At 35.3% G+C, this 72,089-nt stretch overlaps 1 protein-coding gene across 1 annotated transcript in view; it reads left to right on the top strand.

Moving 5' to 3' along the window:
• The window catches only part of LOC128546954 (uncharacterized), an 810-nt gene extending 151 nt beyond the window's left edge, over positions 1-659 (top strand). Inside the window, exon 1 of the mRNA XM_053518383.1 lies at positions 1-659. This exon is cut by the window's left edge and continues 151 nt beyond it. Within this exon, the coding sequence (XP_053374358.1) occupies positions 1-659 (659 nt within the window).
• The last annotated feature ends 71,430 nt before the right edge of the window (positions 660-72,089 follow it).

Raw genomic sequence — 72,089 nt, 5'->3', positions numbered from 1 at the left:
ACGATGGATATTTTGACTTTTTTCAAAACTGGCTTCATTTCTACAGAAAGCTGCATCTCACCTATAGCGTGATAGCCATAGCGGAAGACGATACTGTCCTCTTTAAACTACAACAACTTGGTGGGAACTTACTAACACTTGTAAGAAGCGGGCGGAATTCTTTGAGTGAGGCTGTAATGTATGGAAGTAAAGCGTTTAGCGAGCTGGCATCTGGACGCCCAACCTATATTCTTAAATACCTTCAGAATGGAGTAAATATTGTGTACGCAGATTTAGATGCTGTTTGGTTACGGAATCCCTTTCCTTATTTCAACGGAAGCTTTGACATGTGGATGCAGTCTGACGGACCTAAGAATTTATGTACAGGACTGATGGCTATTAAAAGCAACAATGAAACTATAAGACTTATGCAGAATTGGCAAGCTTCATTGAATAAACACCTTCAGATTGACCAAACCGCATTCAATGAGGTGGTAAAATATTCACAGGTTCGCTTAAAAATTCTAGACACGAATCTTTTCCCTTCAGGAAAATTGTACTTTGAAAATTTCAAAGACGAACAACGAAGCAAAGTAACAATTGTTCATAATAATTTCATTAAAGGTCATCCAGCAAAGCTACAACGTTTCAAACAATATAAACTTTGGTTCTCTCAGTAGACAGTCAGCCAACATTTGCCAGATTGTACGAAAGAAACAGAAATTTGAAATTTGACGTAAGACTAGAAGCCGTTTATTTAAAAATATCACACTGCTGTCACTAGAAGTCTGTCTTCAAAAAAAATCATAAATATTGTAAAATATGTTTCTGTATGATATGCTGTTACCTTGTATATGATCTTCTGTACAGAAAAAAAGTGTAGATGGTTAGATATCTGTAAATAGATGTGATCGGCAACTTTGTGTGATGCTACTTTGTGTGCTTGGGCAATGACATCATTGATATAATTATTTTCTATAATAAAAAAAAAACAATATTCAGAGAACTAACGATTTCGATACACGTTGAAACGTTCTGACTCGGAAAGGTTAAGTAAAATTATTCATGTCTAAAAATGCGGAATCCAGAGGAAAATCCCATACGACAGACGGTGAGGTCATTTATCAAATAAGTGAAGGAATCAATTGAACTCAGTTTGATGATTTTGTGTGTAAAATATTTGTTCTGCACAATGAAGTGTAATTCAAAACTGTTTGAGTGTGTGGATAGTCAGAGTGACAACATATCCATGTAAATACACTTTCTGGCCTAAACCAAATAATATTATCTTACACCTTCTGAATGACAACATATTACGAATACGAAATAAACATAATAGAAAATTTAAAACCATGTATAGGACAGGTGTATAAAAGCTTAATTGTGTATATTTTCGAGTAATTCAGAGTTGTGTACTTTATATCATATTCAAGAAAATAAAGATTGAATACCTCGCAATAAAAAGAAACTGCATTTAAAGAAGTAATATAACACACTTATGGAAAGTGACAATGACTAACAGGTTATTGAAAGTTCTCGGAATAAGAAATAAACGAAGTGGATAAAGATTCGGATGGCAGTATCTGAATTAATATCAAATTTTTTAAGGGTCTTATTCTATCTCTCCAACTCTGAAATGTTCAACAAACAGTTGTGTTCTGTTTTAGTTTTTAATAAAGTAAAATCTTACATGTCAGCAGTTTGAGTATTATTGTTTCCAAAACAAGTATACGTAGGAATGTGTATTGCACATATCTGAACTTTTGTCTTAAATAAATCATATTACAAACGTGACTGACATTATGCCATAGTCAACAGAAACAATGAAGAGTTTCCTTTCATACGAAAACCCTTTCCTCGATTCGGATATTCTGCCAAAAGTATTAATACTTAATTTACATGTGGATATTTATCCGTTTGTGTAGTAATAAGTGTGAGGTAAAACAAGAAGACGATTAGATCGTGAGTTTTAGTAGAAAATATTGATGGCAAATATTTGTTGCTGATACATTGTTGGCACATTTTCTTTGCGCATTGGTATTTCATCACTTAATTTAATTATGCTTTGGTCTGTATATTTGGGACTATCAGTTGGGCACTTTGAATCGGACAAAATGAAAAGTACCAATAAATATATCTTCTAGTCACGGAAATGCATACAAATAAAATAAAATTTGTTTGTTTGCTTTTTGCAGGTGAGTTTTATTTCATCTCGTGAGCTTATCGTTAGAATACTGCTCGAAGCTCACTCGATGAAATAAAATTGTATCTTTCGGAAAAACAAACAAATATCCACTGTATATTTTTGAAATGGAACATGCATTATAGCTTTTGCTGTGGGTTTAAACATATAGAGAGTAATTCGGACTATAAATCTAAAACAAGTGCATTTCACTCTCATTTTCTCGTAAGTGTAATACTGTTGCAATAAAAGACTTAAAACAGTTGTCAACTGTCTTTTTTCTTTAAAACTGAAGCTCCTATTGAAAGAAAAATATATAATGTATATATATCAAAATATGCGAAATAAAAAATATTGAGGTACATTAGTAAAAACATATGTAAGAAGATCCTTTGGAAGCATAAAATGCAACAAAGCAAAATAATAGCAGACTCGGTTTGAGTCTGTTCATGAGATGTAGTGGAAAGTGCAACACCCCTCACGCCCCCTAGTACCGGCTTGCGTGCTGGGGGGTTCGTTTTGAGGAGGCTGCGCTTTTGGTGCGTGGCACTCCCTGTTTGATATTTTTCTTTGTTTTTTTTGAGCGGAACTCTATTACCTATGTACATTGAATAGACTCCATGATCCAAAAGGGCCGGAAAATATAACAACACTGAATCCAAGTACGGGGTAAGTATTAGGCCCTAACTGCCTTTTGTATGTACTAAAGACATCATCCAATTAAGTCAATGAGATATGACATGCTCTGGCGGCAAAACTAAGCTTTTTTCTTGAGAAGGGTCCGAAAGTAACAAGTTCTGTTGACAGCGGAAGGACGATTGAAAATAATGAAGGCTTTGAACAGTGTATAGTGAACAAGATGGATGGTCATTAATTCGTTCATTCTTGCATGTTTTAGATTTTGTTTTAATCTATGAAATTCTGTATTTGTTAGTGATGAACATTAATCTTGTTTAGGAAACTTCACCTATTATCATCATCTATTTTTGTTAGAGTCCAGGAATTTGTCCTTCAATAACAAGGAAAATATCAAAGAATTGACCAAACGCCACACATCATCCATATTATTTTGTTTGGTATTTGTATAGGGGTAACATTATTTGCTATACTAATTACACTTGCTATGGGTACCGATCTGTAAGTATCACAAATTATATAATTTTCGCTCTAATGTTGAGTACTTTTTCTTGAAATGCAAATGATCCTGACAAATAAAGGCGCACCGATTTTCAATGTTAAAGTCTGACTGATGCAAACATGCTGTTAATTTTATTTAGACTGTCTTAACTGGTACTTGGCAATTTTCACAAAAATAGATTTAGGTGTAGGCATATGTGAAGGATGATAACACACAAAAAGCTACCACTGATTCTATGATATCACATATTCTTTTACCCTTAAGTTTGTATACCTTGCCAGAACAAACTATAAGAATTATCCCCCCCCCCATGTGGTACCGACCAATCGTACCGGCTCGTCAACTAATGTGCTATATTCTGTTTTACGCAGATCTATTCTAACATTCCGTTAGAGATATTTAACGTGGTTTGTAACTATAACGAATATCTGTAAAATAATAATCATTGAACATATATCTATATTAGTATTTTGTTCCAATTTAAGTTAAAAATCTCAGAAGGTATTTGATTTTTTCATGTTTGTTTCTCTGTGGTCGAAGTAAGACATCGAATGATTTATCCATGCTACTCCAACACTTTGCATAGGAGATATAGATCAATATAATAACACCGTTACTATTCCTATCTATTACGTATTGTGACATTTTGATACATGCAAAATTGTATTATCTACACTAAAAGTTATTTTTACCATAAGTGAGCTGAGCAGGTTTTAAAATGTAAATCAAACACACATAACAAATTCTAACTGTTTTTGTTGTGCGAAAAAGGGGTATGATATTGTGTCTTACACCGGTTTCATTTTCCACTCAATTGTGTAATTGCAAGGGAAGTAAACTACTAGATATCTCTGCTTATAAAACAGGCCCATTCTTTGCGGATCACAGCTTTAAATTAAATATTAAAACTTCTGTTATTAATACTAACATACCTTTCATAAATTTCAGCAAACAAAGTAACTCGAACAATATTAATTTTGTTTTTAATTTTCTCGCGAAAAGAAATCTGACAGGATTACAATATATATCTTCTATTTTAGAGACAGATTTGAATCACCAGATGGTAATGATAAGTAATATACTTTAAAAACAGTTCAAGCCGGCTAGGTGTCATTTTTTGACGGCCCACATCTCCATACAGCTGTCATTAACCTGTTTGTCTTCCCTGTGTGCTTTCTGTTGCTATTTCACCTTTTGAATTAACAACTTTTTCAAGATATATTGTGATTAGTTTAACTGAAAATTAATATAAACTTAGAAAACAATTGAGATTGACGACAAAATAAAAAAGGGCGGACTGCATTTGACCTTATTTACGTCATTCGTACTGTAACGATTAGCAGTTAAAAGAGCTCACTACCACTGTTTTCATACTCTGATAAGAAAAGGTTTACCTTCAAAAGCAAACTGTCACGTTTGTTCTCAGGTATAACTAATATCGTTTAGAACAAATCACACGTATCTATATAAGATATTGTAATGCTGAAAACACATTTTGAAATTCCCCTTCATATCTCTCAGAAAGTTAAGATTTCAGACTGTAAAATTATAAATTAAACACATGTCGTGAGGTACTCTCCTCGTTTACCTTCTTTTTTGTTTCTTTACTGTTTTAGGTGTAGTTACATATGCCTCAAGCGCTCGGTCCTCTATTTTGTTTGATTTTTTTCCAGAAATAGTATCCATTCTCAAGGCATATCTATTTCACAATGATCTGCCTAGTTTCGTTGCAAAATACTGAGAAAATCAAGAGAAATGAGCATTTATTACAGGTCACCCCATTCAAAAAATACGCGAAATTAAGCCTTGTGCAAGTAATATCTCAAATTTTACTACTTTATTCATGCAATTTTGATTGAAGATCCATTTAGTCGTTAAGATTATTGGTATTTTCGATCAGAAACATATGCTAATTCAAATGACATTAAGACATTTGCAGTGCTAAAATGTGAGAAAAGGCACTTACAAGGTTATACAATCGACCAAAATAGGACCACCTGGTCGAAAATTGGGTCAACATTCCAAACATACAAGAAATTTAAGAGTTTTCAGCTATTTGCCACCATTTTACACCATTTAGAATTGATTTATGACCTTTTCATTGATTTTCGAGGAGTTTGGCTGAACACCACTAAATCCGGCTGTTCTTTCTTTCATATAAAATCCACTTACTTTATATCGGTGTTTCGACATTTTCTTGCATATCAGATTTTCAGAGACCTATATTTATTCCCATAAAGAACCATGTCTCTACTAAAAAAAAAAAAAAAAAAAAAAAAAAGAAATGTGGGTGTTAATTTTTATGTAAGAAAATCACAGTTCGTTAAATACAACCCGCTGAATTTACTCCTGTTCGCTTCTTTCAATTTCTCTTTTCAAAACATTAAATTCTTACGCCGCCATTTTTACCTAGCATGTGGTAGGAACATGCCGACTTCGATAGAATGCTAAGTGATATACACATAGTAAAGTGGCCGCAATGCCGCATTAGCGACGTGCCCTCTGTACTGGTCAATATTTATAATGAATAAAGAACAAATTTATTTTGTACTTTGAAATTGTGGCCGCAATTTCGGCGTGCCCGTTGTTTTGGCGTGCCCGTAAGGTGGAAATCTACTGTATACTGAAACGCGGTAGAGTAAAATAAAACACGATGCTATTGAAAAAGGACACGAAGAAAGGGAGAAAGGTTAACACTACTTATATTTGGACTACTTGTGACTAGACCAGCGGAGGCTTACATTTAATTTGGTAGTCGTCTGTCTCTACCTTGCCACATGTCACTTCATCTTCAAAAATAAAGACTGATTATTGTTTGCGTGTTATTAATTCATAGATATCCTTTGTATTTTGAAAAAATGTTTTTATCGAAACAAATACTATATTTCACGTGGCCTTATCTTTAGCTCCCTAATTTCTGTCGTAGTCTGTTCAGATCAGTCTTCAAAATTATATCTTAATAATTAGGTGTGATAAAAAAAATCTAAGTAAAGAATGGTGAGCGTTTAGAAGGAACAATTTTAAATAATCTTGGAAAATGAATACAACGGAATGTTTAAAAATCAAAACGCTTATTCAGTCTCTGACTCAAATATTTGGCAGCTTTAAAAACTTCCAGCAATTCTACGCAAAGTACACAAAAACCTAAAATCTTACCACTTTTTCTTTGAAAACGGTGTTAAGATAAGGAAAGTAATATTCACACTGCAAACATTGTTTCCATAGATTTATTTACATATCTAGCATATAAAGTACAGTTGAGTTACGGTCAGACAATTTCTGCAAGATGGTAGAAATATTAAAAGAATGTATCTTGTCAAAGCAAATTACATAACTACATTCTCATTTTGATGAGACTGAAGGAGAGCCTACAAATATTACGAACAAATATTTCAGAAATTCGTTTGCTTATTTTAGTTTACTGTAGAAATTGTACATAAGGCTACGTTTTTACCATAAGAAGTTATATTTAATCCGACTACAGAAGTCCATCATAAGAAACACATTCAAATGTAGCCTTAAAGTTTGTTACTGTAATACTGAAAAAATTTAGCCATCTTGATTTACAGTTCTAAAAATAGATTTATGTTCCAAGAATAGTGTTATGATCTCTAAGTGAAGTTTAGGGATTTATACCAGCTTCTTATAGAAAAAAAATGCTGTTGTCAGATCCAATTATATCTAGAAGCATGTTTTTTACATTCTTTTGTTCACTGACACATCCGTCTTTAAACCGCTTTAAAGTGTAGAATCAAATGAAAATTTCAATGTCCATTTAGTAACTGTCGTTAATCATAATGTCTGCTTTTAATTAATTCATTTTAGTCCTTAACTGCATTTATGCCTGGTAGATGAGATTCCGAACGCCTCGTTCGATATGCAGTAAAGGTGCGAATTCTTTTCTTTTTAATCATCCGAAATCCTATTTTCTCCTTGAATAACTTTATTCCAGTGATTTTCCCTTTGATACAAAGAAGACACAAGAATTCAACGCGATAACTAAACTGAAATTAATTGTGCATAATTGCGCGTAACACCTAACGTAATGTAATTTTTAAAATATTATTATAAGAATATATCTGAAAATAAATGCAAATGGGCTGACTAAGAACAAATGATCTTAGTAGCTTTACAAAAACTGCTAGGTGGTGTTTAATATAACGTTTACCATTGCATCCTGTCCTACGATGTACAATGAGATTGTTTTATAATAAATAAATATGCTTTTGAAACACATATAAACGTCCTACTGATGATATTGAAAGTAAGTTTTTCAACGATTGTTTAGTTAACGAATTCTATATATGGTCTAGTAACATATCCCAGAAAACTCTTTAATGCCTTTCGCTAATATAACAACAAGTCCCAAAACATATCACCCAATTAGTATAAACATGGTAATAGGTAACAGCAAATTTGTCAATTGCTTTATATTCAAAGCACTTTTATTTAATATTACAATTAGACTGTTTGAACTTAACATACTGCAAATAAATATATGAACAAAACATTTGTCATTATTTCTTCTGGAGTAGAAGAACAGTGAAGCAGTCCATCATTCACACATTCTTGTGTACTCTGCTGCTCTAACAGTTTCTAAATGTTGTATCCCACATCAAGACGAAGTGAACATACGCATATTGTCGCGACTTTACATGTCTCATTATGTTTTTAGGAGTTAAGACCCATTCCGGACATTGAAATATTCGTTGAGCTGAAATGGATCGTGGTATACATCATCATCATGAAGAGATATATACTTATTATTGAGAATTTTCGGTTTTATTATTTGCTTATTTAAGGACTTTGAAATATTCAGACTAGGTCAAAACGTTGCATACTCAACTGTATAGGCGGCGGTTACCGCCAAAATTAGTAAATATATAACCCATTCATAAACAAGTCAGTCAGTGCAGTGCATTTCAACGCCGTCTAGTTTAAAACTCCATCCCGTCCAATAAATTAGCATTCAACGCATTGTATTTTGAAACCATTTAATACAAAACTTCATTCCATCTATTTAAACATGGAACGATGCATTGAAAAACTTGTTGCGATGCACCGTACTATGAAATCATCCAACAAAACATGATACCATGCAGCTCAATGTGAAGCCGTTTAATACAACATGAGTACGTGCAGTGTAAAATGAAATGATTTAATACAATTGACGCCGTCTAATGCATATTGAAACCGCTTTGTGTAATTCAGAGCGGCGTATAAAAACTTGATGCCATGCAGTCCAATGTGAAGACGTTTAAAGCAGCATGAGTTCGTGCAGTGTAAAATAAAACGATTTATTAAAGCTTGTCTCCGTCTTATGCATACTGAAACCGTGTTGTGTGATTTGGAGCGGTGTATCAAAATTTGATGGCATGCAGCCAAATGTGAAGCCGTTTATCGAAATACACGAGTACGTGCATTGTAAAAGGTTAATAAGACTATCAGTTCATAAGTTTGCCCTGTTATAAATATAGATTCTGGATCAGTTTTATATAAAAAATATTTTGTCAATTTTTGTTTGTTTGCTTGTTTTTTGGGGATGGGTGGGGGCGGAAGATCTCATGCCGTTTCTAAACAGTTTCATTCAAGTCCTGGATTTCATACAAGTATTAACTTTATCTCCACAAGTATCTGCTACGCTCGCTCGGTTCACAATTCCCCTTACAGGTCGTATGAAATCCAGGAAACTGACTGTCCAACTTAAATGAAATACTGATTAAAAATGGCATAATATTTTCCGCCCCACCTCACCCCGAGAAAACAAAAAACATTGCACTGTACAGTAAAGTACATGTAATTTTGACATACTGTCTAAAAACATAAACATGTTAACATTTATTTTATATGATTGATAATTAACTCGGGAGATTTTTAGTGTTTGTTAATTTTGTCATTATTATTTCTATTACTGAGTCTGTTTCACGAAGCATACTTCTGACAAAGCTTAAACTAAGAAGAAAGATGTTTCACGAAAATATGGTCTCTATATTCAGATAAATCGCAGGAACAGTGTAAAATTAAATGTTAGAATTTTACCACAAGGTCGGTTTTAGGACAAATTTTAAGATATTTTTATATAAAACTGATCCAGAATCTATATTTATAACAGGTCAAATGTATGAACTGATAGTCTTATTAACCTTTAACAATCACACAACACGGTTTCAGTATGCATTAGACGGCGCCAAGCTTTAATAAATCATTTCATTTTACACTGCACGAACTCACGTTGCGTTAAACGTCTTCACATTGGACTGCATGGCATCAAGTTTTTATACAATGCTCTTAATTACACAAAGCGGTTTCAATATGCATTAGACGGCGTCAAGTTGTAATAAATCATTTCATTTTACACTGAAGTTTTGTATTAAATGGTTTCAAAATACAATGCGTTGAATGCAAATTTATTGGACGGGATGGAGTTTTAAACTAGACGGCGTTGAAATGCACTGCACTGACTGACTTGTTTATGAATGGATTATATATTTACTAATTTTGGCGGTAACCGCCGCCCATACAACTTATCCTGCAGTTTCTATTCAAAGAAATGTAACTTGTTTACATTATTAATATGTAATGGAAATGCAAATTTTGTGGGGACTTTCCTGTCGTATTATTTTCTGGAGTTGTGGATTTATTTGATATTATTCTGTTAAGAATTTGCAGGGGGGCATGTGTCATTCAATTTTGATATCTTTCGTGTTTATAAAAAATTTCATTCAAAGACAGAGAAGATACCAAAGTTTATTTGTGTAAAACATTTATAACGGATTGCTAGGGTAATTAGATTTGGTTTTAAAGTATTGCCTTCAGCGTATAATGTATGTTCGAGTTAGAATTTATTAAGGGCGTTTTTGTTGTAGATGTAATTTTATACTTTTTTTGTCTAACTAACTCGACTAACAATATTGATCATGTTCGTAATAGTGATAAATAACGTAACATTTAACATTTTGAATATTTCCATCCACTGACTTAGAAAACAACGTTGCTAAGGATATGCATTTTGGTGAACGTTTGAAATGTTAAAAGTGGCATATGCACATCGGATGTAAGAACGTATAAAATTTGAGAATTACGAAATGGCATGTATTGTAATTGCCTAATTTTATATCTTTAAAAACCTTGACTAAACCTTAACTGATATGTTAGTACAGTAACTGAAAGCCGTTACTAATAGAGATATAGGATATCTCAAAAGATACGTGTTCTGTGTATTATTTTCTTAAGAATTTGACTCATGATTTTCATTTTTCATATTGATAGACTTTGCTATTTGTTTTGAAACTATTGACACTTTGATATAAATCTTAATAAATTACAGTATGATTGTGTCGATTGAATTACGTGTACATGTATACAAGCTATTCGTAATGAGACTTTCTGCACATTGTACACCCTACAGGAAGAGCGTTTATCTGAATATAATTGTTTCGTTCTTGTAAACAATTTATCAAGTACGAACATTCTTTCTATGGAATAATCCTGTAGATGAGCAGGTATAATGTACCACTAGTTTTGTCGGCTTTCAAGTAGTAAATTACACCAGCTTACATACAGACTATTGAGAAAAACAACGCGTAATGAAACAGAAAAGAAACGTTTATTGAACTTCTATTGGTTGCAATGCAGTATAAATTCAGTGTTTTCAGAATTAGAAATGAGGAAGCAAATAAATCATTCTGATCACTATGACAACAAAAGCTTCCTTTCATATTTATTATCATCATTCCAATCGTTATTTTCTCTGATACCTGCCGAAATATTTTGTATAGCGTCGCTATACATATCAACATGTAGAATAGCATAACTTATAAAACCTAGTAATTAACTGTTGAGTATTGCAGGAACAGTGTTGCATAATAAAGAATGAACTCTTGCAGTTTTTATCTCTTAAATATCATATACCTATTTGCAGATATTATTCCATCATTTCTTGCTTTTTGTTAAACATGTGTATTTTCATTTTAGATATAGTCTCGCCAACACCACAAACGGTATAATGATTATGTAATAATAAGCTTAGTTTTTCAGTGATAATTGCTTTAACAATAGCATTAGCCTTTCTAACATTATGCTTGTTTTACACAAAAATATAAAAGCATTCATAGAATAATAATACGCAAACAACTCGTATCAAATAAAGTAATTATAAGTTGATGCTCTTAAGTGCCTGTAATACTTACATTTGTATACATTCTGTAGCTCCGAAAATCCATTGTATACATCATATTTTGTATTTTTGTTTATTGTACCCCCCGACAACAAAGTTGTAAGGGGGGGGGGGGGGTATACTGGTTTCAGTTTGTCTGTCTGTCTGTCCGTCTGTCCGTAGACGCAATCTTGTGCGCACCATCTCTCCTTATTCCCTTGACAGAATTTAATGAAACTTCACACAAGTGATCAGTACCAACAGTAGTTGTGCATGGGGCATGTTAGGTTCTTTTAGAAAAAAATTTTGCAGAGTTATGGGACTTTGTTTTTTTGTTACTGTACTATATACATAGACACAATCTTGTGCACACCATCTCTCCTCATCCCCTTGACACAATTTAATGAAACTTCACACAAGTGATCAGTACCAACAGTAGTTGTACATGGGGCATGTTAGGTTCTTTTAGAAAAAAAATTTGCAGAGTTATGGGACTTTGTTTTTTTGTTACTATACTATATACATAGACACAATCTTGTGCGCACCATCTCTCCTCATCCCCTTGACACAATTTAATGAAACTTCACACAAGTGATCAGTACCAACAGTAGTTGTGCATGGGGCATGTTAGGTTCTTTCAGAAAATTTTTTTTCAGAGTTATGGGACTTTGTTTTTTTGTTACTATACTATATACATAGACACAATCTTGTGCGCACCATCTCTCCTCATCCCCTTGACACAATTTAATGAAACTTCACACAAGTGATCAGTAACAACAGTAGTTGTGCATGGGGCATGTTAGGTTCTTTCAGCGACAAAAATTGCAGAGTTTTGGGACTTTGTTTCTTGTTAACATACTATGTACATACAGTCTGCATATGCAATCTTGTGCGTGCCTAATCTACCAAACCCTTACACACAATTTAATGAAACTTCACACAAGTGATCAGTACCAACCCTAGTTGTGCATGATGCATGTTACATTCTTTTAGATAAATATTCTGCATAGTTCTGGGACTTTGTTTTTTGTTACTATACTGTATACATACAGTCTATATACATACAGTCCACATAATTATGCAGTCTTGTGTGCGTCAAATTGCAATGTACTGTCAGTGCATGCGGGGGGTACATTCATCACCTTTAGTGATAGCTCTAGTTTTCATCTAATCAACATGCACATACAAATATACGAAATTGTAGACAGTGGAGGTAGAGTTGTGCGCGACGAAAAATCAGTTTTTGATCGTTGGAAAACAGACTTTATGAACTTATATAGCCAGGACGATAATAATGACTTTGATGATGTGTATTACAATAGGGCGAAAATACATAAACAACTTCTGGAACAAAATATGTCGGATCCACTGTATAATACAAACGAACAGTTGAATTGTAATATAACTTTAGATGAAATCTGCAACATTGTCAATCGCGCCAAGGCCGGTTCAGCCTGCGGGGTGGATAATATCCCATACGATGTACTGAAATACCCCCCTATCATTCTTTGCATACAAAAACTTTTTCAGTTAGGGTTTGACACAAGTATTATACCGTCAGTTTGGAGAAAGGCGATTATTTGCCCAATATTAAAGGACTCTTATTCGGATAAACGCATACCTCTCAATTATCGGGGGATAAGCCTATTATCTTGCATAAGCAAACTGTATAATTTCTTCTTAAATAAACGGTTAACCAACTATCTGGAAGGTAACGGGTCGCTTGCTGAAGAACAAAATGGTTTCCGGGCAAATCGGTCTTGTGAAGATCATGTGTTCTCACATTGAACAGTATCATTAGAAACAATAAAGCAGTGTTCACCTCATTTATTAATTTGAAGAAGTGTTTTGATTTCATAGACAGAGACATGCTATTATACAAACTCCTTCTTCATAATATTGACGGAAAATTGTACCACTCTATACGTAATATATACGCAAGCTCGACTTCCTGTGTACGAATTAATAACAAGATGACTGAGTGGTTTGACTGCTCGACAGGCTTGAAGCAGGGCTGCAATCTTTCCCCGACATTGTTCGCAGTGTTTGCCAATGATCTCGTGCAGGAGATAAATGACCTTGACCTTGGAGTAACGATGGGAGAAATCAAAGTGTCTTTACTGATGTACGCTGATGACATCGTGCTTATCTCTGACTCAGAAGACAAATTGCAAACTATGTTAAATACACTTCATGAATGGTGTAAAAAATGGAGAGTGCTTATAAACTCACAAAAATCTAAATGTATGCACTTCAGAAAAGGTCGCTCACAGCGTACAGAGTTTCAGTTCCGAATTGGAGAGAATATATTAGAAACAGTTAACCAATATAAATATCTAGGGGTAATTTTTAGCGAAAAGAATGATTTTATGTTTCATTGTGACGCTCTTTCTAAAGCAGCTGGACGTGCCCTGGGAAGCATAATCAGTAAGATACATAACCTCAAAGAATTCGGTTTCGGCTTATATGAAAAACTGTATAATTTATGTGTAGTCCCTATACTAGACTTTTGTTCTTCCATATGGGGTTTTAAGCAGTATCAATCAATAGACAATATACAACACAGAGCCCTACGTTACTTCCTCGGAGTGCATCGTTTTACGCCTGTCTTAGCACTGTACGGAGACTCAGGTTGGATACCGTCTTTATATCGTAGATGGTCTAATGTATTCCGTTATTGGAATCGTTTAATATGTATGGATAATGACAGATTAACTAAACGTATATTTGAGTATGATTACTCCGTTAACAACAACAACAATTGGTGCAGTGACGTAAAACAAATCATTAACTCTTTAGGTCTGGTTGAACACTATAACAGTAAAACGGTTATTAATCTCTCAGTTGTAAATACTTTATCTAAGGAACATTATGCACAGAAATGGTCACAGGATATATTATCAGTGCCTAAACTGAGAACATACAGAGTGTTTAAAACTGTTTTTAACTGTGAAGAGTATGTCAAGATGAACTTAAGCAAGAATGAGCGATCCATTTTATGTCAGTTTAGGTCTGGTATATTACCACTAAGAATCGAAACAGAGAGATATGTTGGTGAGCCCCCCAAAAATAGACTTTGTGAATTTTGTGACCTAGGCACAACGGAAGATGAAAAACACTTTCTATTAGTCTGTCCTTTATATAGAGAGATTAGAACAAATATATTCGGCGATATCATACCTAGCAATACATTTATCGACATGTCAAGTGACCAGAAATTACAGTCATTGTTGTGTAATTACCCTAGAAAGGCCGCTAAATTTGTATATAGAGCTTATAACCGTAGGCGAACAGTGTTGTATTCGTAAACATTATTTCTCATTTCATCATACTTACTATTGTTGTAATTTGATATTTTATGACATTGTTGATTTAATGTTCAAATTATATTTCTTAACATTATCTATCTAACTGCCATACCACTGATACCAATATAACTGTAACTTACGTGATTTAAATGTGATATATTTTTTTTAAGTTATTTCAGTCAGGTGACATATAGGTCCATTGGGCCGGGTACTGTAACTTTATTTTGTCATGTTATGAAATAATATTTGCTGTTTTATGTACATGCCACTATAATAAAATATTTACTTACTTACTTATACGAGGGATGATCAATATATAACGGGAAAATGCTCATAACTTTTTTATAATCATATCGATCTTTCTCACACTTCAGCGAGTATCACTAAATTTTCAGGTTTATACTAATATAATGCTAAAATCAACAGCTGCTAAGGTAACGCCCAATATGCATAGGCGGGGCATTTTGAATACTTTTCACCATTTTCACGTAAGTTCAAACCATTACAGTTTTCATTCTAGCAACGGTACCTTGGTGAAAATTAGCAGTTATGGTCACTTAAGACAAACGCGTAGGATGATGACGTCATGCACGAGTTGTGACGTCATATGTTTCGTCCTGCACGTGTTACTCTTCCGTGGTAGTAAAATGGCGGAAGATCAAAGGTTTGCTCTAATATTTTGTTAGTTTTGAAGAGAAAAAGTAAAAATGAAGTTGTGCAAGAAATACAGGATACCTTTAGTGATCGTTCAATGTCGAAAACAAGAATTTATGTATGGTATGACTGATTAAACAACGGTTGGGAACATGCGTTTGATTTAACACAGAGTGGCCGGAAAGTGACGTCGACGCACGGTAAGAACGTTACAAGGGTGAAAGATCTCATAAACAGTGATAGGCGGTTAACTGTCAGAGAACGGTGTAATAAACTGAACTTGTCATATGAAATTGTCCATACAATCTTAAAGAAAAAGTTAAATATGAGAAAATTGCAACACGTTGACTCCGGAAACGCCCGGAGAAGTTGGACCATTTCATTCTGCATCATGACAATGCGGCACCCCACACCTCGAAAGCGACCACAAGTCACATAGAATATCTAGTAATTAATCTGCAGGATTATCCTTCTTATTCACCGGATTTGTCGCCAAATGACTTTTACCTGAATGTTTCTGACAGTGAAACGTGAATTGCGGTGTGTAAAGATGAATTGTTCATTTTCAGAACTTCGTAAGAAAGTGTTGAATGTGCTGAACGCAATTCCAAAAGATGATTATCGTAATTCACTTCTACCCTAGGTAAAATAGAGAAAAATGGAAACCCGTTGGCAAATGTATTAATGTAAAAGGAAAGTATTTCGAGAAGTTTTAAAAAATGTGTGACATTTACTACAGTAAAGTTAAGTTAAAAACGTTGAACTCAGTTGTACGTCAAATAGCGCGTAAATGACGTTGTCCCGTCTATGGGTTTCATAGGTTGGCAAAATTATTGTCAATTATTAATTTTTCAATATATTTTCAAACTATTCCATGCGATTTTTCTTAATATATGTATTTACCCCAGTATAATATATCTCTTGAAAATGATAAGTACAAACAAATTTATAAGCAATTTCCCGTTATATGAGCCATGCCATGGGAAAACCAACATAGTGGGTATGCGACCAGCATGGATCCAGACCAGCCTGCGCATCCGCGCAGTCTGGTCAGGATCCATGCTGTTCCCTAACAGTTTCTCCAATTCCAATAGGCTTTAAAAGCGAACAGCATGGAGCCTGACCAGACTGCGCGGATGCGCAGGCTGGTCTGGATCCATGCTGGTCGCAAACCCACTATGTTGGTTTTCTCATGGCACGGCTCATATATTGATCATCCCTCGTATATATATAAAGACTTATAAACATGAGAATATCTTGCCACTCAACATAATGTGAGATATAGGAGATGGTATTTATGCTCGATAATTCTGACTAGATATAACCATACTAAAGTACTACACTCAAAACTGCGTACGTATATGACAGGAATGCCAAATAACACAGCTCCCAGTAAACCTAATGGTGCAAGGGAGGTAACCTCTGTTACAGCCTTAAACAGCGACATGATACAACAGTCCGAGCCATACCAAGAATGAGAATACCATAATATAACTTAAATCATGATTCAATCTAGATCCTACAGAAAAAACACCATATATTCTATATAAAAGTACTTGTCAAAATTTTTCAACTTGGTATAAATCAGAGTACAAGATCTGCATAGTATCATGATTCAACTTTTTTATAATTTTATTGCACCATGCAATACAAGGATAAGTTACCACTGCTAATCTAAATATTAAAAGTAACATTATTGGAGAACAGATATATCAATTTATCATCGTCTCAGAGGCTTTTATATGCCATATTTATAGTTGTAGATTTAACAAATAGTTCATTTCTTACTTCCTCATAAGTCTGACAATGTAATAAAACATGTTTTATGTTTATTTTTAATTTCTAATCAACATATGGGTCAAATGCGTAAATGCTCTGAAATGTTCTCGTATCTACCGGTTTCTAATCTAGTGGGAGCTAACCCACATAATATAAATTATAAACATAGCAAGTGAAGATCTATGTTTAAAAAAAATTGGCATGGTTCAATATTTTTCTACACCATAATTTGTCTTAAACATTGCGTATGTTCTCAATTTATTTCTACGTCGGCCTGAGAGTCTAACTGGGTTTTGAACAATTCTTTCCAGGATATAATATATCACTGAAAACTTAATAGAGAAACATACCATAATGAGTTTGAAAAATCCCATATGAAACAATAAATGTAAGTGAGATCAGTAAATATCACAGAGATGTGTATGGGAAACGATTGACACTTGAGTACAGAACACGATATTGGCGCTAACAGATTGAAAGTAGCATTTTTAATTACCTTAACGCATACGAGTACAATGATTTTAAGACATGATTATCCCAGAGTTTTACTTCGAATAAAGGTATTCTGTACTTATCTATACCAATTAAACGCATAAGGAAACTTTCCAACTTTCCTCTCCTTTTAAACTTTTGTTAAAGGGATGCCTCTAAGTTAAACTCTGATTTAGTTTTCTAATGATTTACATGTAGTGATTTGGTGACATGCTGACAACTTAGCATTACAGAAGCACCCTGATAGTCAAAAAGTATATCAAATTATTTTTTCTTTATTTCAATATATAGAGAAATTTCGATTTCCCGCTTCTACTGTTCTTTAAATCAGACGCATTAATACCAACTTGAATAATGAAGATAATTTCAGAAAAAAATCATTCTTGACATATACGGAATGCCACCATAAACATGTACTTAGAATTGATTGCAGCTATAGTTTGTTCTTCTTTTTAACAGAATATAATTATGTTTTTGATGTATGCACAGAGCGTCAACAAAAGAAAAAGAAATAAGTGCATAAAGAGGTATAATAAACTATATTCATATTTATTGATATTTATTTCTTCTTAAATATAACAAGTGATTATTCATTTTACGCCTTATTTAAATATATCATAGAAAAATACCGTTGTAGTGTTTTTTTATTCATTACAATACTTATTCTCTTTTAGTTTAATGTTTAACGCATTCATTTACACCCGTAAACAGCTCTGTTTCATGTTTAAATTTTGTTTTTCTGTGACGTTCCTAATTAAATCTGAATATAAAGATAAATCGAAATCCGCTATAAATCTAAATTTGCCATGTTTCTCATATAAATCGTATGTCATAAATTACGAGAAAAGGGAAGCCTGACAGTTCAATTTATGTCTTGAAGTGTATAGTCAGGAACCAGACATAAAAATATCCTAATTTAAATCTGTTCTGGAGATACCTTAACTTGACTGATAAAATAATTGGATTTCTGACAGAACAAAAGTAACTAGATCATAATTTACTTTATTTTCTCACGAAAGCTAGGAGATATATTCAGACTATGATGACTGTTTAACGTTAAGCAGATGATCTTCAGAGGTTTCTGTTTTTATAGCCATATGTGCAAACATAGACCCACCCCGGCATCCGTGTTTATGACAACTCAAGATAAATTTAGGGTCACTCAAGGAGCATTTCCGTGAAATTATGCCAGTTTTGTGATGTCATGGCTGCCATGTTTTTTCCCCCCAGAAATGTTGCTTTGGCGTTTTCTACATAAGAATAACTTATTGCCAATGTTGTTTAAAGATGTTAACATTTCAGCCGCGTCTGACGCATTTTACAAATCGAAAAAAAAATCAAAACTCGGAAAAGGGTCAATAAATGATCATATAGCTACAATTATATTTTTTAATCGCGCATGCAGTTTCTGACAAAAACAATTCTGAACTGTTCACTATGTACATGGGTCACTTAATAATCATTGCTGTAAAAATATTTTTGACCTGAAGACTTTTAGGTTTTCCCTTACAGATAGGGAAATGTTGCCATGCTTTTTGGCAAATCGCAATAAATGTACAACATTGGTAGATATTCACCCGGGAATCATTTTGGACAAAATAGTTTGAAAATAGACCAGTAGTGTCTGCCAATACATATCTAAGTTTCGACTGTATACAATATATATGTGGTATGCCCTCTGGCAGCTATGGCTTTAATGAAGCGGAATAATTAAAAAAAGAAATTGGTAGAGAGTCGCCAGATGATCATTTGTGTTAGATAATTTTAAAATCGGGTAAGTTGTTTAGTTCCAAATAATTATGTAAGAAAAATGACTCTGTCAAACAGGGATTATAGTTTTAACAAAATTGGTCCGGCAGAAGGATTTTTTTACAATCAGACCAGAGGTTTACGTGGAAATTTTGTTTGAAGTTTTTTTTATCTTTGTAGCATTATGAACCCATATGTGCAATGAAGCGAAACCGTTTGAACTTATCAAATTTTAGTAACTTCCACCAAATTGTTAAATAGAACATACTGGTCGAAGAAAAGTGTGGGTAGACGTACATACATACGAGAAACGATATGTGTTTACAATAGCTTACATTAAGCACCTTGTACTTTTGGGAGCTAATAATGAAATAGGATAAGATCGCAAAATATATCTTTTGTTTACAGAAGGATAAAATTCATTTGATGGAAATGACATCGAACAGACTTTCAGCAAAACTTCTGCAATACCTCGTGGCTACAGCTCAAGATGGGCGTGTATTGATTTGATTTTATTCGAAAGAACCCTGACCAGCAAACATTAACTGTTTTATCTTTTACTTGTCCCTTTTTCTACCGATTAACTTTGGATAGAAAAGTCTTTCTCATAACAATTTCTCAATGATTTAAACCGATCAAACTCAGAAATATTTGACTTTGGAAATGGAAATAGGCCGACTCATGAAGCAGACGATTTTGGATTTCAACCATAACACAATGTCTTGTTAATTTAACGAAATAAGTGTATCGGTTGTTTGTATTGTTGTTACATATGTACGAGGGTCATGCAAAAAGTTCTGTCATTGTGTTCGGATTTCTTTAGGGCTACGTTTAACAAAATCATTTTATTACAAACCTTCAAAGTATTCACCCTTTACCGAAACACATATTTGCAACCTTTTTACCCAATCGCGAAAAGCAGATAAATAGTCTTCTGAGACACTGATAAGTGACGCTGCCAAGAGAACTTCTGGACTTATATTTCTTTCAAGAAAATGTTTTCTTAAACCTTGGAAATAAAAAAGTCACAGGGACTAAGGTCAGGTAAATAACGCTGATGGTTTACAACTGCCACCTTTTTAGAAGGAAATAAAAAAAAACACAAGAAAGAAAATCCAACAGGGAAAGCCATGTTTTAAAAACGCAGCCTCCCAAACACACACACGCACACAGAGTAAACACACACGGACAAAACAAACAAATAAAGGAACACAATGGGGCACTGCCTTAGAACGGTCAGAGGCAAAACCACCACTTGGGAGTTTAAACCGGTTTATGGTGCACCTAACCTCACTCTTACCTCCACCATGTTCCAAAGTCACAAGACAGTGTAAATAAAAGTTATCCCCGCCAGGTGAAACTCTTAACATAAGCAAAGGCAACAGAAGGCGTGTAATGTAAAACACAAAAATGCTCTTGTATATTTATATAAAAGCAATCCTTAAGAACCTAAAACGCATGTACTCACTGCATTTGCAAAAGACAGAGCAACAAGGGAAACATCCTTAAGGGTCCGACGAAACAGGCCAGAAGACATAAACCAAAATAGCTCAGTCCCGGTGGGATTTAAGAACTAACTATCAGAGTCCTCAACCTGTCAGAAACAATCAAAGAGGAAAGCGTAGCGTCCAACTGTAAAAGGGCTGAACACCAAACATGCGGTGTGTCTCAAAACAGTTGGTTCATAACCTCTTTTAATAAAACGTTTACAAACTTGACTAAATACAATTGGAAAATTGCCATGACCAAAAATCTTACGTTAAGTTTGTAAACCACATCCCCATAAAACTTGTTTTGATATACCTTCTCGCAAAGACTTAAAAATATTGCACTTGTAAGAGGAGGCGTTTTCGTGTATAAGACGGAATAGAAAAAGTGGAAACTCCACAGGTCGCTGAACACGACAAAACGAAAATGTTGCAGGCTCGGTTTGATTGAGGTTGTTCGTGGACGGTAGTGGAAAGCATGCTACCGTCCACGCCCTCTAGCCTCGGGTTGAGCAGAACTCAACACTTACACATGATAAAGTATAAAACAATTTAGAGACATCTGCAGATGTATTCAAACGGCGGTGCACATGGAACCTTCAATGATACACTAACCTGTAATTCCATGAAAAGCGGCGTATGGTCCCGAATTAAAATAATTGGTTTGCCCTAAATGAGAAAACAATGAACTGAAATTTAGAAACAGGATCTGAGGTTATGGAGCCTGTATATCACAGGAACTGCCAAAAAGACAGAATTAAAAAGCAGGAACCATATCCAAGGGTGATTATACAATACCAAAAGTTATGAAAGCAGTAGTATTGGAACCACCCAGGCCGAAATGTTCAAGCTTATCAACTAAACAGTACCAATAACACTTTCGCAGTACAGAGTTTTTGTAGAATCGTCCACTGACTGTATGACCAGATTGTCAAGGCACTTGAACGACTGGCCCATTAGAATTGCAGAAAATTGCGTACAGCATCTTTTTCGAACTTATGGTTCTCTTGGCACTAAAGGGGCGTTTTGTTTTCGCTTCCATTGTTTATTATCAACCCTTCTCTGTACATGTACCCCCTGGTTTCATCATCTGTTAGCAATTTAGAAATAACCGGACTATCACAGTCTTTGTATGTTTTCAAAAGTTCCCGGGCATATTTAGGCGTTGTTTCTTTTGCTCCTCAGTGAACAAATGAGGTTCCCATCTAGCGCAAAACTTTCTCGGGTCCAAACGCTTTTTCAGAATTGGTTGCACCCGTGCCTTTATATATGCTAGTTCAATTGGCTGTATCTTTCACCGACAATCGCGCATCCTGTTCGATCGATCACAGCTTTTACAGCAGCAATGTATGCCTTGGTAACAGAGGCTTTAGGCCTACCAGGATAGGTATCTCTTCGACAGATAGCTTTGAGCTTTGATCTATTACTGAATTATAATCATAATCAAATAAATGTAACTCATCAACTGATTCACTATGAATCCAATATAATATCATTATTAAAAGTTAAAACCGTAACTGTCAAATCAAGAGATAAACCCGATCAAGTCAAGAGGTATGAGCATGTAGAAAGTTTCTTTGATGCAACAAGAGATAATGAAGAACTTAAGTATCAGTGAATGCAAATACGTTTTTAACCAGTCAACTTTATAAAGAAAACATTCACATAAATCATTACCTATCAAGTACTTTTATTGGTTTTTTATTTATACACCATAAGGTAAATTCTTCTAGAGCGACAGAGATTTTAGTAGATAGTATCTTGTCAAAACAAGTACCGGAACTGTTTTCTCAATTAGATTACTGCGGGGGAGTCTGCTACCATGCAAAACAAAACCCTTCAGACAATGCATATTATTTAGTTACCTACTTTTTGTAAATTGTCCGAAATATGTTATCATTACTACATATGTGATCTTATGTTTCACTGTTTGTTTTAACATCAATTGAGTCACTATCAGGTTCGTTTGAAGGACTGTATAACTTTATAAGATCGGCAAATATGTTTTTTTTTGTTTATTGTCAGGCCGTTACTGTATCTGTATTTGAAAACGTTGCTTACTGTGAGATAACTTCACATGATGCAATTTACTGATATTGAAAAGTACAAAAGATGTTTTGTTTGATGTGAACATATAACAAATATTACACAATCTATTTCTTGAAACTGTAAATCAAAAACTTTCTTTTTGCTATCCATTCATCAACAATGAGAATTGCAACGTATTATCAAGACTGTCTGGTATTATAGAATTTTTCAAAATAAAAAAGACGTGATTGAAACTAATTGTATAAAATGTATTCATATTTTTCCGTTTCGTTTATGCTTACACAATGAAATAAACTCAGATTTTAAGCTCACCTGAGCACTTTGTGCTCAAGGTGAGCTTTTGTGATCGCCCTGTGTCCGTCATCCGTCCGTCGTCGTCAACAATTTGACTGTTAACACTCTAGAGGTCACAATTTTGGCCCAATCTTAATAAAAATTGGTTAGAATGTTACCCTCATTAAAATCTTAGATGAGTTTGATATTGGGTCATCCGGGGTCAAAAACTAGGTCACCAGGTCAAATCAAAGGAAAAGCTTGTTAACACTCTAAAGGTCACAATTTTGGCCCAATCTTCATGAAACTTGGTCAGAATCTTACCCCCAATAAAATCTTGGACGAGTTCGATGTTGGGTCATCTGGGGTCAAAAACTAGGTCACCAGGTCAAATCAAAGGAAAATCTTGTTAACACTCTAGAGGTCACAATTTTGGCCCAATCTTTATTGGTGATTTATTCGCCAGACTATTATAACCATAAATCGAGATTCCACAAAGTTCAAAGGTGCTGAGACTGACAACACAAAATATAATTTCATGCGCGATTCAAATAGTTCGAAACTTTTATCAGTTTTGCCATAGAGTTGTATAAAGATTGTTAAATTTACCTGTTTCAATAAAACTATTTGCTTTAACATGTTATAATACTGTTTTATTTTTCTAACGGTAAATACTTGAAAGATAATATTAGAAAATATTACATAATGGTGGTAGATTATTTCGCCCCTATGAATGAAATGTCTGTATGAATGGAACTTTTTCGTAACTCAATACTGTTGACCGTTTCGTTATAGATTATGACCCCAGTCTGTAAATAGGTAATTAAACAAACGCTGGTTCCGAGAAACAATGGAAAATAAGAAATATGAAATATCAATTAAAATGAACTTGTAGTGATATGAGTTATGTCAGGTCTTATATTTAGGGCTAAAGTTATAAGAATCTATTCTTTCAGATCATTTGCTATAGGTACTACGGGACGTAATCGCTGCGTGGAATTGCCACAGTAACGTGAGAAGAAACAAATGACCACTTTCTACGAGTGTATACCTAAAGAGCGTACATACTAAATTCATTTTAGTAACATTCTGGCGAATGCAGAAAGATATATTGTAAAAAGTGCTTTGTCACCATTTTGTTTAAAGGGTGGGGGCGTAGATGTAAGCGATTTTTGTTTAAACACGTTTTCAACTGTATTTCAGGTTACATTAAGATAGTGGAACCATAACGGTAATGTTTAACAAATGCATTAATTAATACAGTCCTGAAGTTAACATTGTTTCGCACTGTGTTGCATCTTTAAACGACTTTTACCGTGTCGTTGTTGTTTGATTGTTTTTTCGGCGACGCCGTCTAAATTCGTTTTCGTTACCTATACCACGTGACTTAAGTTTGCAAATCAAACTACTTGATAACGCATTATAGATAATTTATCAAAATGGAAGATTTATGCAACACTCTGCCTGATTGGACGAGAGTGTCAATTTCTTTCACTCTGTTGATTGTGCTAAGCTGAGTGAAATGTAGACAAAGCGTTTATCCTAAACGACGCTGTTCACAGTTTTAAAGCTAACTTTGGCTCAGTATATTTAGCAAGAATATTGATATATCTCAAAATGATAAGTAAGTTTAATAAATATGATAAAAACCTGTTCAAATACCAACATATATCAAATTAAAGAAAGAGCTGAATACGGTCTGCGTATCACATGAATAAGGGTGTGATAAGAGTCTTTTATGTAGAAAAGTGCTTTTTAAAAGATTTTCTTTGTTACAATTGTCGTCTGTATATGAAAAGGTTTCTTGCTTTTGTGACCTATTCAGATTGCATATTAAAATGAGTACTTGTTTGCTTTGATATATTTGTTATAAATTATTTAACTGATTTATTATATATGAATATTTTTCTTTAGTATGGTATGCAAATATTGAACTCAGTTGAAATCTGTTTTATTATATATATGCTATATAATGACTGAATCTCATTACACTGAAATGAAGGTATGCTGTATACAGTTTATTTATGTGATATGACTACGGTCAAACTTTGCTTTATGAAACAGAAATATTGAAATAATTACAATTGTATGTTTTGCTTGACCTTCACTTTTTATAGGTGTGACGTCATTGTCCAAAGATTCATGAATAGCGAATATGCATTTGTTCAAGCTGGATCAGTTGGCCTATTTTAGAAGTAAATAAAAATAGTAAATAAAAAAATCCTTTAATTGATTTTTTCTCATGTATTCTAATCAAACTTGATTTGTAGCATCTTTATTAGGCCCGCAGCCAATTTTGTTCAGCTGGGACATTTAACCCCATTTAGGGGCTGATAGAGCTAAAACTAGAAATGCCTTTATACAGCGTCTCATGAACAACTTGGTGGATCTTTGTCATACTTGGTCTGGAGCATCATTATAAGGTCCTCTTCCAAATTTATTTATATAGGAACTTGGGCCCTATTAGGGACCACTATAGCTAAAAGTAGATATGCCTTTCTTCGCATTAACCACTAAAATGTAATGGATTTTGTGTAATAATATCGTAAGGTCTCCTGCTATTTTGTTACAAATGGGGATAGGGACCAATTTAGCTAAAAATATAAACACGTTTAATGACCTCTTCTCATGAACCGCTTCATGAATCTTCATCAAACTACTGCTGTAATTATTCGTCTAAGGATAAACGAAACAAAATTGCAACCCTACGAAACCTTTGCGAAAAATTAAAAGAGAACCATTTAAATTGTTAAAGTGCGGTGTTTAGTTTTGCAATTTGAAAAATGTTAGATGAAAGATGAATGTTAGATGAAAAATTCACAAACTTCTTTCCTTATTACAATTCGCCGACCATCATTTTAAAAGATATTTCTTGTTTATTTGTTAATCTTGTATAAATTATGTTCTTTCCACCAGCTGAAACAGAGACAAATTTCAAAGTGATAGCCATTGCGCAAAACGATCGAAGAGAAGTCATTTTACCTCATATTTTTCTAAATGAAACCTCAACGTATTGCGTAACAATTATAAAACACAAAATAAAATTGTCGATAACAATTTTCTTGGGAGCCTCGAGTAAGAGAATTTAATCGGACAGAAATTAAGTTCCAACTCTTAAGAATTATAGCCTTGCTTCCTGCATTCAAAAAGAACCATAGGGCAGAAGTAAAACCTACCTACATTTCTTCCAAACTTTATAAACTAAAGAATAAATGCAAAATCAAGAACTTTTACAAAATGTAACAAGGTATTTTCAAAGATGTCTAAACATTCACCCTTCAGGTTAAATTCATTTTAAACAGCAAGAAATGGGTAATCAAATGAAAAATTTCCGCTTTTGTACGACAAATCAATGATAAGTATTTAAAAAAATTGAAAAAGGGAATATAATGAACAAAGTTTGATCCTAGTGGGGCTTGAACCTACGCCTTCCTGAAAAATTAGTTAAAGTAGTCTTATGGTAGGAATGGAATATCTTCAAATAAAGGAGGTACACTATTACGGGTCCGTCAATTTTCCAAGTCATCGTATTAGGGAAGGAACAGGACTAGACCATAATCATTAACAGTCCGGTTTGTAGCGGATTTCCCTCATACCGACAAGAAAATACCCCATCTGATCAGTGTTCATACATGATGTGTTTGTGTGTGTGTGTGGTGAGGGGGTTAGGGGGGAGGGGTTTGCATGTTGTGTTTGTTATCTTTATACTTTATCTGATAGTATGTCCCTCAGTGTTTATTATTGCTTCATTATAAACATATATAAACTGTTATGGCACGCCAATTGCCCAATAATATGGTGAACCCAGGTTCATGATCGAAAAACTAGAATCAACAATCGATAAAGTAGGATGTTCGAACGTAAAACCAAGTTTTTTCGAATACTTACCCATATTTTCGAGCGAACAATAGGATAACGGGCGTTGGCCAATGTTTACGCTCGTGAATCCAGGTTTAAACTAGTTTTTTTCCCAACTGAATTATGAATTTCGGTCGTTAATCTAAGTTCACGAGTGTGAACCTATGTTTACGGGCGTGAACATATGTTAACGATCGAGAACTTAAGTTTACGACCGTGAAAATGGGTTTACGACCGTAAACATAGGTTCACGCTCGTGAACATAGGATTACGACATTAAAGTTTTGTTCGAGAAACCAATTTTACTGAACGTAAACCTAGGTTCACGTTCGTAAACTATGATATATCTCGTAAACCCAAGTTCATGGTCGTAAACATAGGTTCACGCCCGTAAACAATGGTTCGCGGCAATCCAATAATTACATTCTTGGTCGAAAAACTAGGATTGACGAATACTAACATATATTTTCGAGCGAAAACATAGGACAACAGGCGTAAACCATAGTTTACGCTCTTGAACTCATGTTTACGTTCCATAAACTAAGTTTCTCGATTGAACTTTAACTTGGGTTTACAAACGTGGACCTATGTTTACAAGTGTGAACTATGGTTTACGACGTTATCCCTTGTTTCCGCTAGAAAGAATAGGTTTACATGTTTTTAAGTTTGAAAAACCTATTTTATCCATCATTAAACCTGGGTTCATGTAATTATTGGACGATTTTCATACATGTCACGTCTGTAAACTATATTTATTTATTTGGGTTTTACGGCGCACCAACACAGTATAGGTTATATGGCGCCAAACAGGAGTAAAAATTTTGGTTTACATCGAAATAAAAACATGAGGTATGGAATCAAAATTTGCATACCTGCTGGAATCACAGAGTTACTGCAAAATCAAGTGTTAAGACCCTATTAGTCGCCTCTTACGATCATGCAAGGGTAAGGCAGTGGTTCCAATTCTTTTCATACACAGATCGTCCCAGAACCACATGGGGCACGTCTGTAAAGTATGGTTCAAGATCATAGACCTAGGCTCACGTTCGTATACAGGGGTTCAAGATTCGTAAACGCAGGTTCACATCCGAAATTCATGGTTGATTTTTTAATCCTAATATATTGACCGTAAACCATAGTTTACATTTGATAAACTACGTTTCTCGAATAAACTATGAATTTTGTTCATTATCCTATGTGGTTTGATTGGATTACATTCTCGGAACCTGACTTTTTTGTAAGATATTAATTTTTGTTGTTTCAGATTCCCAAGTGAGCATTATGTGCCGTTTGTTTCGCTAATTATGGTATCCCCATTAAGGCAAACACAATGTAATTTTTGTCAACATCTGTAGTCTGTAATATCCTTACACTACCTTCACAAGTTAATCAAGATGGTTCATCACATCAATACCCTATGCTCGCCTTTGTTTGACATGGAAATCCCATAATATCTAAGATTTTGCAAACATCTTTCCCGCACAGATTTCATCCAGTGTTTTGTGGAAACCATCCTTTCTGTACTTTGATTAACTTAATGTAAATATTTTCACAGCAAAAAGCAAAATGATATTTGGATATAGTTTTGGCTACATAGTATCCTCACTAAGGCTATACCCCGAGAATAATTGTTTAGAAAAAGGTACGTGTTGTTTCATATTCCCTGGTAAACTCTTACTATCAAAATAGCGTTGCCATACATAAATTGTCTATCGCAGAAACATCAAATATGTTTAAAATTTAGAAATTGTGTTCATACTTGAGAAGCCCATAACAAAAGATCATTGATTTCTATATCGCTAATGCACAATCCTAGCAATTGTTACAAGGAATTCACACCAATCAGTGTAAACATAAAAAAGTGTCAGCAGATAAAACTTTTTATTTCTTCTATAAATCGCCGGTCCATAGTTTCTGCTATCTGAAGTTCAGCGGCTAAAGTTAAAACCTGGAAAAATAACTGACTAAAATCTATTTCTGATGTCATTTAATAAAACTTTTATTGAATGGGATGCCTGTCAACAGTCAAAGCTTTTAACCTTCTTTCCTTCCGGCCTCCGGCAATAATTTCGACAACTGACCGGAAAGCCATTCAATAAGTGTATTATATGTTAGAAACGAATTTTACTGTTTCAAATAATCATACATCTGTCATCATGAAATCAGTATACTGCAAATACTTATTAAAAGAAAATCCCTTTCGAACAACTAAACATTTTTCTATATTTCCTCAGGGAAATGTTACACGCTTTTGTCTATTTATGTACTTGAGAAATGTAATGGGAAAATGTATTGATATCGTTATGACGTATTTAACTAAATCTTGATCAGTAAGCCCGTCAGCAAATGCCATTCTCGGGAGAGATGAAGATAATTTTACACCAACATGTCTGATCGACAGACAACTGAGCTGAATCTAGTATTATACTTTTGAATAAGAAGATTTTTTGACTTTGTTCACAGATCCCTTTGTCAGACTTAATTATGATTTGAAGAAATGTATTTTGGGTGAACCTCTACTTAAGCTATATGTCACCGCGAATTCTTTGAAAATGAAAACAATTGTCGATGCTTCCTTTTTTTCTATCATACATTCTACACTTTGAAAATATTCTTGTTCCAAACCTTTGTTCAGTTAAGAATTATTTTACCCAATCACTGTGAGTGGACCTCTATCATAATTATTACTGATATGATTATTTCTTAAAAACACCCCCGACCGCAATAACAACAGGCCTGTTTTGTCTATGAACATCTGGTGAGAAAGGTAACGCCCATCATAGCTCTTTTATTGGCAAAAGCAGTATGCTATATTCTGACGGGACGTATATATTGTTGGTAATGTCCATACATATATGCGTTCGTTCATTTGAGCTTTTCCAGGATTTTTCGTATTACATTGTGCCTTATAGTGCACTTGCGTTCTATGTATTATTAACATATACTTGTAAATAATGAGCTGATTGTTTTGCATAAATGTTTGAAGCAAGAATATGGATAAAATTCTACTTGTGTTACAAGCAATTTATTTCTTGTGAAGTTATATTTCGTAGTGGCTTCATGGTGCATATTTTCCACTCTTCTTTACCACAGATGGTGACATTCTTGTACGCTTTTGTTAAAGAAATATTTTAATAGACGTATGCATTGCTCCTGGAGCTTTTTATATTAAATAGCTTTAAACAGTTATCATATAAACTTATGGTGTGGCCTTTTTAACAATCTCTTCATTTAAGAAACATGTTTTACGTGATACACCCTCAAAAACATTATTATGTTATTTATAGTTTGCATTCAAATAAATGCACTTGAAGCATAGCCAGTAGAAATTGGCGAGCAGGAATAATGTAAGAGTAGAAAACATATTGTCAAAAACTAATTAAGAAGAAATCCTTTGGATATTCAAGCGTCTAGCAATGTAACACTCTCGTAAAATGATTTATAGTTTACCAACTAGTCTTGATGTAACTTGGCAAACACAAAAATACGATGTTATCATTGCTCAACATTAAAACCAACACGAACCTTATAATTTTGACATTAATTGCTGCCTCTTGCTTTCCAATGAATACAAAATATTGCCTTTGAAATTGAGAATAGTATCTGATGTAAATATTAATTCGCAGTTATACAAGTTAAAGCATAGCAAAAGTTCCTTCTAGGGCATATCTATATAAATATAAAATGATCATCTTGTAAAATTTTGGTTGTAATGTCTGTTTTATACTGCCAAAAAATTTCAAGTAAGTATTTACGCTAGTTATTTACTGAAGGTGGTAACAGATTTAACAATTTATGTTAGAGTAAATACGGCAATAAGACATTGACCCGGTTAATCAATTACGATTCGATGCGTGAATTTGTTGCGTATAATTAGAGGGTCGCAATGGGGTTTGTTTTCATATATTAACTAGCATTTCAAGGTAACGATAATATTTAGTTGTTTACATTTAAATTTGCTGATATATGTCTATCTGGTCGACTGAATGTAAGTTATGTTCCTCAAGAATGGTTTAGTAATATGTAATCCACGGAACGCGTTCAGTCAGAGTCGCCTCAATTAGGAAAGAATAGTCTAACGTCAGAGGTTATTTCTAAGGTCACGGAGTTTTATTGGCCAGCTTGTAATGACAACAGCTTTCGGTATCAGTAGCTCAGTCAAGTGTGACTTATTGAACTATAATATTCCTTCTCAAGAGAAGGAATAATAAGTCTTCGCCACGACTACGAGAAAATTTAAAGTTGTACAGGAGTTTCATTTCATTGTGTTCTTTGAAGAAAAGAAATTGTTAAAATCAATTTCGTCATATTCACATATACTTGACTTGAATACAGTTGCACTTCTGTCACACAATATTCCAATAAAATATGAGTTAAAGAAACTGTAGATGACATGGAAGGACGCTCAACGATCCTAAGTACGTCGTTCTCAGGTGAGCTAAAATGTGGTAACTTGCCCAACATTTGCTAATATGAATGATATATGCAACATATCAGTACCTAGCAAATGAATACAAAATATCTCCCAAATCGTTCACTCGGGGCCATTAAAGATCACTTTTCGCTGGATAGGCAGTTAGTTGTTTCGTTTGAATCTGCTCGTAAAACTGTATCGGGAAATCACAAATACAATGTCAAGAGTGTATACAGCTACATTTTGCAAAAAAATGTTAACCAACATTTTAAAGTGAGGGAGTGAATTGAATATTATGGTGATTCGGCATAAAAGGGTCATTTATCACCGGGAAGAGGTTAAATTTGAAACGTAAATTAAAAGCATTACTCAGATCAGTTGCAAACATAGCAATACAGCAGTACCAGTGTGTACATACCACGTGGTTTATGACGTCATTTTCGGGTAAGAAAATTAATAAACAAATCCGTCGATTCAGAACTTAAAAACAGCGTAAGATTTTCATTTTTTCACCGATTTGAATAATTCTTTTACGAGGCTCAAGCCAAGATAGTGGGCTATAAAAACAAGTCAAAGTTCTTCTAAAATTCTTAGCGGTTTTTGCAAAGGTCCGTTCCAACCCTGAAATTTGGCAAATTCTTGGAGGGTAATACGGCAAGAAAAAAATGCAGGATTGCTTTCCTTTACACTGCTGTGTTTTTCACCGCTGTTTATTTCGGTTCCAAGAAGGCCTGCGAACCACTTTACTTGAAATAAAATGGTAAGTTTCTCTGTGAAAAGATGTGTCTTCGAAAATGCTAATACGGCAAGAATAATACGACGGCAAGCAGATTCATGAATACACATATGTCATTGAATTTGAAAAAAATTCTATCAACAGAAACTGATTCAAACAACTCTTTCATAGGTTGAACTTCAAACTATGCAGCGCGTCGTGAAGTGATTCATATTCATGTTGGTCTTATTTCTTCAGAAGCTAAGTTAAGAATGAGTCAAACTTGTGTGACCTGTTAGACAGTGAGAAAGAACAAGCTCCTCTCTGCGAATAGATCTGTTACCTCGGTGGCGTGCACCTGAAGTTGGTTTTGAATGATTTTGTTATTATTGAATTCATCCTGGTATAATATTAATTCTATATGCACGCTTGTGTTTCTATAATTGCTTCGATCTTCTCAACAAAGAATGTCCCAGAGGATTCATAACGTATGTAAATAAATATATTTGCGAATATACAATATCAAACATACAAAGTCTGTTTTTTCTCACCATTTTACCAGGAATGACTACTATACCATTTCTGAAAAATAGTATCATACTTTTCGCTAACCAGTGGCGTACCGGTATGTTTTAACAAATGATCGACCTTGATGGAACAGAAGGTTTGCCATTAATAAAAAATGCTGAATATAACGAACAAAACAGTTGTATCTGATATTTGCTAAGTGTAGCGCTTCAGATCATTTATATTGTTTTTCAGTTATATATACCCAGCAAAGTCACATTTTTCTGATAGCGGGATATTCAGTTCTAGATATATCATCTGAATGCTGAGTTACTAGAACTATTTTTCATGTCTTTGATATAACGCGGCCATGGAACCAACGAACCCATGCATTCAAAGCGGGCGCTCCACCATAACACTGCCGAGGTGGTATAGACAATAATTGTATGCTACTATATATTTTTGAAATTTGTTTCTTTCAAAATTCGTGAGATATCTCTTCATGGGTCTCTTATAATAAATACTTTCATTACGAAGGTTATTATATACCACTTAGAATGTATTAGTCCTTGTGTCTTATAATTGGATAGGGATGAATAAATAACTTACGGCATGCCAGCTATCCTCTGGTAGAGTAAAATTTTAACAGATATCAAATTGAAAAGTTTTCTCTACTGAATAGTCAGCTATGATTATCATTTATTTGCTAAGAGCGTGACAAAATCTCATGGTTTATATACTAAAATGACTTTGTTGTTATCTCGAACTTACCTTTTATTGTTTGCGCTGTATTAGTACCTAGATATGTCGTCTGTCATCAGGATAGGTAAGTCTTTTGACTGTGATAACAATGTGACAAAACCTCCATTATGTTGTTACAACATAAGGTTATGATTCCAATTTTTGTGTTACCTTTTTAAGTTTTTTTTTTTAACATTTAAGTGCCTTTTTGTCAACCGTTGCTCATAGCACACAATAAAATATAAAACGACAGTATTCCTGTATTTCAGATGGAAAGATGCTTAATATCAAATTTCGGATGCAATATTGCTCCGTACATGGAGTAAAGTGAAATTTCAATTCTATTTTCTGGAACGAAAGAAATGTAAAAAATATACCACCACACTGTCTTATGGTCTCCAGTGCATAAATACTATAGTAAACAAAGATAAACATTTTGCTACGTTGCATGTGTAAAGAATTCACATGACGGAAATAACTTGTTACACTTCTCCTTGTAACCCTGGAACATGTAAGGAGTTTAGAGTGATATTTGTATATTTTCTTCTTCATATGCAACAGAAAAAGTGGAAACTCCACAGGTCGCTCAACACAACAAAAACGAATAGTGCAGGCTCGGTTTGATTGAACCTGTTCATGGACGGTAGTGAAAATGCATGCTACCTTCCACGCCCTCTAGTAGCGCTACAATCATTTATTTGTGCAAAAGATTTGTACATTTAATCGAGCATCATTTCATTCCCAAGGGACACTTTGAAGTTAGTATTGACGTTCGTTCTGCACGCCAGTCAGATCGTTTCCTTAAATATCATTGCATGCAAGGTACCGACAGTTTTATTGACTGGTCATTCAAATTAACCACGAAGCAAAGGTCCCGCTATAATCATTTATATAGTAAAATATCGTTTTATCATATAGAATAGGAAAAGTGGAAACTCCACAGGTCCTTCAACACGACAAAAACGAAACTGTTGCAGGCTCGATTTGATTGCACATGCACATATCGGAAAATGATTAAATATGTTATTGAATTGCTCGTTTTAAGAGGACTTAGTATGATTCGCTTTCTTTGCATATATAACGTTCTGTTAATAAAGTTATTTCTTTGTTCAAAATATGCATTAGAACTGTCAAGCTGACTTAGTGTAGTTTTAGCATATTCTAACACAGACTTTTACAACATAATAAACGTCATGAGGCCTTAGATACACGTGATAGGGAGTTCTGTAAACGCAACAACCTAAAACTGTGTAAACGGTGAGGATGTTATAGCATTAATAAAAGGGACCAACAATTCCTATTTCCACAGATTGATGTAAGCAAAACCATATTTTATCACAAGTCTCCGGTAAGAATACGGCCCGATACTGGAAGGGAGCCTGTTTTGTCACTGTTGGAGGAAGCAAAGATCGTCCAACATTTAAAAACAATAGCGATGTATGGATACGAGTATACTAAGCAAGAAACTGTAGACATTGCTACATGCTTTGCGATACAGATTGGAAACAGAACAGCTGACCAGCCATTAACATTTACTTGGTTTTAGGGATTCAGAAACCGCTGACCTGAACTCAAAATGCAAAAGCCAAGAGGTCTGGAACATGTTCATGCAAAGCTGGCGCGTGAAAAAAAGTGAATGAGCACTTAAGCAATCTATATGAGAGACTAAATAAATACAGTTTGCTTGATAAACCACATTTAATATCCAATGTTGATGAAAAGGGTATTTCCATGGACCATAAGCCTCTGCACATTGTACATGCATCTTTAAATCCACCTACTGTTACTACTGGAAAAAGTAACTGTTATAATATTGGGTTGTGGTAATGCTAGTAGAGTAGCCATTTCTCCATATTATATTTTCCCTGGAAAGCGTATGTTACCAGAGTTACTCAAAGGATCATCTCCTGGAACAGATGGTACAGTAAGTGAGAATGGATGGTCAAATAAGCAGATTTTCCGTCAATATATTGAACATCATTTCTTGAAATGCATACCAGGACGTTCAAAAGACCCCGTATTATTGTTGGCGGATGGCCATAAGTCGCATGTATCTGCTGACCTTACTGCGTGGGCACTTGAAAGCAATATCATTCTTTTTGTTCTTCCAGCTCACTGTTCACATATTTTACAGCCCATGGACGTCGGCTGTTATGGTCCGTTCCAGAAAATTAACAAACAGTGCCATAAATTTAGTAGGCTTACTAGTGCTTCTATTTCAATGTAAAATGCCTGTGAATTTTCCAGTAAGGCATATACTAAAGCTCTCTGTGCAGTAAACCTCCAGTCAGCGTTCAGGAAATGTGGAATTTATCCATTTAACCGTGCAGCTATCTCTGTGCAATACCTCATTTCTGCCCATGTGATTTAAAGCTGTAGCAGTGATGACAGTCTGTCTATTGTTGAAGGTGGTGTCATTTTTGATGACCCTGCAGATTTCATGAAAAAAGAAAGAGTGATTTAAATTTGAAAATCAAACAAGTGTCCTCTGACAAAAAACAACAGGAACATCTAACTCAGTACTCCTGCATATGAAAGTATATGAAGGAATTTGAAACAAAACTAGAAAGAAGAAAGTCACTGGTCAGGCTGTAGACACAGTGAACAGTGAACCCATGGATCATGATCAGAACACTGATGAAGAATCTGTTCTTGATGAAGAGCATGTGGTTTGCACCAGCCTCTTGAAATGACCAAGACTAAATACATTTCTTCTGCACAATGGGCACTGTGTGATGGTATGATTGGCGGTAGGCCTTGCTTGCACTGGGTACATCTAAGATACTGCTACCCAACTATATCTGTAGAAAAAGGGGACAAATTTTATTGTCCCCACTGTGTTGATTTTAAAAAGTAAATTACTCACAATACCACACAAATTTAAAATAGTTAAACAGTTCTACCTAAGTTCAAACTTAGTGTTAATGTGTTAAACAGTTATTTGATCATTGCTTTAGTGTTCATGACACAAACAGTTTTTATGACTGGCCTAGATTTGTCTCGTTAGTGTGTGACGTACCTGACGTAATCAATGAACTTGCATGTTGTTTAAAAATGGCTGCTCCCGCTACAGTAATGATGTTTTTTACGTTTGATTTTGAAAGGATCTGCTGGTATTTCGGTTGGAATTTGCTGTGAATCATACTGAAATGGATTAAAGATTGTGATGTACGTATGGTTATACTGATTCACTTATCTGTAATGATAGCAAAGGTAGTTTCTTATATCCACGAACTTACACTTATCTAGGATATCTCTCTCACACACACTCTTTATATCTTGCAAATAATTGAAAGAACCTATTCAATTGTTTGAAGCAACCCGTCTACTCTGTCTTCCAACTACAGTTTTTCTACGGAGGTAGATTTGCTTGTTACCAGGGAAAATTCAAATTAGTTTAACTGCAGCAACCTTTTGCATTTCGTGTAATTTAATGTTTTAACTGCTATAATCTCAATTTCGTTTATCTCTGTCCCTTCAAGTAAAATTTTTATCCAGATTTATGTATATGACCCTCCAAAGGTATTTTATATGGAAAGAAGAAGGAAAATACGGATATTTGACACTTTTCAGTGTATTTTGGTTTCATTGTTATCCGTAGAAGTCTGTATAACTGATAAATGTATAAGTATGCGCGTTTGCTTCGTTATATAAGCTTACAATGTATATGTCGCGGACTCGTGCTTCCATGGTAACGCATTTTGTCTCATTTTTAAACAACTATGTATGAAAACGGGTTTTTTCGACGGCTTCAGTGACATTCTGTTAATGACTAACATAGAATATTTGGGTATTGTATTATCAAAATGCCAAGCATTTTACATGGTACCCTATTTATCTCAAAGTTTAAAGTACATATGGCAACAGAGATGTTTAAAATAGCTTATATCTTGCTTTTTATCGTAATTCCTCGTAAAAAGTGTTGAATAAAATGATATTTCTTGTAAATGTAGCTTTAAAACATCTTATTTTTAACGTAAGTAATATTTTCGTGCTATTTGCATTTATTTAAACAAATTTCACAGCTTAAAATACATACAGCAGTACCCCTCGTCTGACATGTTTTTATGGAAAAATCGTTCTGCATGCTGCTATTATTCTCATGGATATTGTTGAAATGAAAATATAAAGCCGAAGCTGTGTTCCTTAAATAGACCAGTGTCAATGCTTTTGGATTTTACATTTAGATACATAGGTCACGGGCTTCCATTCTACAGTAACATCAATGTAATTCAAGAAACCACAATTTTCTACTGAAATTTGAACAATTTTTGAGCTTAGTTTTAGTATATAAGTAACAATTATTAGCGGAAACTGAAAAATAGGTATATCAAAAGTCAAACTGCCCAATTTTTATTTGAAAATGGCCGTAATAAGTAACCATTCACCCAACTATATTCTTAATAACATCAGTTACCACCATCCATTTTCCGCATAACATTCCAATATAACTACATAAAATTAGCAAAATATTGATCATTATTCAGAGTGAAAGACTCGTAAAAATATTTCAGCAAATAATGGCTGTTAAAAAATAGTTCAAATAAAGAAAATGCACAGAATTACGTACTTTCAGAATAAAAGCTATTAATTTTGCGCGGTAACTGACACGTAACATTATGACGTCATCTTAAGGCAGCAATGTTTTGAAGCGTTTCTGCGGCAATTTATTCATCACTTCTGCATTACTAAACCATAAGCATAAATCGGAGACAGGTTCATGATTATATCTCAGAAGAATGGATATACACAGGGTTCGCACAGGCCTTGAATCTGATGGTAGTCCTTGAAAATGACAAAACCCCCCAAAAAACCTGGAAAAGTACTTGAATTTTGAAAAAAATTGCTTGAATTTGACCTTTTACTCCTTGAAAACATTTTGTCAGTATATATACTTTGCAAAAGAAATAAGACTTGAAATAAATCGGAGAAAATGAAAAAAAAAATCTTGAAATTGCCGGATCGGGTCACCCATTGATTTCTCCGTATGCTGTGATAGTGGTCTACAGTCGCATTTTATCGGTATTTACACGGAGTGCTATTTCTACTCGATCACCGTTTGTATATTACCGTTTCCGTTGAAAAACACACGGTGAACAACATATTTTTTTATGCTATTTGCGAGTGTTTTACAGTGAATTAAAATGAGTAAGAAAAACAAATGTGTTTACTCAAGTAAGTGTATTTGTACGTCGTGTGACAAAATTCTTGACGTATCATCAATGGGAGAGAGTGCGCTAAAAAGTCACAAGAAAAACGTTAAACATCAGCAAAATAGTGAATCACATCAATCTAACAATCAAATTACGTCATTTTTAGTATTTGGTATTTCAAAAAAACCTGAAGCTGTTGATGAAAATAATAACAATGACTCGTTGGTAATACCAGCTCCTCCAAATCAGGCAAATGTGAAACAGAGCAGTGTCATCACTTATATGACAAAAAACAGCATTATCCGAGCTGAAATCGTGTAGACTTTAAAATTGCTAGCAACACACCAGTCATATAAATCGTCTGAAAATTCTGACAAACTATATAGAACAATGTTTCCCGACAGAACAATTGCAAGCCAGTTTAAATGTGGAGAAAGAAAGGCTGCGTACTTGACCGTGTTTGGCTTGGGTGAACATTTTATGTCATTGTTAAAGAATCGTGTCAATGTACCATATGTGATCATATTTGACGAAAGTCTAAACAAGAAAATGCAGGAGAAATAGATGGATCTATTTGTTAGATTCTCGGATGATGAACTGACGAAAATTGAAACAAGATATTATACGTCCCAGTTTCTTGGTAAGATCTTTTAAATCAGAAGCTTATTGAATGACTTACGATTATGAAACAAAAATTCTTTAAATTGAATTTAAATTTTGATAACCAGATTATGTAGTGAAATTATACCTGTTAATGATTGTAAGCCTATAAATTATTTTTAACAGAAATAGTTATTAATTTAATAGTTTAAATTTCTTGAAAGATATTTTTGGCCTTTATTTTAAGTCTGAATGAGAGAAAAAAACAATACAACACAAGATTAATTACATACACTTTGATTAAAAATGAGCTTGTACAATGCACATGACGTGTCTCACATACACTGGGATCACATAAGATGAGCAGTTTCTGTACACATAGACTTTACCTTCATTTCTTACTGATATATTGTGTCTTCTTTAAATTTAATGAATAGCTAATGCTTAATGAAAGTCTTTTAAATTCTTTTTATAGGTCATGCAACCAGTGATGACATGGTAGAGCACTTCACTAAGGCAATGTCAGATCATAAACTGAACATGGGAAACTTACTTCAGATAGGTATGGATGGACCCAATGTAAATTGGAAGTTTGTAGACATTATGAAACAGAAACTACGTGCAGATTATGGTTCAGATCTAATTAATATTGGATCTTGTGGATTACACACAGTTCATAACAGTTTCAAAGCAGGCTTCAATGCTACAGGGTGGAGGATAGGTGACATCCTTTCCTCACTGTATTACCTGTTTAAAGATTCCCCTGAACGAAGAGAAGATTATCAAAAGATAACTGGATCAAATATACTCCCTCTGAAATTTGTGCAGCACAGGTGGCTGGAAAATGTTCCAGTTGTAGAAAGACACTATTGATCATTGATAACATCACTCAGTATGTTAAAGCTGTTGATGAAAAGAAAATCAGTAACCCAGGTAACAAATCATTTGAAGTAGTTAAGCAACATTGTAAAGATGTATTACTACTACCAAAACTGCACCTTTTCAAGTGTCTTGCACTCAAACTTCAGCCATTTCTAGCCCTGTACCAGACCAACAGACCAATGGTGTGCTTCCTGTGTGATGACCTGTCTGCTTTGTTGAGGTCACTTATGGGACACTTTGTCAAAAAAGATAGCATTGAAAATTCTGATGAAAAACTTTCAAGAATGGATGTGGCTGATAAAAAATTCATGTTGACTATAAGCAAATTGGCATGGGTTTCCTATCCCGCAGGTCTCTAAAGGAAAATAAGGCTAGTGAGAGACAAAAAATAGAACGCAAAATGGAAGCAAAATGTTGTTTTGTAGAGTTACTAAAGAAGCTTTTGACAAAATCACCAGTGTCATGTTCACTTGTGCGTTACTTATCATGCTTAAATCCAGTATAAATGGCAAAAGAACCACTTAAGTGTAAGGATAACTTCAGGAAATTACTTGGGCTTAAGAGTTTGAAGGTGCAAGAAAATGAATGTGATGTTTTAATCCAGCAGTTTAATTCATTCATTGACAGTATTCCAGCAATTGGAAAGGAATTATTCTCAAAGTTTGACAAGAAAACACAGTCAGTTGATACATTTTTCTTAGAACACATGTCAAGTGAAGATTATCTACATTTACTGGAAATTGTGAAAGTTTTACTGATACTTTCCCATGGACAAGCAGATGTTGAGAGAGGTTTTAGTGTCAACAAAGAACTTGAGGTTGAAAATTTGAAGGCACACAGTCTAGTTGCTCAAAGAGTAGTATGTGACCATGTCAATAGTGTCGGTGGTATATTTAACGTCCAGATTACAGACAGTTTGCTGAAGGATGCAAAAGCAGCAAGGCAGAGATATGAGGTATACCTAGAAAAAGAAAGGCAGAAAAATAAAACATACTACTTTCAAAGCAGGCTAAGGAAGGATAAACTTCTTGAAATTGATGGGTTGAAAGAAAAAAAAACACCTGAGAGTCACTTTAATGATTTACAGAACACTGCTGAAAAGGCAGAGTCTACTAGTAAGATTAATTTTGTAACTCAGGCAAATGCAATGAGAAGGGCAGCTAAAGAAAAAAAGGAGAAAGTCAAAGCACTAGAGATAGAAATTAAGCAGAATGTTGACGTGCTGAAAGACTTCTAAGTTAATTTGAATAACAGTATAGTTTGCAAAGTACAGTAATTGTACACCATCATTAATGACAACTATGCTTTTGTTATGTGCTAACAATGGTGTGACAAGTGATGGTTGTTTTATTTTTGCATATTAATACATGATGAAAACAATAAAAGTTGTTCAGATAAGATCGTGGTTTTGAAAAAAATAGTCCTTGAAAAATTGTAAAAAGTCCTTGAAAAGTACTTGAATTTTATCTCTGATGTTCTGTATGAACCATGATACAAATACATTTAGTTTTGTCGTAAACATCGTCGTAAATCGTCACGTTAGCTTTGGGTTGAGCATGCGCACATACAAATATTAAGGTAACCTACCTCCTTAACTGTAATATGTGCTCAGAAAATCGACCTTCATTATTGTACATTTTGATGTATTTAGTATGAAGTTTGGCAAGTACATAATTTTATAGTGAAAAGCAGAACTGAACTGCGAACAAGTAAAATGAATACAGTAGCCTATTTACAGTAACTGCAGTTGCTGTTTTCTTCTACATAAAACCTAAATTTGGGAAATGATTAGTGTATTGCTTCCGTTCACGCTTAATAACAAATTCCATTAATGATGCGTCTGTTGATTATCTTAATGAAATATGATATGGTAACGTGCAATATTTAATTGTTTATTCCAATATTCATTCTAGCTGTCAAACAGAATATACTTTTGGCTTTTTTTTGCACTACTTAGCATACATATTGCTAATTACTGCAAAAGAAAAGTCTTTTGTCTCGCCGTTTAGCTTTTTCTACTTAAGGTATATTGAATATAAGAATGGTAGTTGGTACAGAACTCAAAAAAACGCATAGCAGAGCATGCTTCTAAGGTAATGTATAGACTGTTTGCTGTGTTTAATCTATATGAATTTAGAACAACTGAAATAATTAAGCTTTTTGATAAATAGAGGATATTTGTTTGTTTTGAGTGAATATGGAATATATCTCACTGAAAAGTGAGAAAATTTCGTTCATGTGCGTGTAGCGCGAGTGAAAATGTGAAAATTTTCTCACTTCTCAGTGAGATATATTCCATATTCACTCAAAACAAACAAATTTTCTTTTCATTTTATGTTTAGTTATAGATGTGCATTTTGCAACAAATTTTAATTTTAGCGCGGGAAACAGACATGACGTCAGACGTGTTATGACGTTATAAAGACGCACACAATTTTATTTTATTTTTTGCTGCATAACGTTATGAAATTCTCATAAAGTAAAATATTTTGAGTCGAGAAATATACTATAAAGAACAAAGTGCGACTACAATTTTCATCCTGTTTCAAGCCTGTTTCAAGCAAATAATTTAAAACTAGAAGATGCTTTTGTTAAAAAAGTGCATGTCTCCCAAATTGCATAGTCGTATAGGCATGAAGTCAATAGGGGACAGGAGGGGCCATCTACTCTGCATGTTCAATCATCCTATGAAGTTTCAACATTCTGGGTCAAGTGGTTCTCAAGTTACTAATCGGAAATGGTTTTCCATGTTCAGGCCCCTGTGACCTTGGCCTTTAACAGAGTGACCCAAAATCAATAGGGGTCATCTACTCTGCATGAACAATCATCCTATTAAGTTTTTAACATTCTGGGTCAAGTGGTTCTCAAGTTATTGATCGGAAATGGTTTTCCATGTTCAGGCCCCTACGACATTGACCCCAAAATCAATTGGGGTCATTTACTCTGCATGTCCAATCATCCTATGAAGTTTCAACATACTGGGTCAAGTGGTTCTCAAGTTATTGATCGTAAACGGTTTTCCATGTTCAGGCCCCTGTGACCTTGGCCTTTAACAGAGTGACCCCAAAATCAATAGTGGTCATTTACTCTGCATGTCCAATCATCTTATGAAGTTTCAAAATTCTTGGTCAAGTGGTTCTTTAGTTGTTGATTGGAAATGGTTTTCCATGTTCAGGCTCCTGTGACCTTGACCTTAAACAGAGTGACCCCAAAAACAATAGGGGTCGTCTACTCTAGTAGCCCAACCATCCTATGAAGTTTGTAGGTTCTAGGTCAAATGCTTCTCCAGTTACTGATCGGAAATGAAGTGTGACGTACGGACGGATGGACAGGGCAAAAACAATAATTTATACACAATGTACAAGTAGATCGGCATTTTCAGTGAGTGATATGGCATAAAATAAACTGGTCTCTTCTATTGCTCAGAAGTATTAGGATTTGGCGAAGGAAAACTATAGAATACTTCACACCAAGTTTTTACAAAAGCATAAACAAAACAGAAAAAGTAGAAACACAACACGACAAAAACGAAAATTTTGCAGACTCATTTTGATTAAAGGAAGAAATTCTGAATAACTAGAATGTGTCTGTAGGACACAGGGTGTGCCCCCACTGGTATATTTGTCAGAAATAAGGGGCAATTATTCAAATGTTTGCAGTCTTAATGGGGTATAGCTTCAACAAACATTTTATGAAAAGAATTCATTATTGTAGGCCCTATACATTTTGAGCTATGAGCATCACAAACAAAAAATCCACTACTTTGGCTATTTCAAGGGCAATAACTCTGAAATAAGAGCTACGATTCTCAAGAAGAATGCCAAGTCTGCAAGGTCACATCACGATAAAGACTCCAGCAAGGTTTCCTGAATTTACATCAAATACTTTTTGAGCTAGACACATATATAGTTAGGTGAAAAGTGCATATTTTTACTATTTCAGGGGCCATAACTTTAAAAATAGAGGTTGGAGCCAGCTAAAAAATTAAAAGTGTGCAAGTTTATATCATGATAAAGACTTATGCAAGTTTTCAACCATTTATACTAAATACTTTTTGAGCTAGGTGCGTCACAAGGTGAAAATGTACATTTTTGACTATTTCAGGGGCCATAACTCTAAAACTAGGGGGCGGACCCAAATGAAAAATTGGAGGTGCGCAGGTTCATATCATGATAAAGACTCACGCAAGGTTTCATTAATCTGTATCAAATACTTTTTGAGCTAGGCATGTCACAAGGTGAAAATGTGCATTTTTGACTATTTCAGGGGCCATAATTCTGAAAATAGGGGGCGGAGCCAGATGAAAAATAGGAGGTGCGCAAGTTCATATCATGATTAAGACTCATGCAAGGTTTCATGAATCTATATCAAATACTTTTTGAGCTAGGCATGTAACAAGGTGAAAATGTGCATTTTTGACTATTTCAGGGGCCATAACTCTGAGAATAGGGGGCGGAGCCAGATGAAAAATAGGAGGTTCGCAAGTTCATATCATGATTAAGACTCATGCAAGGTTTCATGAATCTATATCAAATACTTTTTGAGCTAGGCGTGTCACAAGGTAAAAATGTGCATTTTTGACTATTTCAGGGGCCATAACTCTGAAAATAGGGGGCGGAGCCAGACGAAAAATAGGAGGTGCGCAAGTTCATATCATGATAAAGACTCATGCAAGGTTTCATCAATTTATATCAAATACTTTTCGAGCTAGGTGCGTCACGAACTTCGAACGGACGGACGGATGCACGGACCACGAAACGGTATTTATGTGACACCCTCATTGTTCTCTCTATTGTTCTATCAGTCACATAAAAAGAAAAAGGTCACATAAACAGAACGGAATGAATGACATCAAAGAGAAAGTACCGTTATGAAGTCACTTAACTATCATTTCGCGGGCACGGACGCACGGATGCACGGACAAGACCAAATCTATATGGGGGTGGGGGGCACAAAAATACACCTAACAAATATGTTTAATTGGGTTCATATGATACCATATCTTCTATCAAAATATTTGGCAGAATGAATATTTAAAGCCGAATTTTGGGATATATGTCCTTAGCATCTGACACTGTCACCTCTGTCAGTAACAGTAAGCATACCATTATGTAATACGAGTCAAGGTACTTTCTATAGTAGCAGTCGGTTGATTCGATTTCACATGGAACCAGATTATATATACCAAACGTCACATCCCTCTGCTACATTTTGTTGCCGACATATCTGGTGTGTTTGTGACATATATGACTTCAATAAAACGATTATAATTGCTTTTCTGAAACATGTCTATACCAATACCATAAGTATGTTTACCTCACGAAGCTGGAAACGAAGAGCGTACTCTGTTGCGTGTTGTAATGTTAAGTGAACAGTATGTTTAGACCTTCTTTTAATAAAAATGCAAAATTTAATTTTTGTTGCTGACACATCTTTATTGTTTTGACATGGCTTCAATAAAGCACGTGTTATAACTTTTCTGAAACATTTCTATGCAAATATATCAGTTATTCCTTTCGCATAATGCAAGAAGTGAAAAGATTATTCGTGTGCGTTCTGGAATTTTAAGGAAAGATTCGTGTTTAGACCTCCTTAGAATGAAATTTCAAAATTTAATTGCAAAGAATAATTTCTAAACATCATGAAATTTCGTAGCGCGTTTTATGTGCAATTTCTCTTTTATTAATATTGTTTCACAGCCGCTTATAATAAATATAATTTTAAAAAGCAGTTTCGTAGTTTCAAGAGATTTCTTTTTTATAGTATATTTTTTTGTTGTTGTTGGATTTAACGTCGCACCGACACATAATTGGTCATATGGCGACTTTCCAGCTTTAATGGTGGAGCAAGACCCCAGATGCCTCTCCGTGCATTTTTTTTATAGTATAAGATACTGCTTCAGAGATACGAGTTTCAACGCTAGTCAGTTATGCCGTTCTCAATCGAAAATGACAGAACGCTGCAATATATCTTACTGGTAAGTTACTCATTGTTGATGTAACACGGGAGTATAACAGACCTTTTCGGCGTAAATGTATGCGAGTGCGAATACGTATTATGTACTTCGGTCAAAAGTTAGGGGTTTTCTCAAACATATTTTAAGATAACTATGCCAAGTCTAAAGTCATGGCGAACCAGAGTTTGTTTCGTTTTTGTTGGGTTTAACATCCCACCGACACAATCACAGAGTGTATGGCGACTTTTCAGCTTTGATGGTGGAGGAATGCCCTTCCGTGTATTATTTCATCACGGACGGGCACCTGGGTAGAACCACCGACTTCCGTAAACCAGCTGGATGGCTTTCTCACATGAAGAATTCAACGCCGAGGCTCGAACCCACATCGGTGAAGGGCAAGTGATTTGTAGTCAGCGACTTTAACCACTCGACTACGGAGGCCCCTACAACTGAGTTTGACGACCACCCCCCCCCCCCCCCCCCCCAAAAAAAAAAAAACAACAGTTACTCGTGTTTAGTGACACTAAATGTTTTTCCTTAACAATTTGTTTGACAGAAATATTTTTGTTGTCTACCCCGTGCATGTTTCTTACATTATTTGGGTTAAGTTAGAAAGAATCCTATTTTGTCTTATGACGTACATTACCTTTTAACTTAATAAGTTAAGATACGTAAATGATCAGACTCTTCGAGTAGAACTGAACTATTGTAATAACCAGTTAGAAGCAAATTTTATTTGAGCTTAGTTTCTGCAGTTTCAGTAAGCTAAATGGATATCATGGAGATTTAAAACAAAATACAGAAATGTTATTCTCCGTAGATGAAAAGTCCTGTTTGTTTGTCTTTTTCATAGCCTTTGATTGTCTTGTAGCTGCTATGCTTATTATGTCTCGGCTCCCCCACTGGCAGGGCTTATGGAGTAGATGACCCCTGTTGTTTTTGGGGTCACTCCATCAGAGGTCAAGGTCACAGGATCCTGAACATTGAAAACCATTTCCGACCAATAACTTGAGAACCACTTGACCGAGAATGTTGAAACATCAAAGAATGATTGGACATGCAGACAAAATGACCCCTATTGATTTTGGGGTCACTCTGTTAAAGGTCAAGGTCACAGGGGTCTGAACATGGAAAACCATTTCCGGTCAATAGCTCGAGAACCACTTGACCCAGAATGTTGAAACTTCATATGATGAATGTACATGCAGAATAGATGACCCTTTTGATTTTGGGGTCACTCTGTTAAAGGTCAAGGCCACAGGGGCCTGAACATGGAAAACCATTTCCGATCAGTAACTTGGAAACCACTTGACCGAGAATGTTCAAACTTCATAGGATGATTGGTCATGCAGAGTAGATGACTCCTGTTGATTTTGGGTCACTCTGTTAAAGGTCAAGGTCACAGGGGCCCAATGCATAGTCGTATAGGCAAAGCGTCATTAGGGAACAGAAGCGAAAGTCAAAGAGACACTGATAGTTGGCTGCAGTAGGGATATTTTACTTGGCATGTCCAAGTATCTCACTAAGTTTCAACATTCTGGGCCTAGTGGTTCTTATGTTATGAATTGGACACATCAAGGAATGACTTTAGAATAATTATGACTAATTTTCTTGTTTAAATGTCAAAGTAATATCGTACAGCGGGTTATTACTACGGGTGGGAAAATTCTGTGTTTCTGCGGTCTCTCGGTATAATCGCAAAAATATTTCCAGCAGAATTTTTTACCCAGGAAAAATTTTAACCGCAAAAAAATCTGCATTTTTTTCACCAACTTGTTTTACGCTATGTTACCCAAGGTAATCCGAAGTTCACAGTAGGATGGTCTAATTATTGGACATTACCGCCGTCGTCTATCAATTACCGATAATGGTATAATTGAGTGTGATGTTCAAACAAAGTCCTAACTGTTACTCCCACGGAATTTTTTTCATGTTATAGCAGTTTGCTAACATATACTTTTTCTTTTCAGTTCACATGTAATTATATCTTACAATGTATTCATTCAAAGCAGAGTGTCTTTACAGCAGTTACCGGTAATTTAGTTTTTTTGTCTTTCACGCGTTAGTAAATCTCACAGCGACGCATCATACGGGGAATTACCTACTCCTTTACATTAAACACGCAGAAATCTCTCTTTCTTTAATATGAAAACGCAGAAATAAAACGCGCAGAAATTTATTTCACAATTTTTGGGACCAAAAGAAGTTTTTGACCGCAGAAATAACCCGCTATACGGTAATCGTTCGAGAATTTTCGATATTTTATATATGATATGTATATCAGTTTAATAATAGCTTTCATTAAAACAAAATCAAAAAACAAATACAGAAATATCATATAAAAATTATCTAACTGAGATATTCTTCAAATATCACAATATTTCCATGCAAATATCAAATTGAATTTGTCTCAAAAAGCAAAAACATGTTCGTATGCATGCTGAAATGTTAGCAATTTGCACAATGTCAAACATAGTTAGAGTAGGTAGGAATTTCCATCTTATGGGATTATTTCTGTATGTCATGCACTGTTCTACGGTTGTTACATCATACAGTTAAAAAATGAATGAGTTGGGTTTACGGCGAATCGACACAAAAAGGTCATATATCGCCGAGAAAAAGTTAAATGGATAACGTTAATTGCAAAGCATATATAAAACTATTAAAGTAAAAGTGTATATACATATATAGTGTAAAGAAATCAATTGCAAACATCAAAAAGTATAAAAGTTGTGAATAAAAATCAAATAAGGATCAGATTTTATGATATATACATATTTGTTTCAAAAATTGTAAAAGTTTGTCGGCTGAAATTTGCTCAAACAGCTCTTTTTACGATTCAACATTATAGTATGAATTGCGCTGTGGATCGAAGTCTATAAGTCGATTAGAATATGTTTAATAGTAAGCGGTGTTTGACATGGTACACATTCAGGTTGATCTTCATTGTTCAGCAGAAACGAATGAGTCAACCGAGTATGACCTATTCGACAACGAGAAAGAACAACTTCCTCCCTGCGAACAGATCTGTTTCCTTGGTGCCATTCACCTAAAGTAGGTTTAATTTCACGAAGTTTATTGAACGAAGCATTGTTCCATGACGACTGCCATTTAGTTAAAATGTATTTGTTGATATTTGGCCTAAAATCAGTATATGGTAATTTCAAATTAGATTGTTGTAAGGAAAGTGATTTCTTTGCTGCGGTATCAGCATACTCATTTTCATTAATACCAACATGGCTAGGAATCCAACAGAATATGATGGACTTCTTAAAAGATAGGTTCATGAACCCTGAGAAGAATATTTTGAATGAAAGGATTTTCCGTATTTCGGTTGTGAATTGATTGTAATACTGAAAATGAGTCGGAAAAGAAGATAAACTGTTCTTGATTATATTCTGAAATAAAATTAAGGGCCAAATCAATAGCTTTTGCCTCAGCTGAAAAAATTGTAGCGTTATTTGGCAAACGTAATTTGGATTGATGTAGGTGGCTAACGGCAGCACATCCAACCTTTGAATCATCTTTTGAACCATCTGTATAAATTGGAAAACGATCTTTGTAAGTCGACTTGATTTCGTTATATTTGGATTTGAATATTTCAGGGTTTGTTTCAGACTTTTTTAAGGCGGTTTTCATATCAAAAAGAACTGTTGGAGAATTAAGAGTCCATGGTGGTGTATTAAGAACTAAATTTTCTTTTATATCATCGAATTCAAAATCAGTTTCCTTCATAGAATTGTTGATGCGAAATCCAAAAGGTTTAATTTGTTTTGGTTTTCTGTCATACGAATCTTGGTACTTGGATTTAAATTTGATTTTATGAGCAGGATTGGATTTGTTGGCAGCCACCCTCAGAGCATATTGCAATGACAGTTTTTTCACGTCTCGTGTAAAGGGAGGGTTCGTTTGCTTCAACATAAAAACTTTCAACAGGCGATGTTCTAAATGCGCCAAAAGCAATACGAAGACCTTGATTATGGATAGTATCCAACATTTGTAAATACGATTTCCTGGCTGAACCATAAACAACACAACCGTAATCTAGCTTGGATCTAATCAAAGCTCTATAAAGTCTTAACAAAACCTTGCGATCTGCTCCCCAATGAGTATTTGAAATTACCTTTAAAAGATTCAATGATTTCAAACATTTGGCTTTCAGGTATTTTATATGTGGTATAAAAGAAAGCTTTTTATCAAAAATAACACCAAGAAATTTTGCTTCGTCAACAACGGGTATTTTTTACCATTTAGAAAAAGCTCAGGGTCACAATGATGTTTCCGTAATTGACAAAAGTGGACACACTGAGTTTTTGATTGGGAAAATTTAGAACCATTTTCCATGGCCCAAGTTTGAACTTTATTCAAACACTGCTGTAATTGGCGTTCAGTCGTGATCGGAACGATAACATATTAAAAAATCATCAACATATAATGAACAATCTGTGCCTGGTAACAAACATTTCACTATATTGTTAATTTTGATGCTAAAAAGTGTAACAGATAAAATAGAACCATGTGGAACTCCCTGTTCTTGCCCAAAAGAGTCAGACAGGGTTGAACCAACACGTACTTTAAAATTGCGATCAGATAAAAATTGTGATATAAATGTTGGACGACCTTTTAAACCTAAGTCGTTAAGATCATTCATAATACTATACTTCCATGTAGTGTCATAAGGTTTTTCTAAATCGAAAAAGACAGACACTAGATGCTCTTTTTTAACAAATGCATCACGAATAAAACTTTCCAGTCGAACAAGATGATCAGTTGTGCTGCGCTGCTTGCGAAAACCACTTTGAAAGTTTGTAATTAGGCCTTGAGATTCAAGATACCAAACTAGTCTAGAGTTGATCATACGTTCTAAAGTTTTACATAAACAACTAGTAAGGGCAATCGGTCTGTAATTACTGAGGTTCGTGCTAGCTTTCCCGGGTTTTGGTATTGGAATAACTGTAGCTTCCCTCCAAGAATCTAGAAAAATGCCAGTTTTTCATGTAATATTATAAATTTCAAGTAGCAGGGCTTGGTAGATGCAATAGACTGGTCTGATTTTGTTAGATGGGAAACATTTGAAGTTTTTCGTTTTCAACTTATTTTGCGAATCATTTCCCAGACTTTTTTAACCGATGACCTAGAATTAAGTTTTGAAACGTATGAATGCCATGATCTTTTCTTTGCTTGTTTTATAGTTCTGCGAGCTTTTGCTCTCTGAATCTTAACTGATTGTAGATTGTCTTTTGTCGGCCTTATATTGATTTTTTAATGACTGCCCTACGTTTTCGAACAGCGGTCTTACAATCATCATTATACCAAGGCTCATTTTTATGTTTACCATTTCTTGAAGTTTTAGGAATGGACTTGTCAGCAATATCGGACAGAAGAACCGAAAACCGATCAATGGGATCATAAAAATTTGTAAAATTCTCCAAAGTCAAATCATTTTTACATAACGTTTCAAATTGCTTCCAGTCAGCTTTATTAAATTTGAAATATGAAGGGTGGTCTGAAGGCAGATTAGAAGTATTTGAAATAATAATTGGAAAATGGTCACTACCATGCAAGTCATCCAGTACTTTCCATTCAAAATCAAGAAAGATGTTCGGTTGACAAATTGTCAAATCAAGCGAAGAAAAGTTACCTGTTGCAGGATGAAGATACGTTTTTGATTTATCATTTAATAAACAGAAGGCATTTCTTTCAATAATTTGACCTCTAGTGTTGCTGTCAGAACAGCCCCAAAATTCATGATGGCCATTAAAATCTCCCATAAGCAAAAAAGGTTGCGGCAATTGTTTTATAAGATCATCAAGATTTAGTTTAAATTTGGGCGGTATGTAAATGGAACAGATAGTAATTGGTCGATGCAATGTAACGTTTATTGCAACTGATTGAATACTTGTATTTAGAACAATTTTTCTGTGCGGACATGCATTATTAATAATAATAGATGTACCACCAGAAGCTCAATCAGTGTTAGTATTAATAAAGTTATACACTGAATAATTTTTGAAAGCTATTTTGTCCGTTTCCTTCAAAAACGTTTCACTAAGGCACATAAGTGAAGGATTATATTTTGATAAGAGAAGGAGAATTTCATTATAATTTGCTTTAAGTCCACGGCAATTCCACTGGATAATTTTACTGTCCATTTACAATGGTAAACAAAAATTGAACGACTGGAAATTTAAAGTATTAGTGTTGCATTGACTCAGGAGGGAACCTTTTGATCTTCCCCTCCTTTGTGCTAGTTAAACTGGACGGAGCAGATAATGGCGGATCGTCATCATCCTCACCCGTCAACCGGTTCATATCAAGAGGGAACCGGTTATGAGTTTGTATGGGATCATTTGATCCCTTTCCAAGCCCATCAGTTTTCAAGTCAATTTTTTGTCTGGGTGTTTGAGTCACCCCACGTTGATTAGAATTTGATGTAACAAATTGCTTTGACGATTGCGAATTTGCGTAGTTTGGAACATTTTGTATAGCTGGTGGCAGCCTTGGTTTAGCAGCTGCATATTGAACTACTGGTTTCTGGACAGGTTTTGCAGCAACATTTGGCTTTCCGGTTTGAACTTCTGGGACACGCACAGAATCAGTTTGCGTAGACGCATCAATACATTGAGTTGATTTGTTTGAGTTAGATTTTGTTATGGAAGAATATGTCGATGTCAGTGATGGAGATACGAATTTAGCATTGGCAATTTGTCTAGCTTCTGGAAAACCAATGCCCTGTGTGAATTTGACATGGAGAACTTCCTTTTCAATCCTCCATGTCTTGCATTCTCGAGACCTGGCTGAATGCGGCTCGCCGCAATTCACACAACGCATTGGATACTTGCAGGTGTCATGTTCGTGAGAATATCCATCTTGGCAGCACTTTGGACAAATATGTTCAGCTTTACAGGTGTTTTCGTTGTGGCCAAACTTGAAACAATTGTAACACTGAAGAGGATTTGGTATGTAAGTAGTAACTTTTGTACGTAGATAGCCAATGTTTATAACAGAAGGCAGGAACGGAATGCCAAATATTAGAATGATAGTGCTGGTGTGGATTTCTTTCCCTAATTTTTTGATTTTGATGCGTCTCGCAGCTGTCACGTGTTGAGCAGTAAGTTCTTTAACAATCTCCGTCTCTGATACCCCAGCAAGATCGGGACATCGAATGACCCCCTTGAGGAGTTCAAAGTACGGTGCGGTATACATTTACACGGATGGTTAAAGAAGGATGTAATGCCAAGTAGATTTTTAGCGTGTGCTGCTCTGTCAACTTCAACGAGAAGATCACCAGTACGCAACTTTTTAACTGATTTAGGAACACCAGCTATACTTTCTATAGTTTTCTCAATTGCAAACGGTGAGATAGTTGTCATTTTGAAATCTTCGATATTTGATTGAATGAGAAGAAATCTTGGAAAAGCCGTATTTGATGTGAGAGGTTGATGAGAATTTTCACCTTCCATGCCGTCAGAATCCGTTTCGGTATGCGGTCGTTTTTAATTTTGATTTTTCCATACTGAAATATTAAAATTCGTCACTCGCAGCCCCCACCCGCCGCGTAGTCCAACAAGGGAACATGAAAACAGAGCGGATATCCAGCTCATACATGTTAGGGATACTGTAGTGATATACTCGGACAGATATTTTACAATCTTGTTCATATCACCAGCTGTATTGAAGAAAAGCAAACATGGGATTCAAGGGATTGTTACTCTACCCAACCGATTGGCCCTAAGCCACCGCCTTCTAGGAAACATAGATTGAAGTACAAATGAAAATATATTGTTAAAAAATTTGTGTGAACGTAATATGAAGTTTGTTGAGCGCAGTAAAATGTGACAGTAGAGCAGAGTAAAGACAGGTTTTGTGTAACGTATTTTGTTCCAAAATTATGTTTGTGAAAATATAAAAATGATCACTTGAAGATGCAGTTTGAAATAAACAATAGAAAATGTAAACGTAAATGTGAGATTTCCTAGGGCTTGGCATAACTAGCCGATTGATCGTATCGGGCCAATACGACCGCCAGAACGTCTACACCGAATTAGAGGCCAAAGATGTGTATTGGCACCCACATCCCGGGGAGAAGATGCGCAGATGCAAATAAGTACGCATCATCTCCCCGGGATGCTATGGGGCACCTCAACATCCAGGACCCTCCTCTCCGGCTTACGGGTCGCCACCCACGGCAAACAGGTGGCTCCATTTTCGGGGGAGTCGTACCCCTCTGCATTGAGATACAGCCAGCATTTTCTATCCCCCCGCCGGCAAGGGGCTACATCATACAGTTCAATAACCGAACAATTCATAATTACACAGGACGATACGGAAAGTTTTTGCATCATGTAACATTATTTCATAGCAAATGAGCAACGATTTGCTATACCTTTCCAACAATTTATAAGTACTTCAATTTATATATTTAATGGTTATTCATTAGTAATTATCAGATGGTATATTGATTACCTAACTTTGTGTGAACTTAAAACACATGTTTTAAGCTCTCTTAATTCTTTTAAAATTTCTGTTTTAGCCCGGTAAAATGGAGGACTTCAGGTTCACAAGACGTCAATACGTCAATTCAGAACAAAAATACCCAAAAAACCGCAGGAACGTGGTGCTGTCAGAGGGCTATACGTTGTTTAAGTTCAACACATTCTGTCTGTTGATAACAAAATATTCTATATTTGCGCTTTTTGTCACGTTGACGTTCGCGTCCAATCGGACGTGACGTCGTTTGTAATATACGTTGTTATTTCTGACGAAGACATAAAAGTCGAAACTAGTAAAGAATGCGTTGTCTTGGTAATTTTAAATCCTTTTGATCTGATAACAAAAATATGCAGTTTTACAGCAATGGACACTGACCATTGGTTACTCCAAAATTATTTCTTCACTTTCGATTGTCTTATCACATACGATATGTTCTTACCTGTGAGGTGAGAGGACAGTACATGTCACCAACGATAGCTTATTTCGGAATGTAGTGGCATAAATCAAGACAGTGATATCCCATCAAAACAAGCACTTTATAATTGTTACAAGGGGAACTAAACATTATATTTCCTGATGATTTGTATTTTGTAATCAATCTTGGTGGAATCTATACCTGAATTTTGTTTATATTTACAAAATGATTTGCTGTTTCTCTGGTTATTAATGTATCTAAAGTGAGTTTTACTTTGCTTATATGTTAAACTGTTCTTCCACTTTGCAGACTCTACTATGTAAGTTATTTAAGAAGATCTATATTGAGACCTCTACTGCGGAGTATTTATTCTACTCTCAGTTTCATAGTATTAATTCAGATCTATATTTCGGACGAGGATCGTGTACATCAAAAGACAACAAAACGTCCGGTACACATACCGTTTACGACCCAGCCAGATTCCAAAGTTTGCGAAGACATTTTGTTGTATAAGTAAGCATACTTCATATTTTTCGTATTTGGTAATGTGATAATTTATATAAAACACTTTTTAGTTTTATGGGGATGCGTTTACAACTCGTTTGATGTTTGGTCTTTGCAATTTGTTTCGACTGCATTTGATTGTTTTAGAAATTTTTATTCAAAGAGGTTACGGCTCGACATTGTTTAAAGGCCAACTGTTCAGTTGTTGCATTGTATCTGGTGGAGCAGGTGGAGAACTCCACAACAGGCAGTTTTTAAATCCAGGAAAATTCCTTTTTCATTATTCTATGATTGTGGACAATAGCGAGCTTAGCAGCGCACTAAAAATCGGTCCGAGGGTCTCAGCTACCCTGTGTATTTTCTTTGCCACTGAACGTTCAAAGGTAGTGCCATGCTGTACTTCCTTTATTTGTTCGTTCTGTCTTCTATGTTTTCATTATGTGTATGCTCTCATTATGTGTGGCTTTCACCTTTGGATATTTATCATCGTTTTTTTTTTTGACATTGCATACAGTTCTTTATCTTGTATTGAAAATTTCATTCCATACGCTTAGTTACTATGTCAATAAGTTTAACAAATCTGCAAAATAATATAGCATTGGTATTTCCTGACATCATTAACCATATAAACCATACTCGTGCATAAACATAAAACTAGAAAGAAAAAAAAAACAGTCTAATGTCATTATATCGTGTTACGCTTCAAAATAACGCATAAACACAAAACCACCAAGACAAGTTAATATCATTATATCGTGCTTCGTTTTCCTTTTTTTGTTAATGCTAGAGTGAGTAGGTGGTGTGCGACATATTTTTTCACTGAAATCGAATCTGTCTAAAACAGTGTTCAAGTTAACTGTTGTCTTCTTTACATCTAATGTGTATACTTGCAAATAAATAACATTTTGTATTTTGAAATGTATTACAAAACATTTTCTAAGCAAATATTACAAAATGGTAATTTGTCCATATAATAGAACAAAAGCAAAAACTTGACTAGCCAGACATAATAATTATTGAAAGAGCGATGTTTTTTAAAATAAAATGATTTGACGCTTTTGAAAGGATAAAAATAGCGTGATCGCAAAACTGTGTGATTTCTTTCTGAATGTCAATGTCTTGGCTAAGGCTAACTTTTTATTTCATATGGTTAGATTGAATTACTCAAGACATGCTGTTTGTCAAACTCATTTTGTGATCGTATGACGTAACAAGAAATAGAAATATCTTTTAAAAAGATGGAGGGTGAATTGTAATAAGACAAGAAGTTTATGAGGTTTTCATATCATTTGTGTTATTCTATTTTGCAAATCGCAAAACTAAATACTACACTAACAATTGAAATGGTTCTCTTTTAATTTTTCACAAATGTAGGGGTTCAATTTTGTTTCGTTTTTTCTACGACGAATAGTTACAGCAGCGGTCTGGAAGAAACTTCTCTACCCAAAAGACTTTAATCGATTGGCAAACCACAACCTTATTCATCTGATACGCAGACCGTATTCAGCTTTTTCTATAAATTGATATATGTTAGTATTTGAATAGGTTTTTATGAAATTTATTGAACTTACTTATCAGTTTTAGATATATCAATATTCTTGCTATATATACTCGGCGAAACGTAGCTTTAAAACTTTGTCTTGTTTGACAATCAGGAGAGTGAATAAAATAGGCACACTCGTCCAATCAGGAAGTGTTGCATACATCTTTCATGTTGATAAATTATCTATAATGCGTTTTCTTGCATGCCAGAAAGGTTTTTCCCGTACTTTTCCGGGGCTAGAAAAACTCATTTTTCATCCAGCGGTGTAAGATGACTCACGTGCTATAATTTACGAATGAATGCGTAAATTCATACGCTACTATAACAAAATAGCGCCTTAAAGAAAAACATTCTTTATATCTTCTACAAATTGAAGAATAAGGCATGCAAGAAAAGGAATCAATCACTGGCAGCGGGTACAGATGGGAATACCCGACACTCGGGTAACTGTTAAAGCGGTAATTCGGCAGGAGCCTCGTTACTGCCTAAACAGTTACCCTCTTGCCGGATATTCCCATCTTTATCCGCAACCAGTCAAAGATTCTTAAAATCTAGTACTTAAGTCAGGTGGCATGACAAATTCGTTCTTAGTACGTCATTCGCCCCCCCCCACCCCCAAAAAAAATGACAGAGGTAGGATCTATTGAAAATATATGTTCAAATATGAATAGCAGCAATTTATTTAAAACGATGAAAACACACCAAAAAGGAACAAGATATCATTTAGAATGTGATAGTTTTAATCAAGTGCCTCCATTAGACTTGCTGTCGTTTCTAACATTTAGAGGGAAGGAGTTGACGGCGGTTTCGAGCGGGATTTTACAGGTAAAATCGAACTTGTTGGAGACCGTTTTTACATAATTGCTTTAATTTTTCTGTTCAGTGGTTCCCTATGAATGTCAAGTCTAAGAAATGTGAGTATTTTAAGAATTCCTTGTCAAACGAACTAAAAACATCTATAAAAATGGAATATTTACGATGTAATACACTAAAGATGTTGTTTCGAGTCAGAAATGGAAATAATTAACAATTGGCTCTTTTTGTCATATCTAAATGCCGAATGTTCAATATGACGCAACGTAATAAAAGCTGTGTATTAATGTTCCAGTGCAGTAGCCTAGAATAATCATGTTTACCATCATACAATGTCTCACGCTTCGGACGAGAAAACAATAAACATAAATATATAGCACGTAGCCTTATAACCTTATATTTTATGTTCCAAATGATACAATATATTTTAAGCTCAAACGTATCACAAAGTAGAGTAAATAAAACTGATCAACATAAAAAAGTGGAACTTGACATTTAATAGCAATTTTAGCTAAATAGCCAAGTCAGGTATCAACAAATCATTTGGTACGAGTTCAAATCGCCATGATTTTTTTTCTCTTTTCCCATCTGTCATTTCTGCCTTAAGATTCATTTACATTTGTTGCATGTAGTTCCCACATTAAAATGCAGTATTCTCTTTACATTAACTAAGATGTTATTGAAAATAATACTTAAAATAGCCTAAATATCTGAAAACAAAAAAAGTTAATTCAGTAAAATTTGGCACAAAATATTTTCCTGCTGTAGAACTATATTATTGATGTCTGGGTCATATTACATGATTGTTGGGCAAGCAACAGACGCTTTCTACGAGTATTGCACCCTGTGGTACCTGCTTTTTAATTTTTGTCTTTTGACAGTTTCCGTGAAATGCAGACTCCATAACCTTGGATTCCTTCTCTTAGTTTTTAAGTTCTGCCCATTGTTTTCTCGTTTAGGGCTTGATCATTATATAAATTTGGGACTAAATGCAGCTTTCATGGAATGCACTCTAGTGCATCAATGAAGGTTCCTCGTACACATTTAAGGAGGATGTCTTTAGAGTGTATGTTTAATTAGTACTTACAACATGAGCAAATTTTATGCTTAACCTGTTGCTAGAGGGTTTGGATAGTTGCATGACATTCTACTACCGTCCATGAAAGAAGTTAGTCCATGAACAGGCTCAATCAAACCGAGCCTGCAACATTTTCGTTTTTGTCGTGTTGAGCGACCTGTGAAGTTTCCACTTTTCTCTATTTTAAACATAGTCTGCAACATGTTCTGTTTTGTCATACTGGGCGACCTGTGGAGCGTCCACTTTGTCCATTGTACTTGTGCATGCATGTGTACATGCGTGTGTATAATGCGCTCGTCCGTTTATGCACTGCTGTGCATTTCTGTTTAAGACAGCTGCGCTCTTCGAGCGTGACTTTTAATGTTAGACATTTTTTCCTTTTTATTTACTTTAAAACAAATCAGATATTGCAAAACGTATTTAAAACCAATTGAAAATGCGAAAATCTAATACAACAAAAACAATTTCGTAGCTAGCCAGACAATATAAATATTGAATCAGCGTTATTCAATAATTTTTGCAAGAAGAATAAAACATTTTAGACTTGATAATGTAGCAAAAAACGATATTGTGTGCAACATTTTCATTTAACCATTCTTTCCTTTTGCCAATTTCTGGCATCTAGCCAACTTTTTTTATTTGATATGCTGAAATTAAATCTCTTAGGATTTATTCGGTAATCGAATGTAAGAAAGAGGAGAAGTAGCATTTTAACAGATCTTCAAATAAGTAAATTCAAGCTATAACACCAGTAATGCCTTCACGAGATGTAGCATCGACTTAAGCTAAACTCTTTTTTACACGTAAATCTGATGAACTGAACGATCCAACAGGACCAGCACGGAGTCAAGCACCGTCAAAAAGTTAACGACCGCAACATGGCAGCAAACGAATGCGTTGTAACAATGGAATCAAGCAAAATAATGGCAGACTCAGTTTGACTAAGTGAGTGAGTGAGTTGGGTTTTACGGCGAATCGACACAAAATGCATATATGTCGCCGAGAAGAAACCACATTGCAAACGCCAACTGTAAAGCATAAACATTTATGTAAAAATGTAAAGCACACTGCATAATGTAAAGCATATCTAAAATCAGTTATGAAAAAAAGTATATACGTATGTGTTAAAATATCCACCTGGGGCCGTATTCATAAAGCATCTTAAGTATAAGTTTTGAATTAAGTTGAACATTTTGCTTAAGTTTGTGGTGATTTCAACTTTTGTTTGTTTGTTTGTTTTGGGTTTAACGCCGGTTTTCAACAGTATTTCAGTCATGTAACGGCGGGCAGTTAACCTTACCAGTGTTCCTGGATTCTGTACCAGTACAAACCTGTTCTCCGCAAGTAACTGCCAACTTCCCCACATGAATCAGAGGTGGAGAACTAATGATTGCAGACACAATGTCGTTTATCAAATAGTCACGGAGAACAAACGCCCCGCCCGAGGATCGAACTCACGACCCCGTGATCCGTAGACCAACGCTCTTACCTACTGAGCTAACTTAAGTCTAAGTGAAAAATTAAGTCCTAGTCATAAAACAGCTTAAACTTAAGATACGTAAGAAATGACTTGTCAGAAAATAAAATAGCGTAGCGTGGAGAGTACGATTAAAGTGTTGCTTTTCAGATAAAAGCACTTTAAACATAATTGTGCATATGTATCTGTCTGAAATTAATGTGTTTTTTTAATGTTTTCGTCCACAATAAAAAACAAGGATTACTTATGAAGTTGTTTTATGATACAAATATACTTAAAGGAGTTCATCACAATATTTTGTGCGCAGCTCAATCGCGCAGCAAGCGATATCCACTGTAAAGTTCAGAATTCGCCGTCGAAAGTGCATAATTGTCGGATATGAGGGCACTCGCGCAAAATATATCGTATGTACTGACAATATAGGTCGTGCATCCATATTTTACCTTTAAAAGTGATGGTGTTTTATTGGAGGAGTAGTTGTAGGAAGTGCTCGAATCGAATACATTGTGGACAGCCAATTTGAAAGTAAACTATTTCGTCCAGTAATGATGCAGCCGACTCAAAGTCAAATAAAATTCCAGAAAATCTTAACGTAGACATATTCCTTCAAGTTCAAATGTGACTTCTAAAAATGTTGTTATACTTATGTGCCCATCTCGCATTTCGCATAGTAAGACCAGAGTTATGGCCCTTGACAGTCAAATTGTACATAAAGGGTTCTAAACATGGTGCCGCATGTACCTCAAAAGTATATCGCCAAGAGTCATGAAACCAAACAAGAATTAAATTCAGCATGCGAAGTTGTACTTTTATTTGAGGTTTCACTTAGTAAAAACAGATTTATGTCCCTTGACGTGGTCAAATATATACGTAAATGGCATGTGAAAGCTTGTGTAGCACGTATCCCAAAAGTATTTGACCTAGAGGCATGCAACCTTAAAGGAGCATTGTTCCGCATGTGAGTAAGAAAATTGGTTAAGAAACTGATAATAACATTGTGTAATTTGTTTGTAAGAAAAAAATTTTCATAATTTTTAGGTGGGTGGGTAATGAAAAATACTTTTGTGGGTGGAGTGAATATTTTTAATTTTTCTTGAAACAAGCACGGGTTGATATTATTTTTTTGGTTTAGATTTTTTTGTCTTAGTTTTAGCTTACATAATATAAAATTTGGTAAAATTCTGTCTGCTAGATTTTTCATATCATTAAGAAATACTTCGTGATTTTCTCAGTTCCAGATACTTTCGACATCTATCAAGAGTATTTTTTTCTGAGTTAATATATTAATTGACATTTATGCATAGCATAGTGGTTTCATTAATTGTGATGCATAAACAGTAACATCAGAGTGAAACTTTGAATAAATAATGTTTGCAGTAGTTTTATTATGACATGTATGTATTGTTTCTTAAGACAAAAATACCGATTTGGTGTTCTTAATAACTTAAATATTGAAAAAAGAAGCACGGGTACCTATCATTTTTATTTTTTATTTTAACTAGCCATACATCAATCTATAAATATGCAAAGTTAAAAAAAATTCTGTCCGCTAGAAATAATTGTGAAAAACTCCTTTAAGTAAAATAAATTTCTTACCTAAGTAATACTTAAGTAAATAATCAATTTCTTATACTTATACTTAAGGTGCTTTATGAATACGACCCCAGAAGCCTTTTCTGAACTTTTATTGATAAAGTTATACGTTGAATAATTTTTAAAGGATATGTTGTCACTTTCTTTCAAAAAGGTTTCACTTAAACACATCAAAGAGGGATTATATTTTGATAGAAGAAGGAGAATTTATTATAATTTAGCTTTAAGTCCACGGCAGTTCCACTGGATTATTTTATTCGACATGAATATGTTCTATCTGGAAACATGGTATTCACACTATTCAGTCTTCTCAGGAGAAGACATCCTAGTAATCTTTTTCTCCGTTAAAGGTTTAGGAGGTATGGCAGGGGGGCTTAGACGTACGTCCATCCTCCTCGTCCTCCATATCTACATCTACTGCTAGATGTTAAACCGGTTGTAGTGGTTAATGGGATCATTAGATCCCTTCCCCACTCCACCGGTATTTAATTCAATTCTTTGTCTAGGTGTTTTATTCACCTTTGCCGATGATGTACTTGTTGAATTGTTAGATACATTGCTTGTTCGTTGTTGTTGTGGCTTGTAATTAGGGATGTTTTGTATTGCAGCTGGAGCTTTACCTTGAGGATTTTTCTGTACATTTGATTGTTGTTTACTGGGTTCCGAAGTTGGGGTTGGATTTTGAGAAACGGTCACTGAATCTGTTTGAGTGAAATCATCAATACACTGTGTTGTTTTGTTAGCGACAGATTTAGTGACTGATGAATAAGTTTGTGCGAGTGATGGAGGTATAAATCTAGCATTGGCAATTTGCCTGGCTTCTGGAAATCCAATGCCTTGTGTGAACTTGACATGAAGAACTTCCTTCTCGAGTTTCCACGTCTTGCAATAGCGAGACCTGGCTGTATGTGGCTCGCCGCAATTCACACAACGCACTGTATAATTGCACTTGTCCTCGTCATGGGAATGGCCATCTCGACAGCACTTTGGGCAAATGTGATCACTTTTGCAGTTTCTCTCGTTGTGTCCGAACTTAAAGCAGCAGTAGAATTGAAGTGGATTGGGGATATAGGTTGTAACTTTTGTCATGAGGTATCCAACATTTATGACTGAAGGAATGAAAGGTATGCTAAATGTTAGAATGATAGTGTTTGCTAAATTTTACTATCGTAATTCTGATTTAGTTTTAAAATTCAATAGTAATTTAAAGACACTTCTGCGAGAAGGTATTTCTAAAAAAACAAAGACAAATATCAAACAGGGAATGCCACGTACCAAAATCGCAGCCTCCCCAAAACGAAACCTACAGCACGCAGACGCGCACACCACGCACACACACACATACACAAAGCCAACACACGAGGACAAAAAAACAATGACAAATATCAAACAGGGAACCCGTTTTTTATGGGGATGTGGTTTACAAACTTCGTAAGATCTTGGGTCATGGTAATTTTCAAAATGTATTTGGTAAAATTATAAAACGTTTTATTAAAAGAGGTTACGACACAACTCTTTTGAGACATACCGAATGTTTAGTGTTCAACCCGTTTACAGTTGGACACTACGCTTCCCTCTTTGATTGTGTCTAACGGAAGAGGGGGAGGACTCTATGATAAGCAGTTTTTAAATCCAGGACTGATCTGTTTTGATATCTGTCTTCTGGCCTGTTTTGTCGGGCCCTTAAGGGTGTTTCTCTTTTTGCTCTGTCTTCTGAAAAGGCATTGAGTACATACGTTTTTGGTTCTAAAGGTTTGCTTTTTATATTTTTATACACGAGCATTTTTGTGTTTTACAAGCCATGCCTTTTTGTTTCCATTACGTGTGTTAGAGATTCACCTGGAGGGGATTACTTTTATTTACACTGTCCCGTGTCTTTGGAACATGGTGGGAGTAAGAGTGAGGTTGGGTGCGCATCATAAATCGGTTTAAGCTCCCCAGTGGTGTTTTTGCCACTGACCGTTCCAAGGCGGTACCCCACTGTGTTCCTTTGTTTGTAGTTTTGTCCTCTTGTGTAGGCTTTGTGTGTGTGCGCGTGTTCCTTTGTTTGTTCGTTTTGTCCTCGTGTGTTGGCTTTGTGTGTGTGTACGTGTATGTGTGTGTGTGTGTTTGTGGTGTGCACGTCTGCGTGCTGTACGTTTCGTTTTGGGGAGGCTGCGATTTTGGTTTGGTACATGGCATTCCCTGTTTGATATTTGTCTTTGTTTTTTTGTGTTAATTTCTTTTCCTAATCGTTTAATTTTGATTCGTCTAGCAGCCGTGACATGTTGATCAGTAAGGCCGTGCACAATTTCCGACTCCGAAACTCCAGCAAGATCAGGACAGCGGATGACCCCCTTGAGGAATTCAGAGTGCGGTGTGCAATGCACTTACATGGCCGGTTGAAGAAGGATGTTAATTTAAGTACATTTTAGCATGTGCTGCTTTTTCTACTTCAACAAGCCGATCCCTTGTGCGTAATTTTTTAACGGACTTCGGAACACCAGCTACACTTGGAAGTGTTTTTTCAATTACGAATGGAGAAAGACTTGTCATTTTAAAAGTTTCATCAGTTGACTGAATTAATAGAAATCTTGGAAATGCCATGTTGGATGTGTATGGTCGGTGAGAGGGATTCTCACCTTCCGTGCCATCTGAGTCTGTTTTGGTATGCTGTCGTTTGTTTTTATTTTGATTTTCCATGTTGAATTTGTTAAGATTCGTCACTCGCAGCCCCCACCCGCCGCGGAGTCCATCAAGGGAACATGTAAGCAGAGCGGATATCCAGCTCAAACATGTTAGGGATACTGTAGTGATATACCCGGCCAGGTATTTTGCAATCTTGTTTATATCACCAGCTGTATTGCAAAAATGCAATAAAGAGATTCAAGGGATTGCTACTTTACCCAACCAACTGACCCTAAGCCACCGCCTCCTAGGAAATAGAAATTGTAATAGTGTTCAATACTTCTGTGTGAACGTACTATGAAAGTTGCTGGAAGCAGTAAAATGTGACCCCGCCGGCAAGGGGCAGTGCGCGTGTATGTGTGTGTGTGTTTGTGGTGTGCACGTCTGCGTGCTGTGGGTTTCGTTTTAGGGAGGCTGCGTTTTTGGTACGTGGCATTCCCTGTTTGATATTTGTCTTTTAGGCCCGTTGTACACAAATACATTTTATCTAAATGGCAATCGTCATGGAACAATGCTTCATTCAATAAACTTCATGATATTAAACGTACTTCAGGGGAATAACACCAAGGGAACAGATCTGTTCGCAGGGAGGAAGTTGTTCTTCTCGTTGTCGAATAGGTCATACCCGTTTGACTCATTCTTATCTTTTGAATATAGAAGATCAACCTGAATGTGTACCATGTCAAAAACCGCTTACTATCAAACATGTTTTAATCGACTGTGTGGACTTTGCTCCACAACGCAGTACATACTATGACGTTCAATCTTTGAAAGAGTTATTTGAAAAAGTTTCAGTCGGAAATATTTTATCGTTTCTAGAGCAGATAGGAATTTATCAAAAATTATGAACATTTCATATTTCTATTCGCATCTTTTGCAATATTTTTATGTTTGCAGCTATTTTAACACATACGTATATGCTTACATTTTTACATAAATGATTTCAGATATGCTTTACATTTATATAAATGGTTTTAGATAATGCTTTACATGTTTACATAAATGATTTAAGGTATGCTTTACAGTATAACTTCTTCTCGGCGATATATGACCATTTTGTGTCGATTCGCCGTAAAACCCAACTCACTCACTCACTCTTGCAATCATACGTTTGAAAATTTTAATAAGTAACGGCCTGGCATGCACGGTGGTTAATCAAAACGGCTTCTATACGAAACTTTTTGCGTTCCGTCGCTTTTATACGAAACTGCGCCGGTTTCTATACGTATAAATGCCTAAACATCCGGACAGGACACTTCAATAAATATTGGAGAATTACAAAGGTATTTATGTTTATTCTTCAGCTGCAATTTTACGGATCATGTAGAACATTTATGTACATATTTCTACAAATACTTATCCGAAGCAAGCATCGATTACTGAAAAATAACCAACAAGTATGACTGAGATCGTGTGCGAGTGATTACCGAGGAGTGAAAATTCCTCGTATTTGAATGTTTTGGAATGAAACTGTACATGTATGATAGTGTTCTTGTTTTAGTTAACATTCTTTTCTAGGCAGTTGTCTACAGAAGATAACCAAATGGATAATATGCTCGAGACTGTGTAAATCAGGAGGAGTTTTAAAGGCGACGGGTAATATACGATTAAGGCACCGGATATGTAACGAAACTGTTGGCATCGGTTGCTATACGAAATGATATATATAGATAAAGAGAACATTTACTGTTTTGCAACGTCTGTTACTGCTTAAAACTGGTTAAATCTACTAAGACATACAAATTAAAAGCAAGAAAGGCATGAAAAAGCGCTGGTATGAATAAGTGATCAATGGGTGAGCTGAGACTGAAATGTTTTAAACAATTTGAAAATACTAAAACACGATTAAAGAGTGTTGGATCAATCCTTGTTGCAATAGATTAATTAGTGCCTAGTTTCTGGGTGCTTTTAATGTCGGCAAAGTGTTACGATACATATCAACACATGGAAGCCCTGTAGGGACTTTTCATGTTTGAACAAACTTTTGACTTCTTGTTTCCCTTTTCTGTCTTTTGTGTTCCTTTGTTTGTTCGTTTTGTCCTTGTGTGTTGACTTTGTGTGCGCGCGTGTGTGTATGCTTATTGTTCGTCTTGTCCTTATGTTTTGGCTTTGAATGTGTGTGTGTGTGTGTGTGTGTGTGTTGTTCGTTTTGTCCTGATGTGTAAGCTTTGAGTGTGTGTGGTGCACGCGTTTGCGTGCTGGGGGGTTCGTTTTGAGGAGGCTGCGCTTTTGGTGCGTGGCACTCACTGTTTGATATTTTTCTTTGTTTTTTGGGCTATTAACCTCCTGCTTCAATTCTTCTTACATTACAATTTAGGACTTCCAACTGTTTACTTCATGACCTCATACTTCTCAATATGGGGGCCTCCGTGGCCGAGTGGTAAAGGTCGTTGACTTCAAATCACTTGCCCCTCATTGATGTGGGTTCGAGCCTCACTCGGGGCGTTAAATTCGTCATGTGAGGAAGCCATCCAGCTGGCTTGTTTTGGGTTTTCTGAGACTGAAATTGATTCAGATACCTGCACAGAAGGGTGGCAATACAGGAAGAGAAAGGGACTGGTGCAAAAGTGGTCACGGTAGGGCAAAGTATAGCAATTTAATAAGAAACAGATGCAACTGCAGACACAACAGCAGAAGAAGATATTGATGAATGCACAGGTTATGTCGAGTAACAGCCACATATAGGTACAGGTGAGACTGTGATACAAGCAGATGTAAACATTACCACTGAAGAGAGCACAGAAAGTGCAGAAGTATTATTAAATGATACAGATAGTAATGAATTATTAGCATCCCAGCAGTGCATCATGTGAAGAAATTAGTATAATTGGTTTTAATAACAACAACATGCAGTCCGAAAAAATATGTTTGTTCTGTCTGTGACAAAACACTGTCCTCAAATTCCAGATTAAGAAGACATGGTAACGCATACCATATCAGGGTATGCCCGTCATCTGTGTGATAAAGTCTTCTACTTAATATTCTGTTAGAATTTATTTCATACAATCTGGAGTGATATCGAGCCGTTGAACTTTGGATACCACATTTCTCCCATAAGAACGTCGGACATGTAAAACGGTGTAAAGGTAACTTTATCATACCATATTGTTCTTGACAGTTGCAAAAGCATTAATTTACTTTATTTATGCCTGGACATACATATAGTTTTACGGTCACTAATAAATACATCAGGTGAAATGTCCAGTAAACATGATTTTCGGAATGTGTATTATTCTAAACGAGATACGATTGGGATACGTGCATAAATTGCAGATTATAGTTAGACATGGAAGTCGGCGCCCAACCTAAATGTGTGACTGGCCTCCAACGTATATTTATTTATTTGGGTTTTACGGCGCACCAACACAGTATAGGTTATATGGCGCCAAACAGGACTACAAATTTTGGTTCCACATCTCACATTGAAATAAAAACATGAGGTATGGAATCAAAATTTGCATACCTGCTGGAATCACAAGAGTTACTGCAAAACCAAGGGTTAAGACCCTATTAGACGCCTCTTACGATCATGCAAGGCCAGCGTATAATTAGATCTAGAAAGAGTTGACATTTTTCGTATAGTGTCCGGTGCCAAGTTTTCGTGTGTTAGCCGTTGCCAAAATTTCATAACAAAACAAAATATCGTATATTATACGTAGCCCATGCGATCATTGTTTACGGCTGTATAAATGCAATTGGAAGCTTTATAACTATTCTTTTTCATCACAGACAAAGCCTATTTAATTTTGCATCGATGACAACCTGGCGTGACTGCTCAAATCTTTGATAAACCTTAAAACCACCATTTTTATTTACACATTTGTTCCACGTGAGTTTGTAAGACTTTTCCTTAGTTTAGGTTAACTCCAAGGTAATATCAAAGAAATAAAGGAAAATGCTACACCTTATGCTTTATAGTGGTCTGTGAAATACAACAATTTAGCAACCATGCCTTTTTGTTTCCATTACGTGTGTAAGAGATTCACCTGGAGGGGATTACTTTTATTTACACTGTCCCGTGTCTTTGGAACATGGTGGGGGTATGAGTGAGGTTGGGTGCGCACCATAAACCGGTTTAAGCTCCCCAGTGGTGTTTTTGCCACTGACCGTTCCAAGGCGGTGCCCCACTGTGTTCCTTTGTTTGTTCGTTTTGTCCTTGTGTGTATGTTTGTGTGTGTGTGACTGTGTGTGTGTGTGGTGCACGCGTCGCGTCTTCGTTTTGAGGTGGCTGCGTTTTTGGTACGTGGCATTCCCTGTTTGATATTTGTCTTTGTTTTTTACATGTTTTTCCGACTCCCATTCACAACTTTCTCCGTCTCTTCCATTTTTGACAGGAGTTTAACATGGTGGGGGTAAGAGTGAGGTTGGGTGCACACCATAAACCGGTTTAAACTCCCCAGTGGTGTTTTTGCCACTGACCGTTCCAAGGCGGTGCCCCACTGTGTTTCTGTTTGTTCGTTTTGTCCTCTTGTGTAGGCTTTGTGTGTGCGCGCGTGTATGTGTGTGTGTTCCTTTGTTTGTTCGTTTAGTCCTCGTGTGTTGGCTTTGTGTGTGTGCACGTGTATGTGTTTGTGGTGTGCACGTCTGCGTGCTGTAGGTTTCGTTTTGGGGAGGCTGCGATTTTGGTACGTGGCATTCCCTGTTTGATAATTGTCTTTGTTTTTAAGAGATTCACCTGGAGGGGATTACTTTTATTTACACTGTCCCGTGCCTTTGGAACATGGTGGGGGTAAGAGTGAGGTTTGGTGCGCACCATAAACCGGTTTAAGCTCCCCAGTGGTGTTTTTGCCACTGACCGTTCCAAGGCGGTGCCCCACTGTTCCTTTGTTTATTCATTTTGTCCTCTTGTGTAGGCTTTGTGTGTGCGCGCGTGTATGTGTGTTTGTTCCTTTGTTTGTTCGTTTTGTCCTCGTGTGTTGGCTTTGTGTGTGTGCACGTGTATGTGTTTGTGGTGTGCACGTCTGCGTGCTGTAGGTTTCGTTTTGGGGAGGCTGCGATTTTGGTACGTGGCATTCCCTGTTTGATATTTGTCTTTGTTTTTAGAGATTCACCTGGAGGGGATTACTTTTATTTACACTGTCCCGTGTCTTCGGAACATGGTGGGGGTAAGAGTGAGGTTGGGTGCGCACCATAAACCGGTTTAAGCTCCCCAGTGGTGTTTTTGCCACTGACCGTTCCAAGGCGGTGCCCCACTGTGTTCCTTTGTTTGTTCGTTTTGTCCTAATGTGTTGGCTTTTTGTGTGTGTATGTGTGTGCGTGTGTTTGTGGTGTGCGCGTCTGCGTGCTGTGGGTTTTGTTTTGGGGAGGCTGCGTTTTTGGTACGTTGCATTCCCTGTTTGATGTTTGTCTTTGTTTTTTATATGCGTATAGAAACCATTGCATTTTCGTATAGAAACAGCGGAACGGAAAAATATCGTATAGAATTGTAAAAATGAGAGATTTTCAACTTACTTCGACAAGGACTGCGGACAGCGGACTTACGGTAGGGGTTTTCTCAAAGTATTTAAAGGTTCGCAAAACAGAAAACATACTTAGGGTATATATGTTTCTTTTACCTATATGTGTTGTAACTTTTGCCTTCATTGTACAAATTAGTGTATTGTGAGATTATCTGCTGTTATACAATACATACGTTTGAAAATATATGGATAGTGAACAGGCTACATTTAAAACACGTAATCGCAATATTCTGATGTTATCTAAATACGCTGTCACATTTTACTTGCGTAAAGCATGTTTATTCAATTATCCGTATGCTTTAACATTTTGTTTTTATATTTTGGGACATTTCTGGCGTTACTTAACCTCCGTGTGAATCGAACGATATGACATGTGAAGTTTCGAACCTACTTTACTACGATAATAATTTACCTTCATATGTTCATGCATTAATGATACAACTTGAAAGATGGATTTGAAGATAACGGCGATTTCTGAATTTAATATGTGTCCGTCCATACAATTCCTAGACTAGTTTTTTTCCTAGCAACATAATAAAAAAAAAACGCAGTACAAAATATTATTGTTAAAAAATAATAAAAAACATCCTGAATGAAATTAAAGTCCGTTTATTTTTTGTGGTATAGTATATATACCGTGCTCTAGTAGAATTCTGTACGAAAAAGGTCATTGATTTTCATTAATTTTGATAATGTATCTAATGTTCGATAAAATAGAATTTTTACTAAAATATCTTGAATGATTTATTTCAACACTTTGTCTTAACATACTGGAAGTTCTCATACATGTATCTTTCAACACTGTCGAAACGAGATTCGATACATTACCATATTTTAGCTAAAACATCCTGAATTAGTTATGTATCAGCATGTTTGGAGATAAAAAGGAAATAGCCACTTCGTATTTTCATAATCTGATAACAGAATTGCATGTTAAAAGTTGTTTTAAATTTACTATCTTAAAGTGACTACTCAGTATGAATTATCAGTCCCAACTGGAATTTAATCTTTAAGTACCAATAAAACTGGCTGTCAAAATGTCAATCTAAAACCCAGCGGTGACCGAAAATTGTTTTGTGAACATTAGGCATGGGGCGTCGTCCAAGGTCAAATTCCGATCATATTCCAAAAAATGTTTTATGGCCTGAGTGCATGCATAGAATTGTCAACGAAATTATTTTTTTGACACCATTTGAACAATTCTGTGTGGTCATTTGATACAACCAGCTTAGTAGTCGAGACAAGCCTTTATCATTGACAAAGCTTTTTGGTCCTGTACCTTTTTTAACACATGCATACACATGGTATGTGTAGATACTCGGTTTTCGGGAACTTGGACAAATATTAAAACTCATGAAAACTCACGGTATATATTGGCTTAATAATTTATAATATAGCCATCTTTTATATCCTGATAAGAAAACGTGACCGGGAAAACTGAATGAATTCAGTACCGTATAAAAATGAATTTGTAGGGCTTGAAATAGTTCAGAATATACATGTATAATACCAAGTAAGACATTTTTACTGCGGTGCATTAAACTGTTACGCATCGTATCGTGCATTTTCAAAATTGTGCGTCGTACAATAGCATTTCAGCAACTCGAGTGCATTAGTACGAAACTATGTTTCCAAAATCACTATATACATTCTTTGATACCAAATATTCAACTAAATTGTAACATAATGTTGTTTTGATTCCCTGATCTTAAATAGGCGAACCTCTTGCGGCACAGGGGAAGAGTGTCTGTCTCCTTACCAGGTGGTCATTGGTTCAAATCCTTGATTAAAAGGTATGTTGATCGTTGAATTAACAGCCGTTTTCGATGCTAGCGAATACTGGCTAGATCCTCACGAAATTGACAACAAGCATTTAAATAAGTTGCTACACTTCAGATAAAAAAGAATAAGTTTGCGATGTCGAAAGATTTACGTATAATAGATACGTTAATAAAAAATGTATAAAAGGTAAAAGG

This window comes from Mercenaria mercenaria, chromosome 11 (genome assembly GCF_021730395.1).
Source record: "Mercenaria mercenaria strain notata chromosome 11, MADL_Memer_1, whole genome shotgun sequence".
Classification (NCBI taxonomy): Eukaryota; Metazoa; Mollusca; class Bivalvia; order Venerida; family Veneridae; genus Mercenaria; species Mercenaria mercenaria.
Note: the sequence above shows the minus strand (reverse complement) of the source record. Positions and strands in the feature narration are given on the sequence as shown.